Source organism: Ammospiza nelsoni, chromosome 13 (genome assembly GCF_027579445.1).
Source record: "Ammospiza nelsoni isolate bAmmNel1 chromosome 13, bAmmNel1.pri, whole genome shotgun sequence".
Lineage (NCBI taxonomy): Eukaryota > Metazoa > Chordata > Aves > Passeriformes > Passerellidae > Ammospiza > Ammospiza nelsoni.
In genome coordinates, this window is record NC_080645.1 from 12,775,488 (window position 1) to 12,829,618 (window position 54,131).

The following is a 54,131-nucleotide window of genomic DNA, read 5'->3' on the forward strand; positions in this document are numbered from 1 at the left end:
TACTGCCTTAGAGGAATCTGAGAGCTTCTGTTTGTTTGTGCTGCCTTCCCTAATTTAAAGTAAATAAAGCATAAATCCTATCCAAATGAAGGCATCACCGAGCCCTACTAGCACAACATAATAACCATTTCCCTGAAAAACTATGTATTAATACCACTTAGCATAATGAATATTTAAAATGATACTGCAGTAAAGAATATAAATTCACCTATGTCTTTCCTCTTCTTAGTAGTGACTGTTAATAAACAGCTTTATAGCTACTATATTTAAATGCAATTAGTTCCATACATTTCCAGCTTAATAAGAAATAATACATATTCATTTCTACTCATTAACAGTCAGTATATAACTCTTAGCTAATGAACATTCAATTATGTTCTCTGAATACATTGTGGGATAAATTCTCTTTCTGTTGCTCATATCAGTTCACTTCAATTCAGTTGCTGCTAATTAAAATTCTTTTGCCTCATGCAGTCAAACCTGGGTTTTTTGGAGTCCCTGGAGACTTTTTTAGGAGTTCTGTTTTATCTTTATGTACAGTCAGCTCCCTAATTAATGCTTTAAATAGGGTAAACTTTACTGAGGCTCCTGGGCTCAGTTCAAAGGGAAAAAAAACCCAACCAGTAATTTTATATCTCATTCTCACACAAATCACTGGAGTCTCTCTTTTTCTTGTAAATCTACTTTTTTCCTTTTGTTTTCAGGTGAGTTCAATAATCAGGGAAGGTGCCAGTTTGAGAGCACTGGGAGCTGGAGATGCCCTATCATCAGCTGAGAGCTTTCCTTTCCCAGAGGAACAGAAGAGAAATTCTTGTCAAGTTGTCTAGTTCTGCAGCCAGCTCAGGTGAGGAAGGAGCAATCTCCAGGGGTACATACCCAGTGGACTCCTTGAGATAATACCACCTCCATTTTCACTCAGCATCAGCAAGAGTCAATGCTGTTTTTCCCTAAATTGTTATCAGAGCTGGCTCAGCAATCTATCTGCCTGTCTAGGACCAAAAATCCAGCCAAGTCCTGCCTACTCCACTGAGAATAACACCACACAAGCTGAGCATCTACTCAAGTGTCTCCCTTTGCAGAGGTCAGTATGAGGAATTACTTGCTAAATGAAGTGATTAGGTTCTTGTCTCTTATTTATTTGCCTTATTAAGCATTGCAAAGATAAGGGAATTCAGCAGAAGAAGCTTCAAGAAACTTTCAGCATGAAGTTTTCCTCTTTGGTGCAGCACACTAGGACTCCTTTACCTGCACTTATGGGCTGGCATGGATAACACAGTCGGGACAGCAACATCCCTGTGACAAAAACAGCTAAAAAATCTCTCAAATTGAACAAAGCATTTGAAAACTTACCAAGCAAACACTGTGAACCGTATGTGTATCAATATAAGGAATATAAGACAAACGCAGAAAGTCTAACATTTAGGGAAGAAGGGACAGAGGCAGAGAGACAAATGTCTGTAAGAGAAAACATCTAGGAATACCCAAGAGAAAGATTAGCTTAAGGGGTGCTTCAATTCTATTTAACATTAAATGAAAACTCCAAGATACATCTACCTCAGCACCTGCCTGAGAAGTCATGAAAAGGTATGTCTGGGTTTGTGTACACATGCATGCCCCCATGTGTGCATGCAAGCAAGTCAGCACCTCATCCATTCCCCAAGTACCTGAGCACTGGGAAATGAACAGTCCAGAACTGCTTTCCTTGCTTGAAGTCTCACTAAACCAGTGAATTCTACTGAGGGATGTGCAGAGCTGGATTCCCAGGAGACTGAAGCTGATTGACAGAACCTTAAGGACTTTCACACCCTGTGTTATCCAGCCTGCCACAGTGCCATTTACACGGCATGAGGCTGAGGTTGTATGGTGCACAAAGGCCTTTGAGTACACACAGCTTACCAGGATAACCCTGAAGACTGTCCCAGGTGGAGAAAGACAAACTCCATGTGACTTGTGTCCCACTTTTTGGCTGCCCTGCTTGCTGCAGAGACCATGCTGTCAGCTGGGCACAGATAGCACGTAGGTGTCGGTGGGCGTTCTTCCAGGAAGGGGGCACAAACTCAACCAGCACTAGGGCACCGTGGCCTAGACAGCAAGCAAGAAAGCAAGGGAGAAAGCAAGCCAGAAAGCCAGAAAACAAGAAAGAAAGAAAGCAAGCAATCAAGCAAGAAGTTGTTGAATTGAGAACAGAAACACATGGCCATCTACAGCTGTATTCATATACATTTCTCAAAAGTAGTTCACACTTAGTACCACAGAAAGAAACTGGAAAATCAGAATGGCACTTTGCATGAAGAAGTTTTTAGCTAGTCCTTGAGAGGAGTTGTTTTCCTCACAAGCAGTGAACAGATGCTCCCCAACTGCTGTGTGCAGCAGTGTTACATGGCCAGGCCAGGAGATGGCAGATTTTTGTCAGACAACAGCAGGGAGCAGGTCAAACACGAGCAGGTTTTCAATTTCTGTATCAAAAATGTCTTTGTACACGTGTTATTTCAAGGTAAAACAGCAGCCTCAAAAGAATTAAACAGACAAATGTTAAAAAGGGATCCTCCTTTTAGCCTCTGGTACAGATTAGGAATTACTGACAGAAGAGTTTAAAAAAATGTCTGCAAATATTTCATATTCTTAGCATATGCTTTTGCCTATCACACATTTTGTGATAAGAAGATAAGTTAGGGTACATTTTTACAAAAATGAAGAAGAGAGTAAACTGTCCCAAAGGCAGCTACAATAAGGCAGATATCTTAGTTCATTTTAGACTGTATATATACAATTTATATTAAAAACTATAAAGCTGCACACACTTTAAAAAAAAAGAGCTGTTTGTTTATGAGAGAAAAAAATTCCTGTTTTACACTATGGAAATGTTTACTGGGTTTTCATGTATCACTAATATGATTCATTTGGATTGTATACAGAAGCTACACCTGCTCCAGAGCCACTTTTAGTTTCTAGACAGAATCAAGGTATAGGGTAAGCTTCTCAGGAAAAACACACACTGTCCTACTGACCTGCAGAACTAAAGCTGTAGTTTCAACCAAGAAAAATAATGAGTAACAAGCTAATGCTACTTATTCCACTGATGTCCATCTTTAGCACCATATAAACCTTTTGGTGAAAGATTCCAGATATCAGTTTTGCTAAAGCTTGGTAGTGTTTTATGTTAGCAGTCCAATTGATCAAGATTCAATTTACCATAGATTTATAGACAATAAAGAAATTATTATTCAAAAGAGATGCTAACTTTAGTTTAGCCAAAGAAATTTCTTTAATTCTTTGGCTAAAGTAGGGTTAATTTCTCACATGTTCTGAACAATAAAGGTTTTTCTGCACTGTGCTTCCATTTTGGTACTTGTGATGTTAAGCCCTTCAAATGGTGCTATAGCTAATCAGCCTTAGAAGAGTAGAAATTTTATAATCAATATTATAGTTTTTCATAAATGTACAAGTCACCAGAAGCACTAATCTAGATATGAATAGCATCATGTCTGCAAGGCTTCAGTGTGAGTCACAGGATCAGGCCAGTGGTAAAAAAAAGTTCTAAAAATAAAAGCAGATGCTATTATATAGTGATATAATAATATAATTTGTCAGACACAAATCAATCCTGCCCACCAAGTTGCACTGGTCAGGCCTCCCAGTAGTAGCATTTCCTGTTTGAGTACCTCAAGAAAGATGTGGATTTATTGGAGAAAAGCCAGAGGAAAGCTTTCAGAATGCTCAGAAATGTAGAAATGAGCACCTGGGAGGGAAAATCTTAAAACATGAGTCTGGTGAAAGCATAAGAGAATTATAACACTACACAAGTGTACAAAAACTATCTGCAGAAAGGAAAGGGACCAGTTCTTGCATCCACTGAGGGTGGATAGCATCTGCAATGAGAGAGATTCTTCTCAGATACAGAAAAAATCATTTCAAGACATTACCAGAGAAGTGCTGGAATGGATCCGCTAGGGAAGTCATGAGCTTTTAAAAAGGGCTTATAAAATCATCTGCCAAGAGTGATGGAGATAGAACTGATCTTTCTCCTCTGTAGTTCCCCCCAGCCTTACTTTCTGTGACAATTGTGCTGATCCAGTTCACTCACAGCTCTCAGCTTTTTCAGAAGACAGTACTGGTTTCAAGGACTGGCAACCACAGGGAAAGCCTGGAAACCAGCCAAGGGAAATCCTACACTCATCAAGCTTCCATTATAGGCAGGCTTCAGTTAGCCCAAATATGTCATTATGACTACTCCCTAAGCACCTGCAGTTGCAAAACACAAGTAATTATTTTATAATAATAAAGCTTTGTGAATGCTGATGGTATCTTTGTGGAAGCAGACACGTCAAAGTGGGAAAGGAACCATGAGATGTTTATAATTAGTTTCATTACAGCGACATGAACAGTCTGGCAACATACAGACAACTGCTGTGCCAGGAAGTACCAATATACTCATGTGAAGGAGAAATTGGAAAAGCACCATGGCAAAACGAAGTGTTTGAACCAATGTCACGCAAGAGGCCAGCGGCCTGAGCCCAGCGTGCACTGCACAGACAGACTGGCGGCTCAGCCCCACCACTGGAGTGAAGGATTCCTGTGAGAACCAAATAAGCCTGCTTCCTAAATGTGGTCAGCGTGGAACTTCCTCTGGGGTGAGACCAGCAGCCGGCGGGCAGGCGGTGCCGCAGGACGCTGTGGTACCGCACCGCACCGCCGGGCCTGCCCGGCCGCTCCTGGCGCATCCCTCAGGGCACATCCGCGGGAAGCGATCCCACGGGCATCCGGCAGCAGCGAAAGGCTGCAGCGGATCTGCGGACCTCACGTGCTCCAGAAGCAGAATCACTGTACCAGCCTCAGCAGCGCTGAAAATGCACCTAGAATTGCACCTAAAACTGCCCTAGAAGCGACCTCTGCCGTGTGCCACGACCGCGCCGGCCCCTGTCCTCTCCCATCCCAGCTAATGGCCCGCGTTACTCCCAGTGCTTACGGACATCGCCCTGCGATCGCACCCGGCCAACGCGGCTCAGCTGCGGAGCCTGCAGCGCGCATTGCGCGGGGCAGGGCACGGCAGGGTAGGGCTGCGGGGACACGGACCCCGGCACGGGGCAGGGCACGGGCAGGGCACGGGTAGCGCTGTGGGCACACGGACCCCGGCACGGGGCAGGGCACGGGTAGCGCTGTGGGCACACGGACCCCGGCACGGGGCAGGGCACGCGTAGCGCTGTGGGCACATGGAACCCGACACCGCTACCGTCCGTCCTCGGCTGCGGCCCAGCAGCGGCAGCCCGCCCTCACCTGCCCGAGGCGGGGCTCCCGCGATGGGCAGGGCCGGCCGGAGCCTCTGGTCCCGGGCTCCGCCGCCGGCTCATGCGCAGCCGCCGGGGATGGCGGTGGAGATGGCGCCGCGAGTGTTGCCGCTGCCCAGGCAGCAGTCCTTCAGCCCGCCCATCGTCCTCAACCCCTTCGTGCACCCGGGCTCCCTCAGCACCGGCGACAAGCTGCGGGTAAGGCTGGGGGCGGGTGGGGAGGCCGCCGGGGCCGGGCCGCGCTGCCCGGGCTGGGATGCGCTTGGCAGCGCGGCGGGCACGGCACCCCCGGGCACGGCTCAGCCCGGGCGCGGCTCCGAACCAGCGCTCCGTGCCGTGGCCGGGCCTCCGCGGGGCTGTCAGCGCTGAGGGCTGGGGGCACCGGCCGCTTTCGAGCCCCCTTGCCAGGGCAGAGCGCGGTGTGAGCGATCGAGGTTTGAAAGTGCCGCCGGCAGCCGGGGCTGCGGGGCCTGGCCTGCCATGCACCGCCCGTGCCCAGCACCGCCCGTGCCCAGCACCGCGCCCGCAGCGGAGGGGAGCAGCCCCGGCTCCGGTCACATCCACAGCTCCCGGCTTGGCTGGGAACGGGCTGCTAGTGACAACATTTCCTTCCCTGTACGGCACAGTTTGCTTCCTGATCTAACCTAGACATACGCGGGGAAGTTATGTAAATGGTCAAAGATGCAATGGGTGATCAGCATAAAAAAGTCACTGTTTTTGAAATTAAGTTCTTCAGCCTTTCAGAGTCCTCAAGCTGCTTACTCAATGCATACACAGATGCTTACTGACTTCAAACTTAAAACTTTAAACACAAGATTCAAAACAAGCTTTTGGAAATATTTGTGCAATCATTGCTGATAACACATCATGCCTAGAGAAAACAGCGGTCCTGTTTCAATAATTAAGTACTACTCATCAGTCAGTCATGTCAGATGCCTCAGCTTTAGAGTTGAGATGTCAATTTCTCTCTAATATGAAAAGCTAAAACAGAAGAGAACTTTTTCAGTCATGCTGTTTCAGATGCTTAACTGACATTAGGCTGATCTTAAGCCTGGGGTGGGGGCAGTGAATCTCTTGGCTCCATATTGCAGGGTGTACAACAAGAAACAGTACCCCATATTCCACTGTGTCACTGACTGGTGTCACTGGGTGAATGGAATCAGGCCTCTGAGCTGAGTGCTATCCCAATATGACTTGTGTACAAGCACACACTAGACTTACAGGATACTCGTACAACTAAAAAAGCTTTGATTCTTGAAAACCTTCCTTAAAAATCAGCTGATGAACCAAACATGAATATATGATTGAGGACAAGACATCAGTGTGTAGGTGAAATTACAGCATTTTCTGCTGATGTTTATAAATATCTGAAGCTGACATACAACTAAATATTTTGTGTTTCATATAGATCTTTGTCAAGTTATAAACAATGTTTGCCCTGAAGATAGCTGGGTAGAGGAAATGTGAGAAAGCTGGAAAACAATTTCAAATCCTTTTATCCCCTGTGTTTTACTAGCAGCCTGGAACACATTTCAAGTGCATCTGGATCAGTAGCTTTAGGCATGAACCCTGAAGAAACCAGTTTCTTAATGAGGTTCCATAAATTGACAGCTTTCTATGCTGCCTGTCTTTTCTGGAGGGTGCACAGACTACTTTCAAAAACTTGCATTTTTAAGTTACTCCATAAAACAACTGGAAGGAAAAGCAACCGTCTGGGTTAGGGCCTGGCACTGGCAAGCTGAGGAGCAAAACAGTCACAGAATTGTAAAGCAGAAAAACACACAAGAGAACCTTTTTTGTATTGTGTTTTGCTCCCTTCTGTTCTTTTCCCCCTTGGTCATAAGGACTGGAATACTTCCTACTGATTGCTTTGTCCTGTGAGCCTCTGCTCCTCTCTTGCTCAGCACTGCCAGTCAGACCTGCTGGGAATCAAGGCCTTAGCAGACACTGTTACTATAAACTTCAGAAAAGGGAAGTCTCCCTTCCTGTTCACATCAAGTGCAATGTTTCTCCATTCTTGCATGTTAAGGATAGTCTTGTTATGCCTCCCAATTCTGTACTATTCCTTTAACATACACCAATACAGATACACAATTTCAAAACCCTCTTTCTTTGGGAGTCCACAGCAGGATTTCCATGCGCTGGTGACCTTGCATGGGCTGTGTCCCTGATGAATGGAGCTTGAAATGAGACAGGGTAGCTGTTTGTGTTTCATGCAGTTTCAAATATAAAAACAGCCACACTGAAAAGTGAGTGAGAAGATTTTACAATTTCTTGCCAGTCCTTTTTAAAAGTTTACAAGCCACCCTTTATTTGTCATTCTTTAGAATGTGCAAAGCAAGGATCAGTTTGGCTGTGCTAAACATCTTCATGTGCCAAATGATTTTAAACCAGTTGTCAAATACTTCTGTTTTCCATCCACTGACTGAAGTGCTTCAATTCCTTGTTGAGATTTTTACTGGAGTTCTTTTGCTCCTGATTGCTCCCTTGCTGTCCTAACTTCTGAACTGCAAATCTAAAGCAGAAATTCTAGTTAAGTCATTACTGGATTCCAGTATATTCAGAAGAGATGCTCAGTGGACTTCTGCGTGGTGAACTACATAATACCACAACCAGCATGCGAAAAGCAGTATTTTTGGAAGCAAGCAGCTGGGTTGCTTGGCAGAGCTGTGACATCCTCTGGATGCTCATGGAGCACTGTCTTGCCCTGTGTGTGCTGCTGGGGACAGTCCATCTGATCACAGCTTCAGATGTCAGAGTATTGCAGTGGGAGCTGGGCTTCACTCTGGCCCCCAGCCTGCTCTGCTGCTGTTTCTGAGATAACTTGACAGCAGCTACAGTTGAACAAAAATTTTATATGGAATTCTGTGGCTTTCTGATAGACCTGCTTTTCCACTTGTAAGGTTCCTACCATCAGTGGAGGTATAATCCCATGTATTGATCAAAGATCAATCAGCTGTGGGAGCAGGACCTGGACTGCCAGCACTGCTGCAGTGACAGGATGTGCAGTTATTGCAGACACAGTAAACAGAAAGTACATGGGTGATTCAGTATGTGGGAAAAGGTTCTTTGGATGACTCAGATTACTTCTATCTTGGTGATTACTGCACAGAAGCTGGAGTGGCTCTGAGCCTACTGAGTAGTAACTACACTTTGTATTTTTCTCTGTATGTTTTTATCCTATGCTTTCCCTTTTCTAGTCTAGCTTGACCTTCCTCTTTTCTGTCCTTTTCTTACCCTGTTCTGCAGCTGATGGAGCAGAAACCAACTCTGCCTCATTACACAGTGACCTAGAAAGCCAATAGCTTGCATCAGCAAATCAGTACCACCTGTGCATCTGCCTAAACTAGACTAATGAATTTATTAAAGTTTTGAAGAAGGGATTGTTTTGCTTTTGCTATTGCATCCTTTATCTTTCGTTTTAGGTCAGTACATATGTATTCTTTTTTTCATTAAGAAAAACATTATTTTAAGTCAAACCACACTGACTTATGCTCATACTGCCCATTTTGGATAACTGAATGCAGCTGAAATGTTGAACTGGACTATAGATCATAGTAAAAGAGGATGCATATAGAGAAAAAAAACCCAAATCTAATTTTGGGAGACAAGCAAGGAGTCTTTGCTGGTTTATCTTCCTAGCTGACTTTTTCAGATTTGCCACAACTGGCACCAGAGTGAGTGGGAGCAATAGATGTCTAGGGTCAAACCTGTCATGCTCATTTCTGTGATCCAGAGCAGTCCTTTGCCTGTTGTCCATAAAGTTATGGTTAAAATCCCATAGCTACCTACTTACACAGAAATGTTAAATAAAAAAAAGGTGTAATCAGACCTAAATGTTCAGATCTCTCCTGGAAACACACTGTGTGGCAGTGCTTGCAGAACATAAACATCAACACAGTGTACCTGCTTATCATGCTCATCTTAATTTACTCTGTGTATCCCCTGTCATGTTTGGACTGTTGCCACTGTGCCTGTGGTAACACAGAAGTGAGTCCTGAAGGCCCCAAATTCATCTTAATCCTCATCAGTGTCAGAAGGTTTAGAGCCAGATGGCAGAGCCTCTCCTGAACAGTGACAAGGGGAGGGTAAGAGGACGTTACATGAAAATGGAAGGGATTTGGTGAGAGGAAAATTAGAAACAACTGACTATCAAAAATTTGGATAAAGTACACACTAAGGTGCTTATTTTCAAATATACCACACTCGTTCCTTTTTAAAGAAAAGAGGTAAATTAAAATCCACTGTGATGTTAATAATCACAGCTCTAGGAGGTTACAAACTATTTTGTAAAGCTGTCTCACAAAAAGCCTTGCTTTTTCTGTACAGTAAGAGGCCATTGTTAGAGCTGACTAGAAAGGTTGATTTTGAGAGAGGAGCACTGTTCCACTGTAGATTTTCTTAAAAACCAGTAAAGCATGAAACATAGTAAGCTCACAAGAATAAGTTAAACTCTCTTAACTCTCCTTCAGTAACTTATCCCATGCACTTGAACTGGTGGAGCTGTCAGTGTGTGACACACTCTCAGATAAGTTTTGGGGGACTGGAAGAAACAGCCCAAATAAATTTTTAAAAATCACTATTACAGTTTTTTTGGGTGTGTTTTGTTTTGTGCGTAGGTTTGCACACAAACTGGTCCTCATCAGTGAGTGGCAGCAGAGCTGGGTTAGTGCCAAAGGGAGTTGAACCCCTCACTGGTTTCCCAGCAGTGCTGGGCTCTGAGCTGCTCACACAGCTCACCTGCCTCCCAGCCCCACCTTGCTCAATCTGCACAGTTGCACCATAAAACCAACCTTCAGGATACAGTTTCTAACCTAATGTGCTGGGGTAAAACAATTAAGAATTTCTTCCTGCCCTGTACCAAAGCTGCCTGTGGTACAACATGGTGCCAACACACCTGTTTCCCGGAGCTATGCATGAAAACAAGCAAGCTAAATATTCCTGTGGGAAGGCTGGACATGATGTTTGAGGATTATTTGCAGTCAGGGCATCTAAAACCTTGGTTTTGTTAAAGTCCCAACTGGGGGAAATGACATTGTGTTGTGTGTGCACAGCTCCGTGGAGCAGCAGTGAGGACAACTTGCAGCAATATTGTGACTCAACACAGGATTTGTCATTTGAAAGGGCAAGACTGCAATTAGTCATCTTAAGGATCCCTCTTGACTTCTAGATAGGCAGCTAGTGATAGAAAACCCTGGAGTGGAGATATGTGTCATCTGAGCTGGTTTGTGCTGCAGACCAGGACCAAATATAAACCGGAGCCAGCAAACTTAGTTTACCTTCTGTGTCTAGCTACATCCAAGCCAAAAACATAAATACTCAGATACTCCAGTTCTTCCTGAAATGGGAACTCAGAAGAGAAAATGAAACCATTAATTATTTCCCATAAGAGCACTGGAATAATTAAAGCTTTCCTTAAATCACAAAGCAATAGTGGTAGTACTTTAAAATCATTGTAAAGTAACTATACAGATAGCAGAGTCCTTTCTGTTGATACCATTTCTTAAGATTTTTCATCTCTTTTTTTCCAGACTGTTCTCCAGGGGGTTATTTTGCTTCCCCTCCGTCTCGTTTTCATCACATTCCTTTTACTGCTAGCTTGGCTGTCTGCATCAATTGCAACTTTCTGTCAGCCTGGAAGAGGAGTTCTGCCACTGCAAGGATGGAGAAGGTGAAAAACTGACCAATATTTGTGAAAACTAAGCTTTTTTTTTCCTAATAACACAAAGCCAGGGTCAAAAGCTATTTTTTTCTTTCACTCCTCCTTTTGATTAAAGAGGATTCCTCAGTTTTACCCATTTATATGAAGCAAATTTTTAATAAGTGTATTTTACAAGAATAGTGGACCTTTTCAAATAAGTATATTTTCAGTTGTCTTGAGGCTAAAAAAATGTATAAAACATTTATAGACAATCTGTAAGCCAGGACTTATTTCAGTAATAATCCTTACAGGAATATTTGAAAAAATAAATTCATTAAGCAAGTATTTTGTAAGGTATCATAGGCTGAGCTCCTGTGTAGCCTTTGTCCTTTCTGCTAAGCTATGATTCTGTGACAAAATTAGCTTTGACAGCTCCTCAGCTGCATTGCCCTTGAAGTGGTATTTCACAGCTGCTTCTGTGGGTTCTGGGTTTTAGTCCCTCACTTCTGACCTCAAAATACTGAAGTTCCCTTCTAGCCACGATGCACTGCAGCTGCAGGAGGAGGAGGAGACACAGGAGGTGAATTCTAGACCAGAAGTTTAGGGGGAGTCCCATGAAAGGAATGTGTCCTCTCCAGTGGGAACATGTTCCAGTAAAGAAACATTGTTATTTAATCTTATTTAAAAGTGACAGTAAAAAAACAGTATCAGTTACATCACTTCTTTTGGAAAGGACACTAAATCTGCTAATTACCCCACTCAAAATAGTTTTATGGTACAATGCCACGAAATATGCCCTGAGAAATAGTGTACCTGGGAAGAGGCTGTACCCTGCCTTATCTTCCATCAGGAAAGGTGATTTCCCCTTGCCCACTTCCCTTCAGCCCTGCATTCTGGTGATGTCCCCTTCCCCACTTCCCTTCAGCCCTGCATTCTGGTGATGTCCCCTTGCCCACTTCCCTTCAGCCCTGCATTCTGGTGATGTCCCCTTCCCCACTTCCCTTCAGCCCTGCATTCTGCGGGTGAGTAGCATTGCTGCCCTGTGTGGGGCCCCATTGCTGGTTAGAACTGGGAAATCCGTTAGGGGCTTTTCTTTTGAAGTACAAAATAAAAGCTGACTGTAAGCTGGATGAGATTTTTGTGTTTCTGTTTCCAAGGAGGATGGTCCAGATCACCCTGTCCGGGGTGACTCGCATGGCGTACTTCGTGATGGGGTTCCAGGTTAAAGTCAAAGGCAAGGTGGCGAGTCTGTCAGAAGCACCAATCTTTGTTGTAGCTCCTCATTCAAGCTTTTATGATGGCATCGTTTGTGCCCTGACTGGAATGCCATCAATAGTGTCTAGAGCAGAGAATTTGTCAACTCCAGTATTTGGCTGTAAGTATTTATGAAAAAAACGTGAAAGTTACAAGTTAACAACTCGACATTGGGTCAAAAATTTTATCTCCTAAAGTGATTTAAGGGCAGACTTTTAAGCTCTGTCTTGCAAAGACACTGACAAATTGTTTTCCAGCAAAATTCCTATGACACATTATCTTTTTGAATGGGTAAGAATGCCTAGAAATTATTCTGTTTCTTTTCAGGTGTGAAATATGATGTCATTTTGAACTTCTTTTATACTGAAAGCATGTTTTGCAGCTGCTCAGACTGGAAACTTTCTCTTTCATTCTCCCAGTAGTAGCTCAAAAAATCTGTTTCACTGCTGTCTTTTAACAGTGTAGCCCACAAATCTGAGTGAAGGTTATTTCAAAACAGACTCAAACTACAGTAGTCTGGAAAATACCATATTGATAAGATTAAACTTGCAGGCAATGTTATGGATTTTTTTAATGGGAGCAAGACCAGGAAGGAATAAAAGACGAGTTACTCAAAAAGGAAATGCAGGGAATGGAAAAGATCAGATGAGTCATGCTTCTATTATTTTCTCCTCCTTCTGGCACAAAAAGAATCCCCATTTGCATTATTGCTAGAATCAGCTGTAGACTTTCTGCTGGCTATACAGTAACCCAAAACTAAACACAGCAGGCAATATAGCAAAGTGTTTTTGTAGAAAAGAAATGGATAGAGAATATATTGATTTTAGCTTAAAAGCAGAGGATTGGGACAGAGAAGATAATTCTTCGCCAGGTTTCTCATCACAAAGGTCCACATATTCTGATGTAGACTTCTGATTAAATGAGGGTTTTTATTTTTTTCTGTAATTTACATCAAAGCTATGCATGCTTTGTAACAGAAAAGGGAAGGCTAAAACTACATTTTGGGTGTAGTGTGCCTAAGTTAGGCCTGAGCGTGGCCCGTGAGCAGACCCAGTCAGGTCACTCTTTGGAATTGTGTGGAAATGCTTAGTGAAAAATAACAGCAATATTATTAGAATGTGTTTGGGTAAATTTTGCATGTTTATATCTACTGTAAAGCTCCTCAGCTGGGTATGTCTTCTGTGTCTTATTTCCCATTTTGCAGAAAGAGAATAACAATGCTCTTATCAATTTAGTCCGGAAGTTGTTTGTGTGGAGTCTGTCTCCTAGCATATAAATAACATGTTTTTGCTATAAGGAAGCCTTGAACCCATGTGTTTTCTAAGCACTAGTATAAGGCATTTCTTTAATCTGTTTCACAGCCATTTTGAGATCCCTCCAGCCTGTAGTAGTTTCTCGTCAGGACCATGATTCGCGGAAGAACACGGTGGCTGAGATAACCAGGCGGGCACAGTCGAGAGGCCAGTGGCCACAGGTAATAAACACACCACTAACTTCCCTTCTGTCCTGTGTTCTTGTTCCCTGTTCACTGTGCATCACAATGGCACAAATGACCAGCTGGATAGGATTCCTAAAGTGTACAGAAATGGGAGTCAGTCCTCGGGTATATGACTGGGTTAAGAAGGGTGTCCAGAATATGATATGGTGTCCAGAAGGAGTTTTGTTGTGACAAATGGATCATATAAATCCAACCAGTACCAATTGCTGTTGCAAATGCAAATGCTCTTGCCTTTCTCTTTTCCCTTTTCAAGTCATAACATGCTGCCTTCAGTGTGAATTGCATTGGTATGGATCAGTATTCTGAAGCTGGACCACAGAGCTGTGCTCACACCAGGTAGAGGATGAGCAGTTGATGAGATGGATAACCCAGACTGTCCAAGATTAGTACAAACAGTACTTTAGCCCAAAACTTCAGAGTAATGTGTAAGAGTAACTACGTGAAAGTTTCTCACATAGAGTATAGACAAGGTGGAAGAATTTTCCTTCACTTTTGTTCCACTGAGTAACTTTTGAGTAAAATTAAGAGGAAGTGAAGATAATAGACTTCAGTAGGAAGTATCTGTGACAGCTAGACCTGCTGTTTACTGCTCTACTTCTGAACAGTCTCTAGAAACAGAGACCATTTAAGTAGGGCAGACCAACACTTGCCATTTTTTTTTTGTAATGGCATTATTTACACATTTCATACATTTTTACTTCATAAGTACCTTTCTAAAGGCTTTTTTAACATTTAAGGTACTTTGACTCATAAATGTATTTTTCTAGTACAATTGCTCTAAATAATTTTAGAGCCTCCATTATTTTTGAAATTTTTCAGTTAAACACGCACATGACAATTTTTTTAATACTGGGCTTACAGTCTACCCTGCTGCTTATGATTTGCTAAACTGTTTTCGGTGAATGGCTTGGTAGACTTGATCTCTGCTGGAAGCAGCATGGGGAGGAAAGGGAAATGGGCTCCTGCATCAGTGCTGCACTTGGGATGAAACCTAGATATGTATTGTGGCATAAATAGATTATGAGTCAAGTAATCTGGGAATCTCCAAGACTAAGTCAGCAGTACAACTGAGGGTGTCACTGGGTGATTCCTAGTCCTGTGCCCTGGCCACACTTTCTGATTACAGGATGTGTCATGGAGGACTGGCTGGAACTTGCTGTGTGCAGCAGCCTCTGTCATACCCTTGAACAGTGTGTGTCCCTGGGTGTGACGTGCTGAGGCCTCTCTCAGGGCTGGCCTTGATCTGTTCATTCAGACTGAAGTGGGAGCACACCTGATCCGGACCATTTTGTGCTGGGGTGTTTTTAGAATGCTGCTTATGATCCTGTAGTTTTATGTGAAATACAAAGCTTGTGTTCCAGAGGGGGCCAGATTCAGTGTGCCACACTGCAGTTCCCAGTGCACTTCATGTACTGTCTCAGACACCGATCCTGAAACCTTCTGGGTGCTGGTGTGTCTGAGTCACTGGGGTTCAGAGCTGCTGTGGTGTGTAGTGCTGCCAGAGCTCTGCCTCACAGCAAATGCCTTCTCTGCCTTTTGCTCTGCTGCTCAAGCTGTGTTCTCATCACAGCTGGCATCTCACTGATAGCATCTTCACTGTGAATGCCCAAGCACCTCATGTACTTCCTTTCAGCCCAAACTCCTCTATTTATACACCCAGCAACTCAATAAGAAACTGCTGTCTTAAGAGGGACAATTTATTATTACCAACACTAAAAGGACAAGTGAAACACTTAAAGCATTTTGTACCATGTTTTTGAACTGATAAAGGCCTTTCCCCAGAACTCCTTTCTTGGAGAGCATTGGTTTCCAAGTCAAGATGGACCAGGTTAATAATACTGTGAGCATCCTTCATTAATATGTTTGTTTCCTTTGGAAACAGTAGTGATATTCTTGTAATACACTACAACAGAGCTTGCATAAGGTCAGCCTGTGTCTAACAGATGCTAAGGTATAATCCTTTTATGAAATATATATGTGTGTGTGTATATTTTTCTTTCCCTTTAAATCCAAGATGCTGATTTTCCCAGAAGGCACCTGCACAAACCGATCCTGCCTGATCACATTTAAACAAGGTGAGAGATTTTATCCCGTTGTTGTTGAAAAAAAAACATGTGATACTAATTTGATAGTTGTAGTAAGGACTGAACTTGTGAAGATATATCATCGACAACAGCACTGTTGTAATCCCTTACATTATTAAAGTTTCAGAGGTACTAAACCCACTCTTTTATAGTAGCCAGCTTACTTCTCTAGTTTGTGCTGTTGTGTAGGATTCAAAATGTCTGTGACATATATGAGTAGTTAGTTGGGGGATTTTTCTGGGTACAGTTTTCATCTAATATATTTACTGAGAAACTCAACTGTGATTGTTATGAGATGAATGTATGAATTTAGATGTTGTTCTTTTATCTCATCTAACAGGTGGGCTATCTTACATTCCTGTAAATTTTGCCATGCAAGACTTAACAGCCAAGTTACAAAATGTCATTGCATAGCACTTAGCAAGCCTGGACAACAAATCGTTTTTAACAGAGAAATATTTTTCATTGCACCACTGATCATTAGATTGTTGTGCTGCCCTTCAGTTAAGAAAGGAGAACAACATGACTTTAACTGTTTTACAGTGTCTTGGGTAGAAGTGTTAAAAACCATTACTCCCTGGGCAGATCCATATCACTTGTGATGATCAGACCACAGAGTGATTCAGGAAACGCTCAGAAGCCTTGTGAGCATCTCATCCTTTGAAATTAATGCCCATCAGTGGGGAAATAATGCACAGAAAATGAGTTTGAACAACCCAGGGATCTTAGGCAGCTTTCTCCTTGAGATAGAGCCAAACCCTTTTCTGTCCCGACATCTTGCTGGTTGTGCTGCTGATTTAAAAACAAATAAAAAACTAAAAACCCAAGCTACAATACACATAAAACCCAAATCAAACAGCAAACAAAAAACTGAAGTAGAACACTTCTCATTTTCCTTGTGTTTTAAAAAATGTCTTCTTCCAGGTACTGTTGTCTGAAGTAAATCTCTTAAAGTTCCCAATTGCTGTATTAAGCTTAGTTTAACAATTAATTCTGATTTGTGGCTGCAGGTGCCTTTATTCCACGAGTCCCTGTCCAACCAGTGTTACTCCGATATCCCAACAGGCTGGTGAGCAGAAACTCCTCTGTTACTAACTAATAATACAGAAGGCAAAAGTCTGACTTAAGTGGTACCTACAATAAATACTTTGCATTGTCACTGAAGAGTATATTGTGCTGAGCTTCAGCATTGCTAAAGCTAAGCTAAGCAGCCAGGCTTCCCAAGTGTCACCATGGTGTAGTTGCTATTCTGACTCTGAAAAATTACTGCAGGGCTTCTTAGCTAAAGGGGGGAGACAGGAAAGTGTTGTGGCGGAAGTTGGGAACTTCCTGCAGTGCCACAGAGCCTGTCCTTTGAAGTCTAAAATGGACAAACTTCCCTATTAGTCATCATTTTCTGGTTAACCTCAAGATAGCCTTACTGCAAAAGGACTTGTGATGTTTCTGAACAGAAGCAAAGCTGAGCCATGCAGTACATCCAACACCCCTCCTCAGGAGTGCAGCTTTGCAGATGTTCTTTTCAGGCAGCATTCCTTGTGCAGCTCCACTTCACTCTGCCTGTAAAGCTGGGACCTTTTCAACATTTTTTAAATTACCTGGTCATCCAACAAATCCAGGAAAGACCAAACTTTCACTTCCTAACGTTTTGTTAGGATTGAAAATATGGTTGTTATTGTTATTTGCAAAGACTCCTTTGTGTAATCCTTTTACAAATAAATGTCAAATATGAATCACCCAAGGGGATTGGTATCGCATTTCCCTGATAAGATTTAAGGATCTGCCAGTACACACTGTAAAAATAATGTATAAGAGGTAATAAACACAGAGAGAAGAGAAAAAAAAAAAATCAAAGAATGGTAAATTATGCAGAAATGTCGTTAACTAAATGAGACATGTTTATGAGAATGCCTCTCTAAAGGGACTGGTAAGGCCCACTGACAAAGTCTTACCCATTTTTCTTTTCCCTGCTTCTGTTGTTTAGATCAGAGTGAATGATTTACAATATCTAACTAACTATAAATGTTATTCCCAAATGTTTATAAAAGTCTGCCATGCTTATTTCCAAATTTTTAAGGCAAGGAATCCAATTTGCCTTAACACCTTTATTTATTTTCACTATAGGCCTATAAAAACATCATCCGCTTTTACTAAAATTGTGCCTGTTTTAAATTGTAACTTGCTTGCTTGCTAACTTTCATCTGGTTTTTTCATACATTTCTGTGTTTTATTTTTTCCTTAGGATACTGTGACCTGGACATGGCAGGGCTATTCATTGTAAGTTTCTTAATCCTGCTGAAAATTGCATACAGAAAGTTTTCCCCTGTTGCTAAACAGTCTGCCAAACAGATTTCACTAAGCCAAGACACATGTTCTTCTAGATCTGTTTTTATTAGGGGGAAATATCAGTAGTGCTGTCATGCAGTAGATTTCATATCTGAATGGCTAAGAAACGGTTAGCAAAGGAAAGTATTATTTCCAGTTCCACCACTCTTTTTTTTTAGTTTTCTCCTGTTTTGCAAATTAATTAGAACAAAGGAAAGAAAAGTATTAAAGAACCTTCACAACTGCACTGAAAATATGTCTAGAAAATACTTTTCACTTTACAAACATTCATTAAAATGTGCATTTTCAGACTCCATATACCACATTTTCATATGGAATATGTAGTGTATCTAGGTACAGTAGTCCTGATTTACTAACATTTGTAAGGCAGTTAATTGTGAAACACGTCTGGACTAGTGGAGCAGATCATAAGCACCTTTTAAGCTATCTTTATAAATATATATATGTATATACACACACTTTTTTATATATATATAATCCTGACATCTGCACACTTAAACAATGGACACGATGGACATGAAAATTTCTATTTCAGTTTCCCAAGATTTTTTCCTCTTTCTACCATTGCTGATATCAGCTTACTGAGACTAATGAACATTGCAATTTCAGTACATACTATGGATTTCCTCCATGGAGGGTTTTTGCTGAAATATTAAACTAGAACTGTGTCTTCAGTTATGCTAGATGGAGTAGGAGCAGGCAAAGAAAGAACTAAATCAGAGATATTCCCATGGGAGGGAAGAGGCTGCCCATTCACTCAGAGTAGAGAAATGCTCTGAGCCTGGTGGCTGGATGGTGAAGGCTCAGATCAAAATCTGTGAGCAGGTGAAAGGAACTGCTTAGCAAAATCATGAGGAGAGAAGGGATGGATGGAGAAGAATCCATAGATTCTTAGCAAAACTAACTGGAACCAGGAGAAGAATATTCCCTGCACAAACTTGTAGATCACAACATGCAAAAGTGCCTCACTCTTTGTAAAACTTCCTGGATATTGTGGCCAGGACGGGACAGTACCGGTCTCCTCAGAAACCTCCTGACACAGTTCCTGCTTTCACTTACTGCTTATCTCTTACTTCTGTGCCTTGGAGGAATACCTGATGTTATGTGTTTGAAAATCAAGCATTAAGAGTGGACTTGTGCAGAAGATAGACAGGATCCCATAGGTTCTCTTGCCTTTTCCCTTTTCTATTTTGCCCAAAACAAGAACAGAGAAACACTGCTTGAAAGTTTTCTATTAAAATATACCTGCTGTAAAGATCAAGTGTGCATTTCTGCTTAAAAATCACAGTGAAAAGAGCAAGTCAGAAGTAGAAGTGACTATGCTTATTCTCTTTAGCAGTTTCTCCCTTCCCCAAGTTTATCTGTTGATCCTAAAATTTCTGACGTTTTAAAAAAGCACTGATGGTCGTGACCCTGGTGGCACTTCATTAACACTTCTGTGTAAATGTTACTGTAATTTGAAAAGTGACTAGCAAATACTAACAAATCTAGTTCTGCATAATGAAGTTACTGGTCCTATTTTGCAGCTGAGAGAGTAAAAGATAAAGTAAAGCTTCTTCTCAGAATCAAAGCTCTTAAAATTTAAAATCCAGTGTCCATGGAGGACCTCCTTAAAGAGAGGGAGATGTTTTAGTGGCCAAAGAGCTGTGCAGAATTGTTAATGTGCTTGAGAGCAGACAATAAGTTGCCTGCCCTGTGAGCAAGCAGCAGCTGTATACAGAAGCCCTGTTAGAAAAAATGTGAAAAGTAACTTTTTGGGAAACTTCACTGCAAGGTACTTAAAAACCTTGCCTAATACTAACTTTGGGTTTTTGTGCTTTAAAATGTTTAATCTACTGACATGCAAATTCTTTTGTTTTAAATAAGTAAAATTTCTTTTTCTTCCTCTTTGCCTGCAGTAAAGAGCTGTGCTTAATGACAATGTGTCAGATCTTCACAAGAATAGAAGTTGAGGTAAGAATTGGAAATATTTTTGTATTAAGATTTAGCAACCAGGGAATTTCTGCTTTAATATAAATGCAGTCTTCACATTATTAGTTATTTTTAGTGAACAATAAACAAATGTCTCAGATACAAGAGCAAGCATCACAGTAAGGAATAGATTTGTTGTCCATATGTATGTATCATACTGATGAGTTTCTAAGACAGCTGCAGAAATTACTTTATTTTTAGAGCATTATAAAATCACTGTTAATTATCACCACATGAATTCTACAGATATTAAAACTAAGAATTAACATACATTCTTTCAAACATAACAGCTTCTTTTTCCCACCTCCCCGTTTCTCTGATCCCTTTTAAGTAACCTTCTCTTCCTCACCATTTCCCCAGACTGGACTCTCATAGATTTCTACAACTAAGAGTTCATTCAAGTACTTGTGCTGAGCCTCATGTAAGGAACCAGTTCCCTTGATCATTAAATCCACTGCACAGCACAGGGACAGGTGAATGACAACTGAAACAACATCCACACTTCCTCATGTGAGCACCCACACTCTAACTGCTCCCTGCCAAGGAGGCAGCTTTCAGAACACATTCCTTACCAGACCAGAAAGGATTGTCAGTGTGGCCTAAGCTGGTTTAGGAACCTGAGGAAGGGGAGAAAATGACACATTTTGCTGTTTATTTGCAAAACACAGAATTTGGCAAGAGTCCAAAGCTTTATGGATACAAGCAGTGTTATTACTGCTAACAATTGGCAATCTAGTCTGTGTTGTGGAGCAATGAAATTCATTTTAAGGGAGCATCTTGTTACTGTATAGTGCATGAATTAGACACATATTTGTAGAGGGTGTAATCAAGAGATAATTCACCTAATAATTTTGTTCAGTGTGATTTATATACATGGGAGCAAGGAACAATTAATGCAGCCCTTCCAAGAGAAGGAAGAGCATCATTTTCCCTACTTCAGAACAGAACTCAAACTTGTTTTTAAAAAAATAAATTTCATGTTCCAAAAGATGAAACTGAAACATGAAAAAATTTGCAGCTTTCACAGCAGCATGTGTCCCCAAAATGAAACTAATTTCTTAGTGTCAGTGCAAAAGCCTTTCAGTTTCTACAAAGAGGAGGGACACATTTTCCTGTGGAAGGAGGGACTTCAGCTACTCATTTTAGAAATGGACATTTTTGTTGCTGTCCCATCCTGTGTGTAAATAGCCTCCCCACTCCCACCAGTCTTGGAGTGCCTCTACTTGATGTGCAGGAGCAGTGATGGGCTCCAGGGCTGTGTGTCCATGTCCAGTCCTGCTCTAACACACTGGGATATTGCACAAGGAACTGAGCCTGGCAGGGAGTTTTAGGGCTGCAAAAAATACAGCAATTGGCAAATTCTGTAAGAATTTGAAGAATTCAGAGAAGAGAGACTAGGTCTCAGGCAGATCAGAAAAATATTTTTGCTGCTGAAAGAGGTGTGAAGAATTTTCTTACAGGACTGAATTTGGCTGGGAAGATGCACTTGCCACTCTCCAGCAGATAAGCAGCTGAGCTGTGAGATCATGCAGCCACTGCAGGAGGTCAAGAAACCAAATTCTTGATTCTCAACTGGCAAACAGGTTTTATGAATAATTGTAGGGGGGTTTTTTGGAGGGGATGAAGGTGGTGTTTAAGCTGCCAGGAATTTACCTCAGCCTCAAGTGAAGTCATGACCACTGTCAAAGCCGTGGCCGTGTTTGCGTAGATAAACCCAGAGTTATGACTTCATCCCACCCAGGGGTGTCAGAGATTCCTGCATGCTCTGTGCCTGTGCTTTCTCAGTTTAAGATTTATGTGACTTCTCAAGGGGAGTTGTAATAACCAGGGACCTATTCCAGGCTTTGAACAAAGCTGGCAACTACTTACAAAAGGAATGAAATCTCAAATATTCCCGTCAACAGCTGGACCTCTCCTTTCCTTACAGGGGAGACAACTTTTAATTATAAAATGAAAATTTTATGGTTATTTGACAGATAACCAATTCCATAAACTCACTGGTTTTAATCATAAAGAGAAAACATTCCTTAAAAAAAAAAAAACTTTGAATATCTCTTCAAGACAAACTGTTTATATGGGACAGTTAGCACTGCAATAATGCATCACCAGCACCTGCAGTATAACTAAAGCAACACACTGGTACATAATTAATAACTTTCTTCCAATGAACCATGAGCAACACTTTATTTTGGAATCTTTGTATTCTAGGAATTAAGGGCAGGGTGCAGAGCAGCAGAACTCAGATAAGTGATAACCATAGCTGGGAAAAGGCACAGTAAACAGCTGTGAGCAAACACCGTAGGCTGAAGTAGGAAGAGCTCCCCCACACACAGCCCTTTGCAAACAGGTGCTGGTTCATGCCACAATAGATAATAGTTCATCTAGAGGCTATTTTGGTAAAAAGGTACTTCCAAGTTCTTACATAATAATACTGAATCCTCAATAGTAAACTTGTTTCCATTTAGATAGCTGGGGTGTTTCCTAGATGTGGTCGGAGAGGGCTTGTTGGGTTTTTTACTTTCTGCTTGGAGTTCCAGTTAGTGTGCTACTTACAAGTCAGAACTATGATTCTTTAATGTTTTTGTCAAGGGGGAAAACTTATCAGTCACATGCTGACAGATACAAGGTATGAGATGGGACTGCAGTTTGTATTTAAAAACATTAAAACTCTCACACACGCTAGTCTAATATATATCACTTAAAAAGGATCTCTGAAAAGAAGTGTTCAGTATTTCAAGCTCACATTCTTACCAGTTCAGCATTTAATCTTCTCAGTATGTATTTATTATACTTTCCTTCTTTGGAGAGTTGATTGTACATCTTAAGCTTCTACCAATCCTTGAGGGTTTTGCAGTAAATTTCATTTGTGTGGGGAGGGCAGAAGAGCCTGAGCAGTTTCTGAGGCGGCTGAGACCTCTAGTGCTCAGTCCTTTCATTGCATGGCTGATGTTCTGTTCTCCCGCACTCAAAACAAAAGTAAGAAATTGCTCATGTTCCTAATGAAGTGTTAACTACTGAATTGATTGGATAACTCATCCCTTTCAGTTTCTGCCTGTTCATGTTCCTACTGAAGAAGAAAAGAGTGATCCAATTCTTTTTGCCAACAGAGTCCGACAAACCATGGCAAAGTAAGTAACTGATCATCAGTAAAACCTCTGAGAACTGTTCTTTTATATCCAGCAGTTCTATATACAGCCTAATCATAATGTACAATTTAATCAAGTTTTGGGTATTATCCATAGGAATTGCTGTAGATTTTCACTAAGAGGTGTCAAAATCCTATGCTAAATTACCCCAATTGTTTTTACATGGAACACAAAAAAGATATACATTGGAACATAGTACGTTCAATTCATAGAAAACTGGAATAAAATGATCTCTCCTTGCTTGGAAAGGACAAGTGGGTGGTGGTTTGTTCTCCAGCATTACTGGGCTGCATTTACAAGACTGTAAATCTTAAAAGCTCATGGTGCTGCTATAATGTAGTTTCACGGTGTGGTTTCACAGGTTCATGAAATGGTGTGTATTACTTTGTCCTACTTGCAGCAGTGCAAGAATGAATTAACATTTGCTTTGCATATCAGAGAAGGGAAACTGCCTACAATAAGTTTCATATATAAGAAATTAATTAACCTTCATATATAAGAAATTAATTTTGCTTTTCCTTGATTTTATTTCAGTGCTTTGAATTTGCCAGTCACTGATCACACTTTTGAGGATTGCAGACTGATGATTTCAGCAGGACAGTTGACTTTACCCATGGAAGCTGGGCTGGTGGAGTTCACCAAAATTAGCAAGAAACTCAAGTAAGGGAAGTTTTACTGCTTGGTAACATAAATACTAAAGTGCTGCAGGTGTTGATGGATATCTACCAAAGGTTAAATAACCAGACTATGGACTTGGCCATGTGTAACATACTGTATTTAAGAATACAACTTACATAAATTACAAGGAAATCAGAGATGAGGAAAATCCCAGTAAGGACTAATCCCGAGCAATTTTTGTTGCCAGAGAAAAGATTGTTTTCACCAAAGGGTGAGAAAAGCAGAGCATTACCTATTTGAAGAATGTAATGGTAATCTTGGTGGAAATTTAAATTGCTTTAGTGGTGAGGCACTGACAGCTTGTGGCAGGAAGTAAAAAGCTTTCTTTCCAGCCTGAAACTTCAGCTTACTGTTCTTAGTTTTACTGTGCAGCCATGTGTCACTAGTGATGTTAGTTTTTTCTGTCTGGATACAGTGGAATTTGAGGACTGAGCCATGTAACCATACTCCATCAAATAACCTGGCATGGCTGTGGTGAAATCTGAATGTGTCCAATAAATCTTGACTTATTATTAAGTGCTATGTATCCATTTATAGAATTCTATCTGGAATACTTACATGGCAATCCCAGTTATTCTTACTGAGGTGCAGTGGTATTTTTTGCAGAGATCTGACAGTTCTGAGGCTCTAGCAATACTGGTTTTTGGGTAGAGAGCTTGCTAATAGAGCTGAGACCTGCTCCCTCTGTCAAGGAAATACTTACCCTAGAGCATGATGCAGAAAAATACTGTTACACCTGAATTTATGGTAATGAAAAGCTCTCTGCTGGAGCAGCCTAGTAATTGGACAGACAATTCTAGGTTTGGGAAGTTATTCTGTGGAAGTCTGATATACCCAAGCATAGAACTGCCTGCTTTTAGTATTAATAACCAGAGGGGAGCAGTCCTTAATTACTGCTTTAAAGTCAAATATCTGGTCTGAAGTACAGCATTAGAAAAGCTGTACACACATGCCCTGTTGGGCAGTTTTTCACTTTTGAACACTGTAATAACTCCTACTGAAATTCCATCTGTCCGAGAACTGCTGTATAGAAATATCTCCTCTCTCTCATGTTTGCATAGCCTAAAATGGAATCATGTCAGAGAGCAGCTGGATACTTTTGCTGCTATTGCAAGTGCTTCCAAAGGGGGAAGAATTGGAATTGAGGAGTTTGCTGAGTACTTGAAGCTGCCTATTTCAGATGTCCTCAAAGAGCTGTTTCTACTTTTTGATAGGGTGAGTAATTGGTTAACTGACTTGTTGACAATATTTTGTTAGACATCACATACCAAAACTATATTTATTATAATGCATTATGTCCAGCTTAGTAAATGCTTCTTGGTTAACAGTTTCTGTAAGCAAGGTAGGTGACTCCTACAGTTTTTTTTCATAAGTTTCAGTGGAGAAAATATTCATTAGTTTCTGCCTTGTGAGATGGCAGCCATCCCTCAGACCAAGCTGCTGCACCAGTATCAGACAATAATCTTCATGCTGGTAACAGCTGAATATTTTCTTTGGCCAACTGCAGATTTTGATTTTATGTACATTTTGATAGCTTGGTTAGCTGTTGTAATTAATTAGATAATTTAAGGCAGAGTGAAGCTAACTGGAGTTTTCACTGGAGCACTGCAGTGTTCCTGCTGTGCTTGTGAATGGTGCTGTTAGACTGTACAGGGACCCCTCTTGCTTCTCTCATCAGTAAAGTGGGCTATGTGTTAACATGATCATTTAGGCTTTACCCCTAGTCAGTGCTAATCTCTCCAGTTTTCTTCTTCTCTCTGAGGATGACAGAAATGGCTGCATTTCTCTCTATACCAGAAGCATCAGTGACTAGAGCAGAGATAGAATTAATCTTACTTCTAGGCCTCCACTTGTGCTGCAGTGCACACAGCCTGTTGTCCTGCAGGTGCCTGTGGACTGGAGGTTTTCTGTTACCATAAGAGCTTTCCCAGCTCACCATCACTCTTCCTGATCAGTTGGCCTTAGCAGTACACCTGTCCTTGGGAGGCCATGGTATATGCTGATTAAAACTGTTTCAGGATTTTTGACATAAAAAGTTTTTACAAGCTCTAAAATAGGAAAGAGTCAAACATATTTCCTGAACTTCTGAAGTCCTTGAAGCTCTAGCAGAGCTAGGTACTCATCCTTTTGTCGTTTCTGCCTCCCTATCTTGGACCATTGGCTCCTGAGCTATGTAGTCTAAGTCCTGATGCACAGTATCTATATCAGAAATGTGCAGTGGCAACCAGAGTAATTAAGGGCAATCATACTCCTTCCACTTTCTTTATATGGTGCAACATCAATGACTAGAACTAGTAGAGTAATGCTCAATTCACTAAAATTTTGAGGGACTAAAAGATTGTGGAAACAAAGAAGTGCAAGGCTGCATTCGCCTTTAAGGAGATCAGCACAACTGAGGAACAGTCATGCTCATCTAACAGGGCTGGTTTCAAATTGCTTCAGGTATGAGCATAAGCATTCTGAGACATCTGCTTTGTGGGTTTCAACCTCATTATGTTTCTCTCTAAAATGGTTCCTTCCTCAAATCACATAAACATAACAATGCAAAGAAGAAAAGAAATAGGGGCGTATCTACACCTGACAGAAACCAGTGAGACGTAACTGGGAGCCAGAAACATGCACAGACATGGTGAGGTCTAAGCATGCAGATAAGCTGTGTTTTACCCACGCCCAAGTCAGACACAAAACAGCTTCAGAGAGCTACAGAACACTGGATCTCTGAGTAAGTCACTTCAGAAAATCTTCACAATGTTCCTTGCTAAAGCTTTGCTGAGTGGAGGAAGTGGTAAGAGTCGTGGAGGAAACCTTGTACGTGGCCTTGGAGGGCTCCTGACAGGAGGTGGAGGTGCAGGGAATATTGGAGGACTTGTTGGAGGTCTCGTCAACCTTATAAGTGAAGCGGCAGCTCAGTATAACCCAGAGCCACCTCCACCTCCTCGCAATCATTTTACAAATGTGGAAGCTCAGGAGAGTGATGAGATCAGACAATTTCGTCGCCTGTTTGCCCAGCTGGCTGGAGATGATATGGAAGTGTGTGCCACCGAGCTAAGGGACATCCTGAACAAAGTCCTCTCCAGACACCAAGACCTGAAGGCGGATGGCTTCAGCTTGGACACCTGCCGCAGCATGGTCGCCGTCATGGACAGCGACACGAGCGGCAAGCTGGGCTTTGAGGAGTTCAAGTACCTGTGGAACAACGTCAAGAAGTGGCAAGGAGTGTACAAGCAGTACGACACTGATCAGTCAGGCACCGTGGGGAGAGCCCAGCTGCCCAGCGCCTTGAGGGCTGCAGGGTTCCAGCTGAACGAGCAGCTGTGCCGGGTGATCGTGCGCAGGTACGCCGCCGAGGACGGCAGCATGGACTTCAACAGCTTCATCAGCTGCCTGGTGCGCCTGGACAGCATGTTCAGGGCCTTCAAGTCCCTGGACCAGGATGGAAGTGGCCATGTCAGAGTGACCATTGAAGACTGGCTGCAGCTGACCATGTATTCGTGAAGGCAAAGAAGAGGCTTTGTGTGGAAGATCCACCTGGAGGGCTGCACTCCTCTGCTACACTGCTGTGGGCTTCGCCTTTAGTCTTTCTAGGGCAGATGTAGCAGTAGATGGCTTAGCTTCAAGTGTAGTGATTCCTCTAGTGCATGCACTAGTCTGCTTTTCTGAGGGGTTTCTGTAGGTTGTTTGGGCAGTTGCAAAAGTTAAGAAAATTCTAAACTCTAAGGTTAGGGAATATATTAGAAAGATCAAAGCTTATTTACTGTTTCATGTAAAGTGGCTTGTACACTAGTATAACTATTACATAAAAAAGCTCCCAAGTTTGGTGTTGATGTTGCTGTTCTGGTTTGTCAGCAGTCACTAAGCTGGAATAAATGCTGTTTGCCTGAAGGCAGTCACTGGTAGAGTCTTGTACAGTTATTTCTAATGAGGGGAACAACATTAGAGTTGCAATAACTGTAATGATCAGTGAACTTACATAACCATTCAATTTCCTTTCTACTTCTGCGTTTTCATGCTTGGCTGCTGAAGCAAAACCTCAGTTTTACTGTCAGTTATATCTGGTGGCCAGGACAAAATTGAAGACTTATATGAGGCTACTTCTGCAATGATCTCCTTCCTACAGTTCCATGAACTAGTCTTTTCTCTCTTTCCTTCAAACCTAAACATAGTTATAAAGCAAACAAAATACTACATTTATATTTAGAGAAACTTGAAATAATTATGCAGTCACATAGCAGAGAGAGAGCCAAAGTCAACCTTTGGCTGTCTGAGTGAAATTTCATCAGAGTGCAGCATCCCACTCAAGGCAGTTATGCAGTTCTGGCTAAGATGTCAACTGCTGAGTAAAAAAATAAAAGGAATAACATGAACTGTCAAAAGTGCATTTCTTTAAATTAAGAATTACATTGTTGATCAAAACAGCTCTTGCACAAGGCGATTTCTTGGCAGGGCTCTGCTGCTTTAAACGAAAATCGTCTTGGGTGTGTGCGAACTGGCTGGAATGTGAAAAGAGGAGTTAAATCAGCAGCCTGGCACTAGAGGCAGTGTCCAGATGTGAGAGAGAGCCTCTCTCAAATGCCCCTGCCCTTCCCCAGGGACACAGCAGTGACTCATTGAGAAATACCACACAATACCTGCAGGCCAATCTGCACATTAATGGGGTGCTGTGGTTTGGTTTGATTTGGTCTGTAAGTTTCCATAGGTTTGATTTCTAAATCTTGGCAATCTAAACACTTGGCAAATAGTGTTTTTCAAATTGTTGAGATATCCTCCCTGGTATACTTGCAGAAACCTTTTCACTTGAAACTAACTTACAATTTGTGCCCAGACTTTTTTCCTCCTGCGCTTTGTCTAATAGCAAACAGAAAAATATTCATACTATCCCAGAGAAAAGAGGCCAGTTCCTTCCTAATGGCATTCAGCCTCCTCCCAGTTCTTCAGTGGAAAAGCACTCAGTTATCCATTGTGCCACGAAGTGCCATTTGGGGTCTGAGTAGTAGAAAAGTGAGCAGGAGGTAAAGTGTGATACCCTCCTCTAAAGTATTGATGCAGTAGTACTTTATACTGCATCTGGCTTGCAGTCCCTGTGCAAATCTAAATGGAGAATGCTTATGACAGTGCAACTTTCTTGTTTTCCAAAGTCTAAGATTTACTATGTTATATAAAAAAACCAACAACAAAACCCCAGTTACCACAGCATGCTATAGGGAAAATAGCAGCAGAAAGCTGGCTTCCTTAGAGAAAACAGGAGTCCTGAAGGTTACATTATGTTTTGATTCCTTTGTGTAGCATAACTACAAATACCCAAATTCTGATGTTCTACTTTACCATGTAGAGAACTGGAGCTTAGTTCACGCATTTTTTCCTTAAAATATTCTTGGGTACGTACATAGGCTGCAAACACAGTTAGATATGCATAGAAAGACAATTGCAAGTGCTTTTTGCAATGATGTTACACAAGCACCTAAAGTTTTCCTGTATTTTCAGTTTAACTTCCATTTCTTTTCCCAGGCAGCAACCCCATCATTTCTCCTTAACCAGAATGCCAGAGCATTTGGAAGTTAGCCAGCATCCCAGAGTTTAGTAGAACTAGTCACAACATGATCTTGCAAGGATAGTAACTTTATTTCCTACTAAAATGGCTGGAGTTCTGTCTATCAGATTGCACTCAGTTTTGATTACTGAGTTTTCACATTCTAATGAAAGTAATATGACCTTTATTTTGTCTTTTTTCTTGTCATATTTCCATGTGCAGCCACAGCTGTGTTAACTTCTTTCAGAAGTTGTTTGTAATTAAATTATTTTAAAGTTTACTTCCCAATTCTTTTACTGTGATACATATTCTTAGCTTTGAAAATAAATTTTAAAAATATTCTAATCACATCAAACAATCCTTTGTTACAAATACAGTCTGCAAAACTATCAAAAAATAATATTCTGTGGAACGTTGAACAGTTATTATCTGTACTGTTGCTTAAGTTGTTTTAAGACTTTATGTTTGTAATGTTACACTTTAAATTTAGATCTGTTACCTCTGAGAACTACGGTGTGAAGAAAATACTGAAAGTCAAACTCTGCACCCAAAGAGAGATTTGTAAATAACACGTATGGGATAACATTGTCCTTTTCTAATGATTAAAAACTGTCAAAAGTTATAACCCTTAGACACCCATGAAAGTAACTTAAAAGTTCATATCTGTTTCATAGCACCCAAAATTTTCAAGCATTCTACAGCGCAGCCTTAGTATCTCCCCTGGCATATTGCACTGTTCAGCAGCAGAAAGCCAAGAGCAGAAAGGTTAAGGTTGGTATGCTCAAGTGGACATTAGAAGTTGGTAGGAGAGCCAGAAATAGAATCCTGGTCTGGCTCTTTGCTGCAAATTTACCCAGCTGACCACCCCTCACTCACTTGGCTGGAAAAGTTTTGTGTTGTTCTCATACATAGGGACTCCACTTCTTGAGAAAATGTTTTTCTTGTTGAAATGCAAAACATATTATCCACAAAGGGAACTCTGCTTTACACTTCAGTTTGCTTTTAAAACATTTTTGATGAATGCCCTTATTGTGAATATTCAAAACAATGTCTTCTTGTCTACTTGTCATCTCTGTTATGCTGTCATAACCTGCTCTGTGTCCCACCATGTAAGTTTTGCAGGTGGCCTTTGCCCAGACAGATGTTTCCCAAAACACTCAAGAAACTTCCAGTGTGGTGACAGAAACACCACTGACATAAGCATAGATTTCATCAGGCATCTGCCATTCTCCCTGTCTGCAAATGTAATGCAGCTTACACAGAATTAATCACAAATCCCATCAAAGCAAGCTTCAAATGTTTTGTTGATGTAACTTTGTAGTTAGCACATTGAAATGTCTGTTCAGATCAAAACTGGAATTATTATAGAGGCTGTTCCAATGAATTCCTTGCCTTTCTGGCTTAAAAGGTAGGACAGTGCATTGGCTTCCAAATAGCATATAGGGCAGTGCACAGGCTTCAGAGGAAAGCTTAAGATAAACCAGGGAGATGTGGTTGTCCTTTCACTGACATACATTTTATTGCTGAAGGTTCAAACTCAAAACAACAGCCTCACTCTCAGCCTGTTGATTCTGCATTGTCTTGCATTGGTCTCTGAACTTCAGCCAGTGCCAGTGCTGCATGCACTGCTACAGTTACCTCAAACATATGGATTCCAGTTATTCTTAGAGCCTTCCTGAAGGCCATGTACTAAAGACAAACTTTAAGTTGATTTAAATCTTTTTTGTTTGTGTTTTGTTCATAGAAAGAAATCTATACCCAGTTTATAGCTATTGAAAACGTGTATATTGCTACTCCAGCCTTAGTATTACAGAGTTAGTGAGCTCTTAGGTTTTTTTCCCCAGGAAAAACAAAACCCCTCAAGTATTGTAAACTGTCTTAGTGTATGTGTTGTGTTTGATTCACAGAGGAGCTTTTAAAGTGATTTGCAGTATTAACTCTAACTGCTGCCATGCATGTTTGGTTACAGAATGGAGATGGCACCATTGACTTCAGAGAGTATGTGATTGGTTTGTCTATCCTTTGTAACCCAGCCAACACAGAGGAGACTATTCGGATGGCATTTCAGGTAAGTTCAATTTAGTGTAAATCTACAAACCTGACAAATCAACACTGACTGTAAGTCTGTTAGCTTTCAAATCATAAGTTTATAGCTTCAATCTGTTATGCAAATGTGAGTAATTCTCTTAAACCAATTGACATTTAGAGTGTGAAAGGGAGGGGAAGAATTCCAGGCACCATAGAGCAGAGTTTCAAAAGCCATCTAAAGGCACTAATGAATATGTAACTTGGCAGGCTAACTCCAAAAATGATTCAGCAGCACTTGTAGTTTTTTTTTGCCTGGGGTTTTTTTCTGCTGTGATTCTTCAATGTCACAATAGATGGAGTAATATCCTCTTGTGGGTCAAGCTTCACTAGAGTCATTGTTCTTAACGAAGAGGAGGAATAAAAAAAATCAAGGGCTGTTCAGGACTGGCACATTGAAAACTGGGCTGCATCTAAGAGCTGCTGGCTTGTCCTCTGGTGTCCTGCTAGTACAGGCAGTAAAGGAGCAGTAGCTCCTTTCACATCTCAGGTACATGCAGACAATACATGACCGGGCATGCCCATGTTGTGAATCCTTGGCTTTTTTTTTAGTAGCTCTGACACAGATCCAGTTGTTTTACCCATTAATCTAGTCTTATGAACTGTATTGAACAACATATTGAGATACCACTCATGTTCATTGTAAGCTGGATGCTTCCTAGTACTGATACATACTTGGGAAGTACCAGAGATTTTTTGGCAATCCATTATATCCGCTGGCTTCTTTTCAGATAAGCACTAGAGCTTTTCAAAGGTGATTTGTTAATTTTTGGGGATGTTTTATCCATGAAAAAGCAAGCCTAACAGCTGTTGTTGCTGTTCCATTGTGTTGTTTCCTAGACTATACTGTTCAGCATGTTAACAGGTGTGCTGATTATAAAATCAGTAATTTGGTTTAGTTTCCAGTTTCAGCACAAAACAACTCCTTTAGCTGGTAAAAGCCTGCTTCAGTCTAAAATGGAACTGTGGGTTCCTTTTGCTACTTGTTTTCTGTGCCACTAAATGTCTTTTATTTCAGAATGGCAAAGTTTGCCTGTATTTGCCAAGTATTTAAGAATTACAGCCATCCATCCCTTGTATTTCTCCAAGGGTGATTCATAGCAGATGGTTACTGTCACTGCACTGGGCAGGATGGGATGATCAGTGTACATCAACTGCCTGCATTCCAGGAACCAAAATTCCTTGTTAATTACAATTAATTCCTTAGTGAGTGATCAGTCACATACACTAAAATTTAGGTATGTCAGAGCATGAACTATGATAGCAAGTTTAATCTGACAGCAGATGTGCTATAACCTAACAAAAATGGCGACTAAAACTGAAGATGTTCCAGTATAGACTGGCTGAATCCAGTAGACTCTTAGCATAGCTCATGGTGACCATAAACATACATCTTTGTTTATGTTTTATCAGTGAACCTGTGCTGTGAGGTTTGTTTGTTTGTTTAGGCAGAATGCTCTATTCCCAGCTATAGCGTGGGCATTGCTCTGCAAAGTGTCTGCTTAGTCTTATTCCAGACTCTTCAAATCCCAGGCATTGTTCACAGAGCTGCTGAGTGCTAGAAAGGCACAATAAGTGGCTAATGTGCACAGAGGGTTCATAGGCAAAGTGATGCCAAAGTATTTCTGCACATTTTGTCTTTTCCAGCTCTTTGACACAGATGAGGATGGCACTATAACAGAAGATGAGTTTGCTTCTATCATTCAGTCAGCACTGAGGCTGCCTGAGCTTGATGTTTCTGCGCTCTTTAAAGAAATAGATGCAGATGAAACTGGGAAGGTCTCCTATGGTAAGTTACATCCTTTTGTTAGAAAGAATTCTCTCATAGTCATATTGACAGGGGGTTTCCTTTTTTGATTCCCTCAAATTCCCTGATGGTTCTCATACCTTGTTTCTGGGAAGAACTGTTGAAGCACAGACTTAGATACTTTGTGTCATATTCCTGTGTTTTCTTAGAGGGAACTCACTTGAGATCAGCTTCAGTAAAAGAAGTAGGCATTGAAATTTTCTTTGATTCTATTGCTGCATAATATCTATGTTTTTTAATGTTTTTCAGAGGAGTTCAAGAACTTTGCACTCAAGCATCCAGAATATGCTTCATTGTTTACTACATACATAGATCTACAGAGACACCAGTTAGGTATGTTTGAGGAGCATAGAACTGAGCCACCAGCCCTGATCTCAGAAACAACACCACTTGCAAGAAATAAAGTCTGTCCAGAAGGCAGTGAAGATAGCTCAACTACCTCTGACAAAAAGGATGACTGAGAAGAGTTAAAAAATTCAGCTCTTGAATTCTACAGAATTTTTTTCCCCAGCTGTTCATAAGCACAACTGATGTAGAGATGGAAGTTACAACTTAAAAAAAGTTTGGCTTTTTTTTGTTTGTTTGTTTGTTTTCATATCAGAAGGAGTTATTCCTGTTTGATTGTAAGGGAAAACCACTGTTCAGTCCTTAATGTCAGTATCACAGTACTGGGAATGTTGTTCAGTGTCTTCCAAATTCACGCTTCCACAGAAGTAACAGGTGTGCTTAGAGGGGTACGAGGCTCCAGCACTGCAGTGACCTCTCAGAACGGAGACTGAGGAGTCCGCTTGTCTCAAAACAAGTGGTATTTTTGGTGCTGCTCAATTCCTCTACATCCCCAACATCACTTAAGGGAAAAAAATTATGCTGGACTGTTATAATTTGCAATATCACTTAGCTATTCTCAGGTTTCTGAAACACACAAATGAGTAACAGGAAGCTGAGAATTTAAGATTTTGTTTTTTGGCTGTCCTTAGACTGCCCTTAACTACTTAGGGACCAGAAAGCCTAAGCTTCTGAACAAGACATGCTCGTTCATTGATGGTAACAAAAACCACTTTAGGCCTAAAGGCTGGTGGCAGATGGAAATGGCTGCACTTCTAACAACAGAAAACAAATTGGAATTCCAAGATAGCAGCTTAACAGTCTAGAGGAAAATGCAGACAGTAAGACCTAAGAATTAATTGACTATTTCAAAATAAATACCATGTTGTTTACAGTAACAACTGTTCAGGATCACATTGGGAGGAGCATTTCAAACTTCAGCATATTTTTTTATTCTCGCAATTATCAACAGAGGAATGTGACCTTGTTCTGCAAAGCTCAAAAGGCAAATATGCTGTCCAACCATAGTTCTTGTACTTAGGATCTATCTAAAGCTGTCTCCTAAAAAACATATTTGCATTACTGTGCCATTACTCAGTGTTCTTGGGGCTTGGTTCAAAACCAAGCTCTTTCTAGTCAATTATTTGAATATATTTTGCCTCCGTCCTCTCTAGTGCACTGGAAATTGGGCCTTTACCTTTTTCCATCCTTTATCTGAATGCACTTTATGCAGTATTTAAAATATATAGCTATTTAGGCAAATACTTCTCAATAAAAACCTAGAAGGGATGAAATGAGAAGATATTTTCAAATTATAACTGAGATGAGCAAAGCCTAGACTGTCTAGTACCAATAATAACCAACTTTCAGCAGGTTTTCATATAGGAACTCTGCCTCTAAGTTATTGCTTGCAGTCTGGCCACAAGTTCATTGCCATGTTTTACTTTCTCTGTTTATAATTGTGCCTCTCCTGATGTTTCATGTGCTTAAAATAAATCTATATTTTTAAAAGATTTTACTTGAATATCTGAGTCTTTTTAGTACAGTAGGAAGAGTACTTTGTCTACCACAAGGGGCTGGGGGGAGTTTCCAGGAAATCATGCTTAAGACATCTTACCTTGGTAAACTCAGTGCAGCCTGAAATTGGCATTTTCAGTTCTTTGGATGGTGGCACCTTGCTTTATGGTAGGACTGGAAGAGCAGGACAGGACCAATACTCTTCCAAAGATTTACTTCTAGTGATTACCTTGACAAGAGGGATTATGATATAAAGGTGTGCAAATCCATGGAGAGAGAGAGAGCGCCATTTTTGATTGAAAATATGGTGTCACCATTTACATGTAAAATGAGTGACCTCAACCACAGCTGAGATATAACAATCATGGCTTTGAGTATTGTGAACATTAGGAGAGCATTTTCTCCCAGTTAGAGAAAGAGAAGCAGGAATACAGTTAACTGGAATTCATGTTAATTCTTAGCAAGGATGCTTTTACCTAGCATGTTAACCAATTTCTCAGCTTTTCAACCAGCACTAATCTCTTCAAAGATAACTTCTATTCCAACCAGTAAGGAAAAGATGTGTGGGCAAAGATGACAAAGGAAAGCACTTCAGGGTCTTGGGATGCAAAGGCTTCCCCTGCACACACTCCTGCTGAATCCAGCCACATTCAGCACCAGGAGCTGTGCTGTCCAATAGCACAGCAGGTTTGGAGCTTTTATAAAAATCTGCAAGTCACACAAGCCCTTTGCACTTACAGCTAAAAATATTATGTATATAAATCTACCTATCCCTGTAGTTAGAGGAAAGGCCACAAATGGGTTTGGTATGTAGCAGTGATTCAGCCATGCTCTGAAGAAAAATTAGCTAAATGCTAGAGATGCTAACTCAATATACACACATCTGCTGGGCGTGCAGGAAGGGAATACATTAATTTCTAGGCATCATCGTGCCTCAGGGAGCTTTTAAAAGGACCAAACTAAAAGCAGTCTGCAATAAACAGGCATTACATTAAGTGGTAGAGCAGGAACTAAACAGAAAGAGAAGGTTAAAAATACTAAACAGAAAATGGCTCTCAATCAGGCATTGAGGGATGACACCTTTCTGTCTCTGACTTCCTGAGGTGTAAATTCATAAGTCTACAGGCTGCTTTAGGATCATTGTGAGTCCTGCACTGCAGAAAGGATATTTGGCCCCATGGCACCATAGAAAACATAATTTATTGAGTGAGGATCTCTCTGTCTTGCTTTGACATGGATTTGATGATAAGTTCTTCACGTATACAAAAATAAGACACTGTAAAGTGTGCAGAAACTCCAGCAATCTTAACACCAGCAAGAATCAAACAAGGACAAGTCTATTACAAGAGGGAAACACAACTTATTCACAAGAATACAGGCTCATGGGATGCTGTGATTCATAACTATGTACATTGATAACTATGTACATTACAAATAAATTTCATTTACATTTTTAAATCTAGGCTCTTGTTTCTGAACACATGAAGGGCAATGGTGGGTCACATAGAAAAGTGAACCTTCTTTGTACACCCTGGAACAACAAAGACACAAATACTATATGTTTAAGGAGCTGAATTAATTGAGTGTCCACTGGCCACACCAGAGGTTGATTTCTGAGACAAAGATCTTTCAATCCAAGAAAATTAAAACTGTTTGTACTTCCTTTGCTACTTAGGCAGTGTTACTGCCTAAATAAGTGGAAACAGAGATGACACATCCAGGTTTCATGTCAGGTTATACCTCTATGAGATCTGGCACTAAATGCCAAAACGACATAATTCCTGGCTGGTTGTTGTCCATCAGAACTATGAGGAGTAGTAACACTTGGATGGAAAGCATCTGAAAATGGCTCTCCTCACAGTCAATAACTGGGCAGCACCAATCAGGCACCAAACCATCTGTGACTGCTGCTCCTGAACTTTTGTGCTCATCTGCATCAGAACAAGTGAGGTGCCAAATCACATTCCACAATATTCCTGTGTTACATCCACTTCCTCATCAGCTTGCTCCATGGGGATGCAGAGGAGGCAAAGTTCTGTAATTCCTAAGTGGTTTACAGGGGAAACTGCACAGCAGCTGTGTGCTCTGCCCATTCTTCCCTTCTCAAGACCCCAGCAGAACCAAGAGCCCCAGGAGCCCAGCCAAGGGCTGTGTTGTGTGACAGCTCTATTGACCATTCATGGAAGAGCTGCACAGGGTAAGGGCTGCTTGGCCATATCTGCCATCTCCTTTGCAATTCCATCTAAAACAAAGTATTCCCTGTGTATCACAAGTTTGAGAACCATTTGTCAAGACCTTTCTTCTCTGGTGGTCAGCCCAGCAGGGCCCTGTTCCTGGGTAATTCCTCAGGCACCATGCCAGTGCAAATAAATACACCATTCTGCCTGAGCAGGCTCCTCTTGCAGAGGTGCCAAGAGCTACTCAGAGCCTGTGGATGTGAAAAATCAGGGCCTGAATCTTAGAAACTAAATGTAAAAAACATCCCTACATATACAAACACACCCACACTGGACAGTGCTGTGAACTGTTTGACCACAGCCTTCAGCCAGGAATGCAGCCTGAGATTTCATGCTGAGAATTACACAATTTTCACTTTGGGAATGCCACAGGAGACATTCTAAGGAAAGGCTTGGGAGGTTGGTAGCTACACTCTGTGATTTGCTGGAAGGTTGGACTCTGGTCAGTGCCCTTTGGCTTACCTTTTCCCCTTCTGTTTCTTGAAACAGCCTACCTTTCTGTCCGCTTTCTCCCTCCACATTTCCACCTCAAACATAGCTACCACCATAAAAAGTTATATTACAAAATGATTAAAGTCAAATTTTAATATTAAAACATAGAAATTACCAAATCTGGTAGGATTCAGGGGCACATGCAGTATTCAGGTAGCTACTTTTACTGGTCTGCAGTAAGAGCAAACTTGTCAAAGGTTGCAAGGGATTTTAATGACATTGAATTAATTAATTTTAAATCTTTGCTCAATGAAATAACGTTTATTGGACTGACTAGCAGCAGGGAGACGTTTGTCAGCAGTGCTTAAGTTTGCAGACTCTCTGTTACTATACATAGCCAGAGAGGCAGAAAGTAAACATCTTATAGGATTAGCAGCTATGTTCATAGCTGAGATGAAATTTGAACATTTCATTAGTATAAGATTAATTCTGACATTTCATAAAGCCAAAATGCAAACAATAAAATGTGTCTGATATAAATACAGTATGCAGCACTCACTCAGATAAAGTTCAAGAAGCACAGCAGGTTTAGTGCCATGACAAAGGAAATACAGCAGGGTCATTTAAGGATCCAACTTCTGCTAAGCACTTCAGTGAATGCTTAATCCTGTAGATATCAGCCAGGTGCTTTGTGCTCAAATGCAGAAAACAATACTAATAATCAGAAAACAGGAAAACTTTCCATGGCTAGTTATTGTAAGGATGCTGAGAACTGCATCACCATCATCAAGGAACACAATACCACAACTGATTAAATTTTATTTATTATGCCATTCTCTTAGTTTCTGTAACAACTACATCTGGACTGGTGAGACTTCAGAGACACATGACAATGTTATAATAGAAAATATTTCATTACCTTGGCTGAGCACTACTTTTAAAGCCCCTTCTTGCTGCAACAGGTTGAAAGTAAATATATGCCTCTCCTCTATTCTCATTTCATTATTTTTCTTGGTTTTCATGCTATTACATGCTTTACCATGCTGATAATAAATCAATATTAAATTTTTTCATCTGTTAAATTTTATTACAATTTTATATTCTAGGAAATAGTCAGTTGAAAATTTTTGTTTCAAGACTGAAAATTATATGTTAAAAAGAGTTCCAGCAAGGCTCACCTCTAAAGCTGCAGCTGCCATGTGCATTGCTTTGCTCTATCCTGGGCACAGGTAAGAGCATTCACCTGAAGGAGTGAGCATTCCCTAGGTTAAACTTGCCTTTAAAGGCCTCCCCAAAGGAGCAGTGCACAGCCTTGCCCATCTAATCCACTGCTCAATAATTTCTGCTATTAGGAAAGTTTTTCTTCTGGTCTAGCCTGAATACTTTTGCAGCTGAAGAGTTGTGTTCACCTTGCTCAAGGAGAATTGATAAATTTCTATTTTTCTGCTGAGTAACTGTTTATAACAGCACATACCTATATCCAGATCTTATCATCATGCCTGTTTCACTCTTGCCTCTCCCATCCTTTCTTAAGTCAAAACATAAAATCTCTTTCTTTTTTTCTTCACAGGTTGCACTTTCTAAACTACTGATTATTTTCATTTAAGTTCTCCAGAGAGAGAAGCTCTCAGCTTCAGCTCCAGACCTACCATTCCTCAGTAGACAAGAAGACTTTCTGTAGTTTGTAGTCAATGTTCCTGTTCATACACACGCAGTGCAAAGCTTGGCTTTTTAAAAACAGCACAGCATTGCCCACTGTAGAGCTATCTCTGATTTAATGAACTGCTCCCCCCTTTCTCTCTTCCTACAGCTGCTCATTCCTGCCTACTGCAGTATCTTAGTTTTATCCTTATGGAATTTAAAAGACAGGTTTATCAATAACATTTTGATCAGCTCAAATTATTGTTAAAAAGAGCTTTCCTATTTTAAAAAGTCCCTTTATTTCCCTTTTGTTAAGGACATAATCTTCCTAAAACTTCACTAAGCATCTGACAGTGCACTGGAAGCAAAGCTTCTACAGATTAGAGAGACATGATGAAAGCTCAGAGGATATAATTGTTCAAAAGGAATAATTTCCTTTCCAAAGGTAAACATCAGCCTTGCAGACAAAGATAAGGCCAAGTGCACAATTAGATACACAAGTCTGTGTTGCTGCTCATATCTCCTGATATCAAAGATTGCAAGAAAATTCAAAGTGTTTTCTTAAAACGTAAAAAAGAAATGAACAGGAAAAAGTGTAGGAGACTAGAAGGAGTCATAGCAGAGCTGCAGCAGCTTTACAAAAGCTGTTTCCCTCAATGCAGGAAGTCTTTGAAACAGGAGATAACCAGCCATGAGCTACAGCAGCCATTCAAAGCAGAAATCATTTCAAATGTTTACATTTTGTCCACTGGCCTTTCAAATGAAAGCATGCCAAATTCCATAATGTTATTTAATCATCTTCTTAACAGCCCATATCTTGTAAGCAGAGAAGAATATTGTCAATATACACAGTGGGGATGGAAACAGTGTCATTGTCACCTGCATGGTTTAAGTTCAGGTTTGAACTATTATTAACTCAAAGCTGCACTAAACCTAAAACAACCTTTGAAATAAACACAGGCAGGAGCCATTCTTTCTACCTTTGGTATTACCAAACTTAAGGCAAAAGTCTATGCTTTATATAGTGCAAACTTCTCTTTTAGTAGGAAAGATACTTGAGGGACCAAAGAGAACCAGGCCTTTGGGCAACAAGTACTGGGAGACACCTTTGACAATACTCTTCATTATTATTCATTTTATTAAAATAGACTTTGCAGCTTAAGCAGAAGAAACAGCCATTGAAGTATTGTATAAAGCACATAACAGCTTCCACCTTTCCTGGCTATTTAACAGTTTATAAATAGACAAAGCAAAGAGAAAGCAACTATCCTGCCAAAAGTTGCAAAGGAGAGCAACTGGTATAGCAAACATAGAAACCCAAGAGTTCTGACTCGTTAATTACCTATGGGTACTCATGGTGTTCCAAACCCTGTAGTCCAATTTGACATTTTTGGTTTTAACACTCACACTATTTTTTTCAGAAGGTGAATTCAGCATCAGACAATGAAAAGCACAGATAAAACAGATTTGACAGTTATGGCATTATGATGCATTTAGACTCTTTTAGCATCTTTTAATCTATCAAAACACTTGTACCTCTCACCTACAGTTCTCTCTGACTTGCTTGCTGTCTCTAGGCATTTTTGTGATACCAAGCCTGATTCTTCCCACCATGACTCAGGGCACACCAAGGTGCAAGGGCAAGAGATCTCAGCTCTCTGTGCAGTCACAGGGGTACAGCAGCAAGCTCTGGCCCAGCAGCCAGGTCAGCGTCTGACCTTCTGGTGGAGCCTGTCTGTCTCCATTTACTCTTCTTCCAGCCTAATGTGAACAATTTCACAGCAGACACAAAACCCCTCCCCTCCATCTAATCTCTTCAGTATTTTCCCTAGTGGAGTCCATCTAGCTTACATCAAAGAGCTGCTCTCGTTAAGCCATTGTTTTATAAATCTGCTAATATTTTTACTATCCATAATACAGAAGACACTGCTGATAGAAATATGTCAACAGGAAGACAAACAGGCAGCATTTGACATGCTATTAGTCTAAGTCTGGGTGGATAAATAAATCATGGGTCACATATTCACAAGGGGGAAAGCACTGTTTATTTCCACTGGATTTATTACGCACACATCTCCCATACAGCCCGGTGACAAAACACACCCCACACAAAAGGATGTCACAATGTACCCAAGAAAGGACTGTTGATGCAACCAGGACAAAGTATTCTCTTCTTAGGAAGGGCTTCAGTCTCTTGGGAGTATATCACACTGGGCACATGAAATAAAGACAGCTGGAAGTGTCCTTCAGCTATATCACTGTATATGGCAGGGTCATTCATCAAGGCTGAATCATTCCTAAACACTGGATGTTTCCCTGGAAGTTATTTGTTCTATAAGTGCAATAACTATTAAGAGTATTTCACCCCTTTCTTTAGAATATTGCAAATTCCCAAACTATTGTTAGATGACAAATATTTGCTAATCCAGTCCGATTCTGAATCAGGCCTACCTAAAAGTGCATTCCACCATCTTCAATGAGAAAATACAAAACAATTTAATCATATTGTTAGCCATCTACCTACACTTCACCTCACCATGCTCTCCATAATAAATTATACTGATACTGCAAAACTGAACCCAATTTATTTTGGTGACACTTCCTAATTTAGAACAGCAGTAAAGAAACCACCTTGGCAATTGTTTCAGATGCAACCTTAGCTATAAAAAAAGCCAGGATTATAAGGTTAGCATCTCTTCTCTCTTAAAAAGAGCATTTTGCAATCAGGTCATCCAAAATCTAAGGAATAAAACACTTACAGATGTGGAGCCTTCAGTTAAAAGAACTTCATAGCTGTAGTCTTTACTGGTGTAATAGACCATCAAAAAAAAATATTTATTTTGGCTTAGAAGTTTGTCATTACACAAGTGCCTGTAACCCACCAGTGCCATCCAGTTTCAGACAGTGGAAAATAATTTTAAAAATTCAAGAGCTCTTTATTTTTTCAGAAGCAGCCACTGCAGAGGAAATGTCTCAGGTAAAAATTTACCTTGATCTCTAGGTAAATGCTGTATGGAAGCATTCAGAGACAGAAGATCATTTTGTTTAAAGGGCAAAGGTGCCCCTGTGCCTAATGTACCATGTTCCAAAAGCTACCTTCAGCTCAGAGGACCAAGTATCAATAAAATACATTTTCAGTCTGTTTCTTCAGAAAACACAGCCCAGGCAAGAAAGATGGTGTGATAGAAGAGAAGAAAATCCCTATTAAATCCATTTTAATTGTGAAAATAAGCTCTCTGGAGGACCACAGGACTGGTAAGAAAGCACAAAGAAGGTGAATTCAGCATGCTCCTCACTGCTTTCTTAGGGCAAACAAAGACTGAGGAGAAGCCAGACATCATCCTTGGTCCTGGTGGAAGAACAACTCTCATCCTGGTAATCAGAGAACCAGAAGCACAGCAGAGCAGCACAGCAGAGCAGCACAATACAGACCTGCTGGCTCACAGGAGTAAGGCAGGGAGTTTCCAGGCAGCCCTGCAGTGGGGACAGTGGAAGGGGTTTGCACCCAGTGCCACAAACCCTGAGCACTTTCTGTGCTGAGAGCCTCAGCTGTGCTCATCTCATTTGTGCGGCACAGTCCCACTCTGAGCTGGATTTTGCTGCTGACACTCAGGGCTGGCTCACAGGGCAGCTCTGGGTGTGTTGGCTCTTTTCCATCAATGGCAACTTCTCTTCAATCCTTTCCTTATTCAGGCCTGGGTGAGGGAGCACTGCCACCGTGCCGTGTTTTGCTTCTACCCTAACTAGTCAATGTTCATCACCACACTCATCTTTGGGCTCTCATTAATTGATAAACGGCTCAAAAGGGCTGCTGATCCCTGAATCCACTCATCAAAAGAGAACATCTCATGTAGAACTTTAATGGAACCCATCAGCCCTGGGTTACACCACAGCTCGAGCCTTACTCACCAGTCTTGTCACACAGCTGCAATCACACATTTGTTTCCCTACTCTTTGAATGAATAAAAATATTTTTAAAGATCCCACACCATCAAAAAAAAAAAAGAGGAAATACAAATCACTAACTTAAACCAAAGTCTTCCAGGAAATATTAATGCTCTTCCAGCAATATTAATGTTAAAAACATGGTAATTTTAGTTGCATAATTATTTCACTCAATGTCTGACCACCAGCAATCAGAGGCTTTCTCAGAAGCAGGTGAAATGAGATCTCCTCACTACAGGGAAAGGTATCCCTTGTTTATTTGTTTTAGATATCATTAGACAACCTTGAAACTCAACTGTATCCCTCTAGGGAAAAGTTAAAGGTGATTTTTTAATACATATTACAGTCGAATAGTCACCATTACATCAAATGTGTGGGTTTTTCCTACTAAACTCTAAATAAAATCATACATTAATTATGTTATCAGGATCCTTCCCTTACAGCAATTCAATAAAGATAACACAGAAAATTTTAACAAATTCAGCAAATTTCAAGGAAGATTCAAGGAATGGCTACTTCATTCCTGCAAAAGGAACCAATTAAAAAACCAGCACTAAAAGGAATTTTGAATGTATTGCTCTTGAATGAAACAATGTTTGAAGAAGGAAATGAATTTGTTTATGAGACACATTGTTGGCTTTGCTGAGTTTTACTACCACAGTTTTCCTCCAAGAGGAAATACATTATTAAACAAGAAAGAAGAAAGACCATCAATCCCTGTAAAGCAGCCTAGTGCTAATGTCAGCAGTGACATGGCAAGGTTCTACCAGAGTTTTATATGGCTTTCTTAATTATAAATCCTCCAGAGCTTCCAAAATCCAATTTACATCCAAATTTCTTCCAAAAGGTTGGGATTTTGCTGTGAGCTTATTACATGTTCTTATATGATTATTTTTTTTAACTTGAGTTCTTTAGGGTTTCGACTAGCCTTTATTTTGGGCATTTTGGGCAACAGGAGCCAAACCCCATCAAAATACAAATAATAATTTATTCAGCCTGAATAGAAACAGAAACCTGACCTTTTCATGTACATTTTTGGAAGCTGCAGGTACACATTATCAGGTAGATCTGCCAAGAAACAGAACCCAGAAAATAGGTACTACAAACTGTATACCAGAATCAGAAAATTACATTGTATGATAATGAACCAGCACAGTTAAGGAAGCATCAGTACTGTTTTAGTGGTTCCTAAAAGTAAAAAAACTGAATTAGTGTGCCATCAGAGCTGTGCTGTCAGACCACAGAAACACAGCACAAAGCTTCCAGCACTTCTCTGTTCCTGGCCTCAGACTTGTTCCAGTAAGGAGACAGTGCCCTGCTGCTGCCTCTGCAGCTCTGACCCATTTTCTCCTTCTCCCTGTAGGGTCTGCAACAAAGTTTTGCTGAGATCAACACAGAAGAGGGAAGAAAGAATGAGGATAAGAGAAAATAAGGAAAAGTATAAGATAAATAATGTGAGAGTCACTGGTGGTCAGTGTTAATTATTAATTGATTGAGAAAGAGAATATTGAAGTGCTGTCACTGCATTAAACCCAGTTTGTGCCTCCTTACAGACACAGATCAAGAGCTGCAGGGATGAAGCCAAAGGAAAGGGGAATGTTGAAGACAACTGCAGCAATTCTGCACCAAAATAAAGCAGACAACCTAGTCACTGACCTAGATGTTGTAAAAGATGGGTAGCTTTGCTTTCAGTAGCCCTCTCCTTGATGAAGTTATTGACCACACCAACTTCCTTTGGTTCTATCTTATTTTTTCTCTTCTAGTCTTGCTAAATCAGAATATACTGACATAATAACTATGCAAACAGAATTCCTTCAATGTAGAGTTTTCCTTCCAATTGTGACCTAGGGTCTCCTAGAGCACAGCCCTGATGAAGGAAAAAAAAGATGTAGGAAGAAGCTTCCCACTCTCAAACAACTCATCCTCCCAGCCTCAAACTCCACCACGATTTCCTCCCTACTTGTTAAGTTATTGGAAGGGCTCCTGTGCTAACTGGAGCTCAGAGTCCAGAATACACTCACCAATTCCTTCTTCCAGCCTAAATAAACAGCCTAAATAGTTCCTTCTTCCAGACTAAAACTTCTTCCAGCTCTTAGCTGCCAGCACACAGTCCTAACCAAGCAGTACCTACCCCTATCTTCTTTTTTTCTTTTTTTTCTACTCTGATAAAGAAAAACAAGACAAGAAAACAGGAGAAGCCACATTTCTCAACTTCCTCTGAAAGTTTTGGGTCTGGCTCCACTCATTTGCATCAGACTGCCTCAGCTCAGAGCCCTTCCTTCTGCAGTGTGTGTGGAAGCTCAAGGCTGATCCTTGCCCAAACTAATATTAAACAACAGCCTGCCATTAATCTAAAAGCTTCCTTGAAGAATTAGTGAGTGAGGATGTACAGCTTACTGTTCTGTGATAATTTTGGTCCTTGATCACAAGGAATTATGCACTTGGACACCAAGAGATTGCAGCATGAAATCTTCAGAAAGTGAGAGATATTTTTCTTTGTTGAGGATACATCTGAATATTCCATTTTTCCTTCAGAATATGTCTCACAAAGAATATCGCATGGTGATTAATCTTCTGGTATCACTATTTCAGCACATAAACAAAAACTTAAGGTTTAGCTGGCCAAAGCAACATCATATTTTTAATTACATAATTTTATGTTTAGACATTTCTATGGTTATGTTTGCTGAGATGCAAGAAAATTACTTTGATTAAGAGCAGCTTGAAAACTAAGTAATCACAGCAAGGAATGATGACTTCATGCTTACCTGCTGGTTACCTCTCAGCTCATTTGTTTGAAAGGAAGTAAGAAACAACTAATTCTTCTAATGTATGTCTAGCTTCAGAATTTTCATTCCCCTTTCTTTTTCATCAAAGATTCCTCCCTGCAGAGGACAAGACACAACCAGACCAATTTCTTACTAGCTTCAGCAGATCTGCATGGAATTAATGGGTCACAAAAGTTTTAGTTCCTGGAAGTGGCAGAGACAGAAGATGTCTGGTGTGCAAGAGGGTGGCTGTCAGAGGAACGTCAGGCAGAGATACGTTACAATATCATCACTTCTTTTATTAATTTGTGCCACAGCAAAAGCTCAACTAAAACATTATCTTAACAACATTTCCTAAACTTTGATAGCTTGGCTTTGCACCCAGAACTGACCTGTAGCTATTCACAGGTCTCAAATATATGCTTTAAATCAACATATTTGCTGCACCATTAAGGAAGTTTGACCTTCCTCATTTTCAAAGCTGCTGTCTCTAATTTCTGCGGGAAACCACTGAGCTGTGGCCCTTTCGGAGCTCGGCACAGTCAGGCTGGAAGCAGGGCCCAGGCCCGGCCGCTGAGGGCGGCTCGGCCGCAGGAGCCGCTCGGGCCCCGCGGTCGCGCTGCCGCTGCCCGGCCCGGATTGCTCCGCTCCCGCCGGGCTGAGGGAGCTCATCCAGCAGATGGAGCTTCAGGGCAGCCCAAAGGCCGCTCGGTGTCCGCCGCTCCTGCCGCCGATCACCGAGCGCCGCTCCCACCTGCAGCCCCGCAGGAGCCGGGCGAGGCCTCCTGCCTCGGAGCCCAGCGCGATTTTCCCTTTGAGCTGCCCAGCAAAGCCGGTCTGGACAAAGCCGAGCCCTCCCCAGGGCTCCTGCTCTGGGGGACACGGGGAGCACACCCGGCTCAAGCTGCCCCTGCCCGGCTCCAGGAGCCTGCGAGCGCCCGGCCAATTTCATATATCCACACCCAAAGCACTGGCCATGCAAGTTTGAGCTCACTTTGCTAGAGGTGCACCTAAAGCAATCATTCAATTTTTTTTTTTAATGTATCTTTTCATTCTTTGTATAATAAGATAAGTTCCTAATGAAGCTATTTGTGCTTAGTCTGGAAATGGAGAAATGGAATTAGGATTTAAGTGAGTAACAACAGGGAGATCCTGCCTTTACTACCCTGCAGTATTTGCAGCTACATTACATACAAGTTTATTTGAAGTTGCTCGCACCTTGTAAAGTTTTCCTCTGACTTTACAAAAAACTTTTAACTACAAAAGTATGCTGTTCTTCATTTTACAGCTGCCGCCTCCTCCTCCAGTACCTCTGCTTTTGCCAATGTTCAGGCACTGGGTGTCTCCAGAAGGAATTCACGGTCTCCTACATTACTGGGCAACATTTTGGGCTTGCCCGCTTATTTGAACACACACACACACTGCACTCCAAAAACCTCATCTGCTCGGTGAAATGTGGTTTTTACAATGCAGCCTTCCCTTTGAATCCTTGAGCTGAGCAGCAGAGATACAGGTACATGTGAGAGCCCTGTGGGTTACCTGTGGTTTTCAGTGACAAATGGCTGTAGATGCACAAATTAACACAGAGGCAGCTAATTAAAAATGTCTGCTTCTCACATAGAAAATGCAACCCCTCCTTCACATCCCTCAACACTCCCCAGGGCTCTGCTGATTTGGAAATTCATAGCCACTGTACCTAGAGAAATCAGGTGTCCATAGTCCCTACCATATTTAGGACATAAAAGTTAACTTGTTTTACTTAGAGTTGCTTTTTTCAAAGTCCACCTTCCTTCAATTCAGCTTCTTGCTTCTAACCTTTCAGCTTATCAGCATTGATTTATTTAATATAAAGTAGTGAGGTTACCTTAGATCAATTGTACCTTTTTTTCTGTGCAATTTCCAATGCTTAATACATCTGTTACTGCTCAGCCGCAGGGACAACTTGTCCAGCTGGATCCTAAATTATTTCAATCCTTAATTCAATTGTATTTTTGCCACAGCCCAGCCAATGAGCATAATTCTTTTATGGCTAAGAAGCCTCTTTAGAAATAATCCAATAGCCCATATTAAAATATAGGTCATTGTGAAAACTGCCAAGTGTCTGACTTGTCATAACTTTGAGGATAGGCTCTGAGTCTCCTTTGGCATTGCTGATTCTTTCAGTGCTTGGAGGCTTAATTTTAAAACAATCAGCTCAACAAAAACAATTTACTTAGAACTGTCCAAACTACTCAATGTTAGTTGGAAAGCTAAATTGCTACTTGGTGCTACACTTGGATAAATGTTACAACTAAGGGCAACTGGAGGTTTCCAAGTACTAAATCAGTTCACAACTTGATGTGCCTGTTACTATAGAACTGCAAAGGTTTTGGACAGTAAAGGCAGGTAAAACCCTCTCAAACCTGTACATGAGGTGAAGACACCTGTAAGATGAATGTGTAAACTTTCATAAGGCAAAACATACAAAAGTTCTTAAGCTTTGGGGAGAAACTATTTTTTGCTCTTCAACTAATAGCCATTATGAGACTTGAATCCTTTCAAAAGTTTCTATTTTTAGAGATTCATTTTCTACTAAAAGAAATAAATAATTGGTCTTTTTCCGTGTTTTAGAGGAGACTACTTTTAATTAGCTACTGGATTTTTGTGTTTCTGTCTCAAAGACATGGACTCACGGTATCAGAAGCTTAAGGAAATGAGTTGCCTTAGGACCACTGACAGCCACAATGATCTTTCTCATAAGCTCACTGCCTCTAGGTAGATTAGGTGACTCTAACTTTTTTCTGTCCTTGTGGATGTCCAGCACCCAGCACAACAGATTTCTGATTTGGATACAGCCATAGTGTAAACCTTGGGCAAATGTAGTGTGAACCTCTGCTTGCACACATTCTCTTAGTGAAAAAGCAACTTTATTTAGCATAATTTGATTGTTTCTGAGTACTCTTAGAAAATGAGAATTCTCAAAAATTAGAAACAGGACTTAGATAAGTGAGGCTTTTATTTCCACATCTCCTTTTTAACATATTCTCACTGGCCACAGAGGGTTCTGCTTCTGTACCAAAAGGAAAAAATTTCATCCCAAATATTTGGCTCAGTAGAAAACACCAACCATTAATAATTTAAATGCTTTCACTCTTTGTTTGGACTTCACTTTTCAGTGAAATCAGCTGCTTTGCATTTGGAAAAAGAATTCATCCAATTGTGCCTTCAGATATAGGAGCATGATCCCTCAAACTGAATGAGGCTACATAAAGATTGGTTTTGAATGTTCAATGATCAGTGTAGTACACAATATACTTAAAATACAGTAGCCTGTATTAAGGTACTTATTGTTAGTTAAGCAAGATACCAAGCTCAATCTCAGTCTTTTTTTCAGCCTGCACAATTGGACATATTTTATTTGCTGTACAAGCAGTGATATCAGCAAGAGACTGGCAGCAAAAGAAAGGACAGGTCCTCCCAGCAAGAAAGAGCAGATTGCTTCTGGCTTTTTGTTTAGTCTTTTCAACAGGAGGAAAATAATACCCAGCACCTGGCCATCAGCAGTGCAGTTAAAAATCACCTTAGGATGATATGAAATTCAGCAAGTTTTTATGTCACTGGATATTTTGGGTCATCTCCCAGTCTAGCTTTGGACATCAAGCGAGGTGTCTTGTTCAGGGTCTGCAGATGACAGAAATGATGAAGTATCTTACAAAAACCTTGATTTAAGCAGATGCAAATAATGCTCTGACCACATGGAGCTCCCAAATTAAAACACTTTTCATGAATTCTACCCACAGGTGTATAAGCGCAGAAAACTCCTACATGCAAAACCAGCTTCCCAAAGGAAGACAGATTAATCTGATACCTTTTTCTCATAACTGCCTTTTATAAAAGCAAGGAAAATGAGGTAGATATTAATCTATCACGACTTTACAAAAGTAGCTGTTACAATGACATTTGTAATTGTTAGTTTGAGCAGAAGACATGGAGATAAATAGAATTGTTAAGACAGGAAAGGAACTGACTAAAGAGGATATAATACTATGTTGTGCTGTAAGGATAATTACAGGCTTGGAGTGAGATTACCCATCTTGAAAGATCTGTTAGTGGGAATGATTTTATTAAATATTTGCATTAATAATATGCACCCAAAAGTTTGTGTTTGCTAATGAAATTTGGAGATGATGAAGTTGGCAGGCAACATTTAATCAATGAAGAATGGGACTCACACAGGGAAAAAAAAGGAAACCTAGCATAACAGAGATGGGAGGGAAGCAAACACAATAAAATTATAAACCTGGTCTTTTAGAATTAGAGAAGTAACAGAGAAGAATGACTTGGGTGTTTATAGCCTATCTGTGGACAGACATTTGGTACAGATGTGAAAAAGGCAAGTGAGATCTCCTTCTCATTAGAATCTCGGCTGATAGTCCTGGGAATTATTACTATTTCACTAAAGCTTGGTAAGACTTCATCTAAAATCTAGGCCATTTTTGCTCAAAAAAGGTTTAGTCCAACCAGAAGAGAGAAAGATTACATGGATATATAACCTGGTGAACCCAGAGGAAGGATTACAGCAGAGCCAACTGTGCTGGTTCTCCTACTGTTCAAAGCAGAGATGAGGCCAGTGGGTGCTCTGGCTCCCTTTGGACCCTGCACCCTTGGGACCCTGCACCCTGATAAGGGAGGAGTGCACCCCAAGCCAAGATAAGGGAGGAGTGCACCTCGTGCACAGTCAGACTGAAACTGGGAGTGCCCCCAGTTCCACCCCACTTAGGTGCAGCCTTGCAAATCACCCTCATGAAGATATCTCTGAAGCAGAATGAGCCTGGTGCTAAAGCAGCACCAGGAGCTGGTGATCCAAAACAAGTAGCAAGAAGGAATATTCTGAAGCTGAAACTTAACCACTGTGTGAAATGTTCCAAAGGAGATTTAAATCTTTAAAAGATACTAAGGGCTAGTAAACTGGAAAGAGGTCAAAGGAAAGTGAAAAAATTATGCCTATTGAGAAGGGCAGTGGTGTCATTATGAGGGGTAAAAACTCCTGGACTCCAATGTCATCCTCTCCACACACACATATTCTATACATTAGAAAATTATAAAGATGCCATGGGACAGCTTGCTTGGGTGACACTGATGCTCTTGTCATCTGGTGCCAGGTCATCTGATCCCAAGAAAAAGGTGCTTTGAAGGTGTGTATTCATGACAATCTCAAGCAATTTGATAAGGAAGTTACAAAAGCTACTATTATGAGAAACAGGGAGAAGCCTTGTCTTCCCCTAGATCCTGTTCATTCTTGCATGAACAGAATACTAAATACTGTGAAGTGTTTCTGTAATATTTATTTTCAGTCTGAAGACAGTTTGTAACATGACAGACACTGTCAAAATGCAGGGTAGGACCAACCCAAACAAACCCTTCTCAGTGAAAGAGATGCGTTTCTTTAGCTCTAGGGGAGAGATAATATGACAGCAGCCTCCTAACAATAAAACACGGAAGTTTTAAATGCTAAATAAACATTGCATTTGGAATGGCATTGTGATTTTAGAGACACTGTGAAGTAAACCTGCCCAACCCTCTCTTAAAAGTCCAAGAAGCTGAGGCTGATATATCTCCTGTCATTAAAAGATGCCCAGTAAAGTCCATGGCATGGCATCCTTTACCTGCTAACCTAGAAAGATGGGCACCCCTGCCAATGCCATGTTCCTACCACTGTGAAATCCTTTTACCATTGATTTAGTCAGAAGGCTTTGTTCCCTGTTCCTGCAGCAACTGGCTATTCCTCAAGTTTCTTCTATTACAGAAAAACCAAACCTAACTTCATTCAACTTATGCACTTTGTTTGAAAAATGTTTAATTTTTTTAGTGCTGGTGAGCCTCAAGGCCAGAATGAGTTTCTGTGAATTTACCAGGACATTAAATTAATTACTTGATGCATATAGCCATTGCCCCTTTTACTTTCTCACTATATCTTGGATTATAATAAGAAACTGATGCCCCAAGTCTTCAAGTACAAACCAACTTTGTCATACAAATCAACTCATAAAAAAAAAACAATCCCAAACCCAAGTCTTCACTTCCCATTGCATTCACTGCTTTGACAGCTAGAACTCTTTCCATTTTCCCACTAAATCTATTGTGATTCCTTTGGTTTAAACAGTGGTGGGGTTTTTTCTGTGACATTTACCCCAATTTACTTACAAAACAATTATATCCTCTCTCAGTTACTGTTTTGCTTGGCTCATCAGCCAAGCTCTTGCACCAAGCGTATCAGACACTTCATGAGGCAAGACTCTCACAGATGCACCAACAGTAAACTGCAAGTTCCAGCATAATTGAACACTGATTGTTTGGTACCACCCTTCCCAGAAGATGTTCCTAGGTTCATAGGAAGGACTGTGGGCAGCTCCTGTAGTTCTGTAGGGTCAGTGGCACAGGGCTGTGCTGCCAGCACTGGGGAATTCAAACCGTGCTGCCAGCAAGCACAGTGAGCCTTCACACCACCAGCAAATGGAGCTCTGAAAGCACACACAGAATTGTTGTTCTTTGGGGTTTTTTTTCTTCCTAGACACTAATGTGTGAGTGACAGCCTCAGTTTACTGTTATAGCACACAGTATATTCTCCCATACATGGCAAGGAGTGACAGACAAGTATTTGAATAATTGATAACTAACCCAGCAATACCTGACCATTTTCTGGAGTAAATTACAACCTGTTTCCCAGCCAACAGTGGCATGTCACTAACACCCTGCCATCTTGCCTGGCCCCACTGAGGCTTCTAAATACAATATTCTCTTCTCTGACTTCAACTCTACCCACTGTCAGGCTACATTAGGCATAACAAGATCCAGACAGATTCAAGATTAAGCAACTTTTTCATAAAATCCAATTGAGGACTTTCTTACCTTGAGGGTGCAGCGGATATTACATTAACCAGATTGTGCACACTTTCCATGCAAGAACTAAAGGCATATATAGATATATAGGTGTATGTGTGTATATATAGAGAGATAGATATATGTGTGTGTGTGTATATATATATATATATAGGCAGAGTGACTTAATTCTCTTAGGAAATAAGCGGGGGCTTTCTACATTCCTCCCACCACAGACATCATGATCAAGCTCAGCTAATTGAGACCTTGTGGGGAAAAGGGTGCTCCTTAGCAAGGCCCTCTTTTTCCAGAAGCAATACAGGAGTGCCTCTGTCTAGTGTAGGAAGTCTGTGCAGATCACTAAGGCAGTAATAGTCACGTGGAGAGAGGGGAACCAGGTTTAAAAAGCTCCTTACTGGCTAGGATACATCTTCAGCTCCCAGAGAGGCTGCAGCCCCTGAGGGGTGGAACCAAGAAGGAGCAATCCCCCTTCAGCCACCTTCTCCCCATAGGTACCAGGGAATGGGACAGAGACACCCCCAGAGCTGTCTGGTGAGTTTGTCAGCAAGATGCCTTCAGGGCTGTGCAGCTGAGAGCAGAGGCTGCCTTATGTCTGAAACAGAGCGTGTCCTTTATTTGCTGTGGGAGAATGGGGGTGCAGACACAAACTCAGGTGAGCTGGGCCTGTCTGGGGGCAGTGCATGGCACAGGGTCTGTTTGGTGCATTTGGTGCATGGGGTGCAGTGACTGATGGGTGGTGCAGGGAGGAGGCAGCAGCGCAGCTGCGCACGAGCACGATCCCGTGGGCTGCGCTGCACAGGAAAGCAGCTCAGAGGGTACCATGGAATAGTCATGCAGAATTACAGCACGTGTGTCATGGAGTGTCAAAAAGCAAAGAAAAAGTCTTGTGTGGTGTATTGGAAAGAGATGAGGACAAAAAATCACAGAGTAACCCAAAGAGAATGTATGAGCTGCACGGTCTAAGCACCTAAGTGCTTTAGAGCAGGATAGCCACTGCTCACATACCTCACCCAAATGAAAGCTTTAGGATTCAGGTCAGACCTTGGATGTTGGAGCTTGAACCAAGTG

The 54,131-nt window shown here is 41.0% G+C and overlaps 2 protein-coding genes across 2 annotated transcripts; both read left to right on the forward strand.

Moving 5' to 3' along the window:
- The first annotated feature begins 5,351 nt into the window (after window positions 1-5,351).
- Window positions 5,352-35,158, forward strand: LPCAT2 (lysophosphatidylcholine acyltransferase 2). Its single transcript, XM_059481667.1, has 14 exons — window positions 5,352-5,483; window positions 10,817-10,956; window positions 12,084-12,301; window positions 13,542-13,654; window positions 15,693-15,753; window positions 16,773-16,831; window positions 18,002-18,036; window positions 20,004-20,058; window positions 23,122-23,204; window positions 23,757-23,882; window positions 24,962-25,115; window positions 31,397-31,495; window positions 33,160-33,301; window positions 33,569-35,158. Exons 1-14 carry the CDS (start codon window positions 5,364-5,366, stop codon window positions 33,778-33,780), a joined length of 1,617 nt encoding a protein of 538 aa, XP_059337650.1. The 5' UTR covers window positions 5,352-5,363; the 3' UTR covers window positions 33,781-35,158.
- CAPNS2 (calpain small subunit 2) lies at window positions 26,527-28,324 on the forward strand. Its single transcript, XM_059481467.1, is given in 2 exon segments — window positions 26,527-26,605; window positions 26,608-28,324. Coding segments are annotated over 2 exon segments (867 nt in total). The 3' UTR covers window positions 27,396-28,324.
- Window positions 35,159-54,131: the final 18,973 nt, after the last annotated feature.

Bases quoted from the DNA above. Each gene is read 5' to 3' on its own strand.
- LPCAT2 (XM_059481667.1), top strand. From the start codon at position 5,364: ATGGCGGTGGAGATGGCGCCGCGAGTGTTGCCGCTGCCCAGGCAGCAG. The intron at 5,484-10,816 runs GTAAGGCTGGGG...CTTTTTTTCCAG, and splicing joins GCACCGGCGACAAGCTGCGG to ACTGTTCTCCAGGGGGTTAT. The intron at 12,302-13,541 runs GTAAGTATTTAT...TCTGTTTCACAG, and splicing joins GTCAACTCCAGTATTTGGCT to CCATTTTGAGATCCCTCCAG.